Below are 70559 nucleotides of genomic sequence, written 5' to 3'. Positions count from 1 at the left end.
GTTGGATGGAAATGGTGCTTATTCGCAAATGTTTTATGCGATATTAAAATTTTGCGCACAAGTTAAATTCACAACTTGGATGGAAACCCGGCTACTTATATCGAATTTTGTGAGCCCGCTGATCCTGTTTGGTTTTGTCAACTCTAAACCTACTCTGAAACTCATCTCGCTCCGTGCTACAGGCCACAGGATTTCTTGTGAACGATTAATGCATGTTATTCTGAAAGTTTGGAAATGACTTTCCTTTCGATGTGGTTTATTTTTATTAAAAACTACATCTGGATAATATTCAGTATGATTATCAAAGCATATATCCAGTAAATCGTTTCCATCAATACCTCCAAAGCTTGCACAGACATATACCACTTCCTGGATCAACATTTTACTCCGTAACATTAAGCAGTTTTCATTTTTATGCTGTCTATTGCTGATGATCGCATTATTTTTCATATGCATCGGTTTACATAAGAGATCGCTCGTTTTTGTATGTTAGATGTGTATGTTAGGGCGTTAGATGTGTAATAACGGCCCCGAGTGTATAAAAACTCGGGGCCGGAAAGCCGTAAAAACTTGTAAAAAAGCGTTTTCTTGTAAAAGACGAGAGAACTTGTCAATGGCGGGGAAAGAGTTGAGCATCAAAAATGCAGAAACTATTTTTATATTTTGACAATTATTTATAGTTTTTGAATAATCAGCCTACAGTAAAATGCATTGAATGATTTTATGCTATTATATTTAAGCTGCAAATTAATTTATTCTAATTTTTATATTATATATTTATAAATTAATGTAATTGTTTTTTAAATAATCATCACTCAAAATAATGCTTTCATATTTAAGTTGCTTGGTGATGTAAATGGTCGCAAATTAATTTCTTCTTTCTGTTAGCAAACTGTTTAAATTCTTTTGGAACGGTTTAAACTTCTTTTTGGAAAAGTTTCCAAAAAGAGCTGAAACTATTCTCATATTTTTATGTTAGATATTATATATATATATATATAATTATTTTTTTTATCACAAAATGCATTGAATAATTTTATGCTGTTGCATTTAAGTTGTTTGTGACCTAAATTGTTGCAAATTAATTTTTCTTGTTTAACTTATTGTTAAACTGTTAAGCTTAACAGGCTCTATATTGAAGAACCTATTAAGTAGATCAGCCATTTAAAAAAAAAAGTATCTTATCAATATGCATGTTTTTAACACATTATCTTCTTGCACCTCAGGCTCCTGAATCCTACAAGAATGTCACAGACGTGGTGAACACGTGCCACGACGCCGGCATCAGTAAAAAGGCCATCAAGCTCAGACCGATCGCTGTGATTAAAGGCTGAAACATCAAGAAGCTGCACGCAAGTTTCTGCATCTCAAATATTTAGCACGTATGAAGGTGACGTGGCTCAGGCATTATTTGCGTCTCGTGTTGGGTTCGAGGGTGAATGTTTACACCGAGAGCTACTAAAGTGGAATAAAAGCGTTGCATCAGCGCCTCTGCTTGTTCTCCTGAATCTGCACAAGTACATGAACGCAGCCGCTTCAAATAAACCTCCAGCTGGATATCAGACGGAGATTAGTAAATACTTTATTGGTCATGACAAAAGATCCACAAAAGGGAGTGAGAGGGCCTGTCCCAGCATATCAAAAATAAATCAAGTTTACACAGTCTACCTTTCGTGTCTTTCTCTCCTCTTTTTGGCATAAACACAGTGGGTCTGACGAGCAGGACCGGAGCTTAACAGGTCAAATCACAGGACGTCTGAAGCAAAGTCTCATGGGTTATGACAGAGAAACAATCTTTAACAGTCATTCTCATGTTAGAAGTTACATGTCAAAGTTCTTATGGCAAAGTGCTTCATCCAGTTTGTTTTGGGTTAAGCTTTTTTTCCTATCATGATTAAAGCCAATGTGATGTTGAGACCCAAGAAACGTTTCTCCAAACCTTTGATGGGCGCTTCTGTCTGAAGTGGGATCCAGGGCTGAAAGGGTTAATACACGTGCAGCGCCTCTAAAAATCCAACACAGATTGTCAACAATGTCATTTTGTCAGCCATAACGAGACTGACGTAAAAGCAGAGAGATATGAACCGAATGTCTCTCTGATGAGAGTTTAAACTTTACACAAAGTACATTTCCAAACAAAAGAATTGCTAGCTGCACAACACTGCAGATCCAAGGATCAAACCACCTCGTAGTATTTTCACAGTTCGTAACATTACATTGCATATTTCAAATGGGCTTCAAAGGCATTAAACGACTGAATCTGAGACTGTGATGGAGCAGATAAACGTTTAGTGTTGGGAAACGATACGGGATTACAGTACAGCTTTGATGGGAATGCCATATGATATGGAAAATTAGAGGGGACTGCTGATGATTTAGCGGTTCATGAACAATTAAAGTAAAAAAAAAAGAAAAGAAAAAAAGACATTTTCCATTCCAAAAAGCAAACAATTTGCCAGGTTGAGCCCACATCAAGAGCACTTCTATTTGTTAACCTCATCACATCAAACTAAAACCTATGCTTCATTTATGCAAGTAAAAAGAAAAACGAAAAATTAGCAATTAAATATTCTTAAACCGGCCCTTCTTACGCTGAAATTTGAGAAAAATCCAGATTTCTAGCATACAAAAAAAACAACAACATTTAATTAAATTCATTCTAGAATTTTCTGTAACATGTAAGTTATATTTCCAAACAATTGTTGTATTTCAAATGGAAACGCATTTTCCCTTGAAATTCTGTCTAGGACTGAAGCCCCGCCCACCCTCACAAACCCCACCTACAGTATGGCGTCTCATCCAATCGCAGACGTTGCCTCTGGTCTGGGTTGCTAAACCTCCATGCACAACTCTGATTGGGCCAAGGTCGGTGTGGGGGCGTGGTCACGTCACATGACAGCCAATCCCCACGTGACTCCTGTTGGGGGTCCGTGTCCCACAGACAGGATGGGTGTGGTTACGCTTCTTTAAGTGCAAAAGTAGCTCCTATGCTAAGTCGTTATGGTGGTCTGTAAGTGGCTCCGCTTGACAGTTCCAGTTTTAAAGTTTGGCCTGCTGGAAAAAAACCTGCACACACACAATAGAAGTGTGTTAAAACGGCCACATAAAACCTAACACTCAATGGTATATGAAGACAACATGAAGGCTCCTGAAATACCTTCATGTAGTTTTTCAGAACCTTAACATCCGGCTGCTGAAGCACTTGACAGAGTTCCTGAGGAGAAAAACAGTTCGATATCAATCAGATACAGACTCATCATCTATGATACTGCAGTCTAGATCAGTCTGTACTTCCTTTTAGAAGATTCAGCATGCTCACATAGATACTGGGCCACAGATTTAAGCAAGATGAAAAAAAAAACTTATTTGAAAAATAATGTGTTTTTTGAACATTAAAGCATGTCAACATATTCTGTTACACCAAATACACAAAATAATGATCTTTAAAAAAGCAAAAAAGCATGACCCCTTTAATGAAATTTTATTCATCAAAAAGCATGTCTAATCAATTGAATTCTTAAAACTTTAATCATTTATTAACATTTATACAGTAATACCCAATGAAATTATTATTATTATTATAAGAAATTCTGTTGTTTAAATTTTTTTTTTTTTTTTAAAATACAAATTTATTATCAAAAATGGTGGTAATCAAATGGAGGCATAACACATCAATTTAATCTTTTTCATTTTAACCAAATTAAAATTGAATTTCTTTTATTAAAATTGTTAATCAAGTAACAAAAAAACATTAACTTTATTATCATTATCACTTTTACAAATGCATTCTACTTTACAATACTAATGTGTCACAATTTCCTGAAGTTAAACTGAAAGTCTATTTTGACAAGTTTTAGTGCAGACCATTGAATCTGTGTGTATCTGACAATGTTTTAATTAAATGAAATGCTTGACTCCCGTCATTGATCCTGATGGAAGCAGGTGAAAACTTAAATTTATTCAGACACCTTCAACATTTCTCACATTATCACAGTTTATTCGCTATAGTTTAGAAAATGGTAATAAAATATAACAAGAACTCAGAGTTAAACTGTGTCAGAACAAATTCAGCTTGATAATGTTAGATAACTTTGATAGAAAGTTATGTAGCCTAATGGATTACAATCAACCAAAAAATGAGACAGCTGTTAGTATGACAGTATTTACACAACTATCAATACTTAGTCGGGCAACCCTTAGCCTTAATGACAGCATATAGTCTCCTGGGCATGCTGTCACCCAGCTTCATGCAAACCTCAACTTCAATGTTTTTTCCCAGACTCGGTCTGAATAATTTTTGGTCCCAAATTTGTATCAGTTTTACTGGTAGCCCACTGTAACAAGAATGTTTGGATATAATTTGTCACAGTTTAGTTTATTTTGCTATCCTCACTTACATAAATGAACTATAGTGTCCTACACCCACTAGTAAAAAAATTTAAGACTGGTTTTGTGCTGCAGGGTCACATAGTACAGTCATCTGTAAATATTATTTTCTCAGGGTTTTTTTTCATAGATTTTCTCGAAGTGACAACCTGCAAGTCCCTAAAATAAAATAAAAAATACAGACTTTTGCATGCACACAAGAAACTTTTTTGTGCCCTCGAGAAACTATTCACATGCGCATGGGAATTTTTTGCATGCTTATGCATTATAATTTCTAGTTTTATATAACCTATTTCCTTTGTGCATCACTATGAATAAAATGAGAGAATGGATGCACATGAATTAACAGATCTACTTGCTCAAAATTTGGCTTTTCTTACTGTATTACCTCTAATATCAAGGCATAACGTCCAATTTAACACATCCTCTGTGGCAGCGCAGAAACCATGCAACAAAATGGGCTGATGACAAAATTTGCCAAGTTCAAGAGTCTATAATAAAAGACTGGTACTGTAAAAAGTGTTTAAAATTTGGCTTTCATTAGGGCAGTATGCAATATTTCAAGGCCTTAGGTCTCTTTATTGCATACTTTGTGGAGGCCAAGACACCACACCGCGAAATGGGCTGATGTCACAATAGGTGGCTCAGTGTGTATTGTCTATATGCTAAGTTTAATGGTTTCTCGTGCGCACATGAAAGTCTGCATGTGTTTTATTTTTGCAAAGGTCCTTGAGGCTATGTAATACGGTGCTAAGAATATTGTAAGAAGAAACCCAAAATGCTTATAACCTGCATTCTGCATAATCAAAAAGTGCATATTTGACAATCACTAAATAATCACTAAACAGCTGCCATGAAATCTCACTTCTTGTAAAATACATTTATTTTCATTAATTTCTTAATTTTCTATTATAAAAAACTAATTTGGGGGCAAATGTCTGGGGAAACAAATATTTTTCCATACTCTGCTTTCTTTTTTCCATACTTTTCCAGACCTGGAAAATACTTAAACCAAATTCCATACTTTTCCAAACCGCATAGGAACCCTGATTATTATATGAATTGTATTATTATTATTAAAATTATATTCATATATTAATTTATTTTATGAACCACTGCTAAATGTACAAATGCAAACCATCTTGTAGCACTAACATAGTTAAATGTCCGCGAAAGTACGACTGCAAGATTTGGGGAGAGAAAAAAAAAAAAAAAAAAAAAAAAAACCCTCATGATTTTTCTAATAAAAATTGCAATTGAAAAAAATTCAGGTTAAAATTGTGTGATTATATATCAGTATGGACATAAAATAACAACAATAATAATTAATAATAATAAATTACATGACAGTTAAAAACTATATAATAATCTTATATATTATATAATTTATTACTACTAAATAAAAATAACTAAAAAAACTAAACAAATGGTACTATTTGAATATTTCTCTGTAAAAGAAAAAAATTATTAATAGTTAAAAATGATATAATAATGTAATTATAAAATTGTAATGTATTATTATTATTATTATTAATAAAATGAGAATCGTTACTATTTGAATATTTCACTGTAAAAAATTATATAATAATTATATATATTTAAATTATATTTCACTGTAAAATAAAAATAAAAATAATTTACTGTAAAATTACAACTTGGCCTGGGCGATAAAACGGTATCGATATTTATCGATGGTACACATGCAGTGATGTAAGTGACGTTGTTGCATTTTAATGTTAGTCTAGTTCACGAGATGCGCCGTTGCTGCGTTATTCATTCAAAATAGAAGCTCAATGTGGAGAAGATCTTGAACGGGTTAAAACCAAAACCAAGCCATTCACACAGAACGCAAATTCAGCGCATTTTTTAGATGGACAAATATGACTGCTGCACTCGATCTCGGGAGACAATTAGACCTATACAATAAAGACCTATTTAATCTGCATATAAAACATTCGAAATGAGATATTTAATTTTTATTGTGTTTGATTGTTAAAACAAAAAAAATATTTGTTTGTCTCAATAAATTGTGTTAATTATAAATACAGTGGTTAAATGTAAACTTTTTTTTTTCTATTGCTTTTTGTTTTAAAAAAGGTAATAAAAATTTTCAATAATTATTGATACCGAACGATATGAAACATTATATCGTTGATAAATTTTTTTGCTATATCGCCCAGCCCTAATTACAACACCAACCATAATATTTATGGTTGTCTTGATTTCTTCATTTTCAAACGCTGAACCATCTAACTCTTGAAGGAGAGCCACAGGAAGGCCTTAAACATCTCTTTTGTTGATACGCACTAAGCATTACAGATTTTGCATTTCCAAATGCACGTTTAACTGACCCAAACTTGGATCAGATGTACAGACTGAGTTTGTGTGGAGCAGCATTTACTGTAAACTTTACTGGTTTATTCTGATTAATCGTGCAGCCCTGTACCTTAAACTTGGCGGTGATCTGACTGATGAGCGGGATGAACTCCTGCAGGTCTCTGGGCTCGCAGTCCTTCAGCATGTGCTGCGACGCGGCTGGAATGAAGGGCAGCACCTCCTCCTCCAGACAGATGATCATGCGGTGGAGGAAGGAGCGCACAGCGCTGCGCAGCGGCCCTCGCTGGACGGGACAGCTGATTGCCGGAAGGAAGGTCTGCAGGCAGTCCAGATACACTTCAGAGCAGCCGCACTGCTTCACCGTCTGCTTGTTACTGAACGCCTTGCTGGTGCGACTGAGGAAGAGGAACAAATCACCATGCAATGATTAGAACCTCTTCATTTGGTCAAGCTTTCTTAAGTTGCACCCACTCATGTCATGACTTGTGAGTCTGAGAGCAAATAACAGGCAAAACACCATTGTTTTTTCAGGCCAGTGTTGTAGTGTTGTCAAAAGACCCGGTACTTCGGTACCAAATTGTTTGTGTCATATCAGTCAGAAGTTCTGGGCTTTTTTATTTATTTTATTTTTTTAGCTAACTTAGTTGTTATTCTTGGCTGAATAACTCTAGAAGGTTTTCAAAAGCCCTTTAAAATTAAATATGTACACAGTTTGGATTTAATGAAAGTATAGTCAAATTTTTTTAATTTGCATGTTTTTGTGTTTTGCTTTGGTACCGAAATTGGTACCGAGAACCGTGGATTTTCACTGGTATTAGTACCGAATACTGACATTTTGGTACAGTGACAACACTACAGTGTTGTTTTACTATCATTGAAATACCATTTTAATTTTATTTTTGTATTTTCTGCTTTCATGGTAATTGTAGTTAAAGTTTTACTAATTTTGTTGCGTTTTGTCATTTTTATTAGTTATTATTGTTTTTAAATATGTCTATATAGTTCATTTATCCTTTCCAGTTTTAGGTTATAGTTATTTTAATAAATCAAGTTAAACTTAATGAAACTGAGAAATGTTGCCTCGGAAATTAGCTGAAATAAAAAATGCAATTTTACATTTTAAAATATTTTTGTATTTTTAAATTTAGGTTTTTAATATTTTATTTTAGTTGACATTTATTTGATACCATTAAACTAAAATAACCATGTTTTAGGCACTGGCCTATTTTAAGATTTTGGTCATTTTTGCTTCCAATAACATTCAGGCTAGCGGAAAGCAAACATCTAAAATACACAGTTATGTGTTTATTTTATTTACTTTATCTATTTGCGTTTATAGATTTCAGAAACAATACATAACTTTAAAAGCCACAAGTTTCCTCTACACTTACACCAAACTTTCCAATAACATTCAGGCTAGCGGAAAGCAAACATCTAAAATACACAGTTATGTGTTTATTTTATTTACTTTATCTATTTGCGTTTATAGATTTCAGAAACAATACATAACTTTAAAAGCCACAAGTTTCCTCTACACTTACATACACCAAACATAACAGTTTTATTCCTATCTACACGCTGAAAGGTTTTATAGAACAATTCGTCCATACATCATTCATCTGATTTAACATTTACATTTTTTTTCTGGCTGTTGACTTTTTTCTGATCTATGAAGTGATTAAAAAATACAAAACCTCTTCTGTAAAAAAACTAATGTCAACAAAATTAAACAAATTTTAAACCTGGATTTATCCAATGTTCTTATTTCTGTATGCATTCTGTACTTCTGCAAATACATGAAAATTAGTGCATTAATTGTGGTCTTTTGCGTATTTAAATATAACATTTGTAATACAAACAACTGACAATGCACTATGATTAATTAACTAGGTTAAAATATTTAGCCTATTAAATTTTGGTGGTTCGTCACTTTAAAAGATTGATTCAAGTCAGTTCAACACAACATCTACTTAATCTTCACGTTGTCAGCGTTGTGTGTTTACCTGGCGAATCCCACAGCGTGACTCAGATAATCAGCCAGCACCGCCTGTCTCTCTTCACTGGCCTCCTGTGGCAGTTTTGCGAGCAGCATGCGAAACGCCTCCATCAGCGGCGTCAGGAGACTGCGCATCAGAGCCTGCTTTCGCTCGGCAGGACTCTCTCCGTTCACGATCAACACACCGGCCGTCTCAAACATGAACAGCTGATCGTCACTGCTCAGCAGCACCGGAAAGCCATTCTCCTGGACACACGAAGAGAGATGAGCGATCACACAGCTGTTTAGGGCTGATTTACATACTGCTTCATATGAGTTTTATGAGCCGTTACCGGTGGAGCGAGCTCTAACAGGTCCTGTATTCTGCTGAGTATGTCCTCGATGAATGCATTCATGTGTTTACTGTGAAAATAAACAAGACAACAGCATTATTATCAGTGCATGAACTGATAAAATGCATACTGTAAAAGCATCTGTTAAACAATATTTGTAATGTATAATGCCAGGTTTATTAGACAAGCTAGAGAAGAGGAGAAATGCATAAAAAAAAAATATATAAAAACTATTATAAATAATTGAAAGTTTTTTTTAATATATATATTTAATAGACCTAAACTGCAAGTTATCAGATTATTTGTATTCATTTATTAACAATTGCAGATAAATAAATTATAAAAAATAGTAAAATATCTGCTAATTAATAACTGTTCAATATGTTAAAAATTAACATGATTAAAAAAAAAAAACTTAAACTAAAAGGTTTTTTAATATTCTGTAATTGTTAATAAATGAATAAAAACTATTTGATAACTTGCAGTTTGGGTCTATTAAATGTTAAAAGTGAGGGTTTCAATTGTACCGTAATGTTAATGTTAAATGGCTATAATTACTCATTTTCAGAAAAAGAATAAAAAACATTTAATAGAGGCATTAGTATTCATTCATAGTACTTAAAATGATTGCTATTAAACAAATATTTAAAATGGACTGTTTTGTTGTTACTAAATAAATTCTGAGATCTAATTTTAACAAATTTTAATGTTAGTTGTGATTAAGGAAAAATGTATAATTTTCTGTATGTTTAACTGACTGACAGCTCTGTATAAAAAATAATGAATAAGGAGCATATAAAAACAAATAGAGAAATTTCTAATAGGCTAATATAAATTGAGCCTTTCACCTAGTGTGAGTGCATGTATATAGCTGTAGAGTAACTCACTACAGGGTTTTGATGAAGCGCGAGAACAGATAAGCCACTCGACTGCGCACCTTTGGACTGCTGTGCCTCAGACCACGATGGTCTAAAAACGCCATCTAAATCAAACAAAAACACAGCTTTTATGGGTCAAACTAAATCTGACTGCATCATTCTCACATCTCAAAAGTGTTTAAACTATGAGTGACACAAAACCAATCTCACTGCAGGGTAACTGAGTGAAATTAGTCAAAGGAACAGGCTTCGAACACTCACCAAAACACTAGGAATATGCTGCGGCTCGACGAGGAAGAACTTATCATAACGGACGACGGTCTCGAAGAACTCCAGAGTCACAGAGGAATGCTGATACTCGCTCACGCCACAGATGATCAGCTACACAAACACATACACAACATCACGTTCTTTTGTGCAGCCAGAGACTGATTTGTTCAAGCTGTCTTTTCATTCAGAAAGCTTTAGAGAGAAATGACAAATGTTATTCTCACAGTTCTCATCATGGACTGCAGCGTGCTGGTTTTCGTGGTGTCTCCAGAGAAATGCGCTCCGTGAGACGCAGGGAGAGCTTCACCCAACATATACAGCAGCCTGATGGCCATCTCCACCTCCATGAACTGCACCGTCTGCCAGTTCCTGCGCACACACAGAAATCAGTGATAAAATGTCTTTAGATGGGCTTTCAAGTTTATGATTTGTTAAAGGGGTCATATGATGCGCTTTCAAGTTTTCCTTTCTCTTTGGAGTGTTACAAGCTGTTCGTGCATAGATAAGATCCCTAAAGTTGCAAAGACTAAAGTCTCAAACCCAAAGAGATATTCTTTATAAAAGTTAAGACTCGTCTACGCCCTCCTAAAATGTCTAATTTAAACACGTCACTGTGTGGGAAGATTTGCATAACACAGGTCAAATGTTCACGCAAAGAAAGGTGGTGTAACTTTGATTCTCAAAGTGGTTAAGTTGTATTTACAACACTGTTCCAGAACAGTTCAAACCAAATATTCAGATGTGTGCAATGCATTTTACGGAGGACGAGGACTGTTTCCTGAGAGAGTAGACTACAATGCCGGTGTTCTGACTCACAGACTGCAAGTACGCTTTCATATTTAAAGAATTTGCCACTGATGATTCAAACGCGAGTTTTTTGGGCAGTGTAGAGTAGCACTTGTTGTTTGTCGTTTCTCCGATCACAAATGCAGACATGGTTTTATATATAAAGACAGTATAAGTCATTATAATCAGTAATTATGTCCCTGCTGTATGCAACGAATGCCTCGTTTATAATGGGTTTTTATGTTTTTGTCTCGCCGCTCTGGCCGGACAGGGCATCACAGTATGGTAAGGGGCGTAACATTTCCGTCACACGCTTGAGGTATTCGGCCAATCACAACACACTGGATAGCTGGCCAATCACAGCACACCTCGCTTTTTAGACCGATGAGCTTTGTAAAAATCGACGCGTTTCGGAAAGGCGGGGCATAGAGGAGAAACAATAATGTACAGTATGTGGAAAATAATGTGTTTTTTTCATCTTAAACTGCATAAACAGTTTAAGATTAAAAAAAAAAACAATACACAAAATAATGTTTTTTTTAGCAACGACATATGACCCCTTTAAATATGGGTCACACAAGCTCAGGTTTGTGATATCATAACCTTGAAGACATCTGAAAACAGACAAATCAGGTTTGCGGAGTCTACGAGTGCTAAACACTAGAGCGTCAAACTCTCATCTCAGAAGAACAAGGAAAACACTCTTTTCTGTGGTATTTCCCAGCGTGCTGTGCAGGTTAGGGATGCACCGATACCGATACTGGTATCGAAAAACTGAAATTGAGGTTTGCATGAAGCTGGGTGACAGCATGCCTAGGAGACTACAGGCTGTCATTAAGGCTAAGGGTTGCCCGACTAAGTATTGCTAGTTGTGTAAATACTGTCATACTAACAGCTGTCTGAATTATTTTTGGTTGATTGTAATCTATTACATACCTTTCTATCAAAGTTATCTAACATTATCAAGCTGAATTTGTTCTGACACAGTGTAACTCTGTCATATGTAAGTGTAAGTTCTTGTCATATTTTATTACCATTTTCTAAACTATAGCCAATAAACTGTGATAATGTGAGAAATGTTGAAGGTGTCTGAATACATTTTGGTTTGGCTGTATCTATTTGATAAATGAAGTTAACCAGAACTAACATTATACATACCCTTTTGGTTTCTGTACCCAATATTTAAAAAATGTACAAATGCAATAAAAATATCGGTATCGGTACTCGGTATCGGCAAGTACCAAAAATAGAAGAATCGATATCGGGCGAGTACTGGAAAAAGTGGTATCGGTGCATCCCTAGTGCAGGTTTGTGTCTTACTGCATGGTGGCGTTGAAGACTCTGTGCACGGCTTCCAGCAGAAGCTCAGGAGAGACTTGAGCCAGTCGGTCCAGCAACATCTTTAACTGTTTCCTGTATTCGACAAACATGGCCTCATCCTCGCCCTGAGAGAAACAAACACTGTATTTTAGATCAGGGCTGAACAATTTATCATAACAAAACCAAAATCACAATATGGCTTAGTGCGATTGTAAAATTAAACAGATGTGTTGAGTTTCAGAAGTCGCTTTAACATGAATTTGGGAATGCAATATGCACCAACCATCTTCCCATACTTTAAATGAGAAGTTCAAATTAACAAAAGAGACTTTTTAAGGCCTTCCTGCAGTTTTTGTCAAACTTTTTATTTCACTAAATAATTAAAGCATTTTATATGATATTTGATATTCATAGTTCCATATCAACATTGAAGGCTATATTCATGGCAAATTCAAAAGTAACAACATTTAAAATAGTCTAAATAACAGTAATAATCAAATGAATTGCATGTTATAACTCAATTTTTTAGAGAGAGAAAAAAAAGATAAATAAAAATAATTATTAGCAATCTTTCAATTTGATATTTGATAACGATTGTGATATTTTGGTAGGATAAACCATTGGACAAAAATATAAGTATGTAATTTAAGTAATTTCTGAGTAAAAACATTACCTAATATGCTGTACAGTCAAAAAACACTTAAAGACTTATAAAAAAATAAAAAAAATCACAAAAGTTCAGTTCAGTTCTGCTCATTCCTTCTATCAAAATAAAAGTTAGATGGTTTAAGATTTTAAGACGGCCATAAATATTTATTTTTTATTATAATTAAATATAATAATTAAACAATATAATTTTACAGTATTTTTTATTATTATTTTTTTTTAATAGTTATACCTATTTTTACAGTGAAATGTTACAATTGTAACATTTCTTATTTTGTTATTTAGTAATTTTTTATTTAGTACAAATTTTAATTGTTTATATATCATTATGGCTCTAACATAATAATAATAATTGTAATAACAACAACAACAACATTTTGGCAATTATTACACAGTTATACTGTAAACACTTTGTTGGCACAAACACTGAACATTTATATTGCCAAAGCACTAAAAAAAAAAAAAAAAACACGCTTTCCACACTGACCTCATTTTCAAAGTTATACTCGTCATCGTACTTGAGTTTGTTCATCACAGCCAGCATGATCGCCTGTTAGCAAGACAACAACAATCATAAACAACAGCATTAATTTACACTCATGCAGCTGAGATATGTGACCCTGGAGCACAAAAGCAGTCTTAAGTCGCTGGGGTATATTTGTAGCAATAGCTAACAATACATAGTATGGGTCAAAATTATTCATTTTTCTTTTATGCCAAAAATGCTTAGGATATTAAGTAAAGATAATTTTCCATGAAAATATTTTGTAAATTTCCTACCGTAAATATATCAAAACTTAATTTTTGATTAGTAATATGCATGGCTAAGAACTTCATTTGAACAACTTTAAAGATGATTTTCTCAATATTTAGATTTTTTTTGCACCCTCAGATTCCAGATTTTCAAATAGTTGTATCTCGGCCAAATATTGTCCTATCCTAACAAATACATCAATGGAAAGCTTATTTATTCAGCTTTCAGATGATGTATAAATCTCTATTTCGAAAAATTGACCCTTATGACTGGTTTTGTGCTCCAGGGTCACATATGAGCCTGTGATGCTGTCGTACCTCCACGTTTGTTTTCTGCTGCTCATTGAGAGCTGGAAGCTGAAAAACACAAACACAGCAAGTTGAAGATGAGAATCATGGGTAGATCATCTGTCAGTCTCAAAATGAGGGTTTAGCATGTGTACCTGTTTGAGAACATGCAGGTAGTCATAACAGAAGCCCACGATGTTGGCTGAAATATCGTCATCTTCATGAATTAGCAGCTGCAGCATCAGGGGAACCTTCCCCTCCACAGCGCGCAACGTTTCCGCCGAAACCTTGACATCGCCCATCTTACTGAGTTTAGTCCAGCTCAGCACCAGAGACTGACCCATCCCGTTAACCAACCGAGAGAACTTAGCCAGAAAATCCACATCCTCCTCCTGATGGACGTGACAGATGAGAAATCAGTCTTAAGACTGATTAACATGCAACTTGAGATGTAGCAAAATCGATATCACGATACGGCTTAGTGCGATTGTAATTTAACAAATATATGGGCAACTATATGGGGTTTCAAAGTGAAAAGCGCTACTCCCGGCAACCTGCAAAAAATAAAAGCTTGATGGTTTAACATTTAAAAAAAAAAAAATATATATATATAAATAAAATTATATTTTTAAATTAAGGTGTAAATATTAATGTGATTTTATAATTGTACTGCAAAATAATTCTACTATAGGTTTATAAACATTATTTTAAACATTATGCAATTTTTTCAAAGATAGTCGTGTTATTTTATTGCTTTGAAGGAACGTGCATTAGTAATATTTAGCTCGATGCGCCCTCTTGTGGCCTCAGGAGAGAAGCCAAAAGTTTTTTTTCCCCCAACTGAAGTTATGCCTTTTAAATTCGAATATAATTTGAATATTGATAATATTTAATAAATTCGAATTGAGTTTTTCAGCCATTTTGACAGCCTTGTTGCAAAGTCATTTTTCCAGATTTAAAAAAATACTTACTATTATTTTCTACGCAAATACAATCCCCAACAAATTCATCCCACTCTTTCTAGAATTATTAATTCTTAAATTAAAATACTCAAGTGATTAGGTGAACATTTCTGACATATATAGTTTTCATAGGCCAAATTGCCACTGTTTTTGACCAATTTAGTACAACTACAAAAGTAAGAATATCATTTTAATATTGTACTGTAAAATTTATTTTAAAATAATTTTTTTTAAAATAATTTTTTCTTTTTCTTTTTAAAGCCATGCCAGTTTCTATGGCTATATTCATGGCGAGAGTCAGGTTTAGATTTTCAAAGGTAAAACTAAATAAGATGTTCAAGTTTCAAAAACCCTAAGACTAAATTGGATTTACTTGGTTAAAAACCTTTTTAAATGCATCAACAGAATAAAACTAGTTCCTGAAAGGGGTTGATGAACCCTGATGAACACTTTCCAGAACAATTATGTATTCACACACCTGCTCGATACTGAAGAACCCTGCGGACTGCAGCACCTGACACAGAGACTCCACCAGCTTGGTTTTGTCAACAGGATCCATGCCCTTATTGACGATCTCAAACAGACAATCGCACGCCTCCTCACGCAGCTCCTCCATGGACATGTGGCTGAGCAACAGATTCACAAACCTACACAAACACACAGCTGTCACATAAACAGACAGGAAGCTCAAGGAAATTCATTGGAGTCAGTCTGACGATATATTTGCGCGAGTCACATTTGTGACCCTGGAACACAAAACCAGTCATAAGGGTCAATTTTTTTTAATTTAAATGTATACATCATCTGAAAGCTGTATAAAAGCTTTCCATTGATGTATGGTTTGTTAGGATAGGACAATATTTGGCTGAGATACATCTATTTGAAAATCTGGAATCTGAGTGTGCAAAAAAAACAAAAACAAAAAAAAATTCAAACCATTGAGAAAATCATCTTTAAAGTTGTCCAAATGAAGTTCTTAGCAATGCATATTACTAACCAAAAATTAAGTTTTAATATATTTATGGTAGGTAATTTTCAAAATATCTTCATGGAACATGATCTTTACTTAATAGCCTAATGATTTTTAGCATAAAAGAAAAATCAATCATTTTGACCCATACCATGTATTGTTGGCTATTGCTACAAATATACCTGTGCTACTTATGACTGCTTTTGTGCTCCAGAGTCACATATGTATGACCTTCATCAGAGCTACTCTGACCTGTCATTGGCGATGAGGTTGAGGTCGATCCAGGACACGTATGCGCCCACCACCTCCAGACACTGGCAGGTCAGCTCACTGTGGGTGTGCTGGTATGTCTGAAGGATCTGGAACCAGGACTCGACCAGCGCCGGGATGCACCGCTCGCGCATGCTGTCCTTAATCAGAGTGTTTCTGCGTGTCTCCTGAGGTAGGACAGAGAGAGACGTTTTAATGGCATTACAGGAGCAGAAAACAGATTTCTCCTTGAGTTGGGCCGGTTTTACCTCAGGACTGTGCAGGATATCCCGATCAACCACCTCAGCATCGATAGCCATCAGTGTGCGCAGATAAATGTCCACACCGTTCGGATTCAGTCCCACCAGATTGAGGATGTCAAAGAAGAACTTGGGCCATAACGTCAGATACTCCATCACAAACGTCAGGGCCAAAACCTGCGCCACCTTATTCCTGATGAAGGGCTTTTCTGGATGCACGTTCATCAACTAAACAATAATGCAAATACATGAAAGGAAATCATATTTCAAATGATTCAGCTGGATTTTTCATCATTCACATGAATATCAATGAAACGGTGAACAATACTAACCTGAGCCTGCAACCATTTCATCAGGGTCTCTCGGATCAGCTGCTGTTGAGCTGCAGTGAGCGACCCGTGTCTGCAAAACACAGCATTTATACAATTTTAAAAACTGCACGAAACTATCCACCTTATTTTTCAAAGCTTCTTTTCTATGCTTATCAAGCAGCATAACAGACTGGTTTTGTACAGCTAAAATAAAGTAAATGACATCAGAAAACAAATTCAAGTTACAAATGGCCTCACCTGCTTTCATGTTAAAAATAAGGTGGATACATTGACATTATAGGGATGTTTTAATGAAAACAAACCCAGAACAAAATCAGACCAGGAGTTATCAATTTTAGAGCCACGTCTAATTAGTTATGCGATTAATTCTACATTAATTAGCATGTGACTGGCACAGTCTCCCTCTAAATACACATCCTTCTCTTTGTTTTCTAGGTTTAAAGTCAGCTTGAAATTAAAATGCACCTTATATATATTTTCTAAATGCATTTTATAGATCTTTTTGTGAACAATTCATCTGTGCATGTTAGTTTTTTGGACCTTGTAATGTTTAATCAAAATATCCAACATAAAATATAAACCTTCATACATCTGGCAGACGCTTTTATCCAAAGCGACTTGCTTTGCATTCAAGGTAGGGCCAAAATTGATATCACGATATATTTCTTAATTTTGCTCATGTTTATTCAACGAAGTCAAACGGCACAAATAAATCAATGTATGGGAAACTGGTAATGTATATCGAAATATCAGAAATGTGTTTAAAAATCATATCACCGTTATTGAAAAAAATTATATCGCGATACATATTGATATTGAATTATTGTCCAGCCCTAATTCAAGGTATACATTTTATCAGTTAATGCACATTTTCAATTTTCAGAGTTTATATGAATACAAAGATTCAGTGATACCTGAATTTGATTTGATGCTCCAAGACTTGAAAGCAGAAGAACTTTACATGATCGTCACTGACAGAGAAACACAAACGCATCGCATTAATCAATGTTATTATGTGAAATACTATAGCATCCTGCAGTATGCAGTATATCTTACCTGTAAACCCCTTTAGCCAGGGCTTGAGCGCACACCTCCCATCCATCCAGAGACTCTTTCAACTGCTCAAAATATGCCAGCGCCTAAAAAAAAAACACAGTGAATATGAGTAAAGACTGTTTTATTTACGATGCACTCAAGAGTATTAGTTATGCAAAATATGTAAACAAATGTGCCAGGGACCGAATCTGAATTCTGCAGACATTTGTGAGTAAATGAATGATTTAAGTGTGTATATGTTTACTGAAAGATCTGCTGTAGTGTTTTGCGCTCACCCTCTGCCTGTAGCAGGCATCAGCGTTGGGGTTCAGTCCCATGAGGGCCTGCTCGTCCATGATGGCAGGTAACGCCGACTCGCAGGCCATACGTGGGTTAGCTGCTGTCCTCGATCAGTTTATCCCAAATCTCCAAACAGGACACACACATCTGAGAGAGACACAGGTATCCACATAAACATGAGTCAGGCTTTAATATCTCACAATACACACAATAACATAATAATGTAAAAAAAAAAAAAAAAGTCTTGCAAAAGAAAAAAAGTGCTCGACTGTTAATTGGTATACTGATAAACTAGAGAGCAGGATGACCAATTGCTGATATAATATTAATACAAGAATACATTTTAATGACTACAGAAGTCAACATCTGAAGTAGATCAAAACCTTTCATCAAAGTTGTCCTAAAACGCGTTCTTGTCTTAGGACAACTTTGACGAACTTTTTAGATCCACTTCAAATGTTGACTACTGCATAAGACATTTAATGACTAAAGAAATAACAGTGCTGTCAAACAATTAATCGAGATTAATCGCATACAAAATAAAAGTTTGTTTGCATAATTTGTGTGTGTTCTGTGTATATTTATATATACACACACATACAGTATATATTTTGAAAATATTTACATGTGTTTACACGTTTATATTTATATAATTTATATTCTAAATAAATATATTTAATATATAAACAATTTTTTTTGAAATATATACATGCATGTGTGTGTATTTATATATACATACATAATAAATATACACAGCATACAAATATATATATACAATGTAAACAAAAACTTATTTTGGATGCGATTAATCACGATTAATCGTTTGACAGAACTAGTAAATAAGTAATTAAGAGCATTAGCAATGAGCAAGTTAACAACTGTTAATACAACAAGTAAACAGTCTGACACTGATTCTGATCAAAAAGGTTTTATTAATCTGTCAATATAACAATCGATCATTAAAAACAATGCTGTTGTGGTAAAATGGCACAGAGATCACACTGGAAAGACATTTTAACTTAATTAATTAAAACTTAATTTCACTGTCTTCAGTCCACTTAAATATGTAAAATGTATTTATTGTGTTTATTAACTACATTAATCATTTTTGTTGCATTAACTGAAACTGCATAGGTGGAACAAAAAAAAGTATGTTTATTAACTTTACTTAACTAATTCCATGTGTGAATTTTGCTTAGATTCTGAGTGCAAAAACGTAAACAAAAATGAGTCAACTTTACATAGTTTTGTGTGATGTAATAACATAGTAATTACAAAGTAATATAAAAATATTACAGTATAATGAGATAAGCATGGCTGTTTCAGGTTATACACCCATGTGAGTGTCAGACCATCATCTTTACACAGCAAAGGTGGCACATAAGCGCTTCTGAAGTGGCATTTAGGTGTCTTTAACACACTTTTTATGTTGCTCAGAAGTGGCACAAATGCATTTACAACTGTATACTTTGATACCTGGGCTAAGCAGAGTCAGAACTAGCATTATTCAGTCCAGCTTTGGTCTTTACACTTAATTTTGAGCAGCCTTAACTCATCTGTGTAAAGACACCTTTAAATATCATTATTTAGACAAACAGGGCTTTGACAAATTTTGCTGATTATTATTTAACTCAACATCAATATGCACTGAAGAATTTGAAATGACCTCATCAGAACAACTGATAAGTGACCAAACAAATACACACATGCTGAATCAGCACTCTTTCAGCACGACTGACTCACTCTTTCACTGTGTGTACACTAATAAAAGCGTCAAAATATCCTGGTATGGCATCATAATGCTTTTAGGACGTGGTACCATAGTAATATCATAGTGTTTTGACACGCATAGCAGTTCTACAGTATTCTTTAAGTGTAAATAATATGGTAATCTATTATCATCTGACAGCACCTCTGTTAGTGTTACAGTACTTTTTCTGATGCAACACGGGCCCAATAGTGAGCTTAATCAACTCCATATGATCCACTAACCCAAAACACTATTACATTTGTACCATAAAATTATATTTACCTCAGATATTCGCTTAACTCGCGACTACGATCTCGTATTTATCAAAATAACCGACTTATTCCCGCGCTAGCGCTGCTAACCGACAAGCGTGTCACGCGCGTGCCGAATCTCAGCGAACGTGGCGTGACAGACGGAGAAAAACACGCCGAAATAACGACAAACTTCCGTCGTACGGCAACCGAGATACAAAACCGACACGCGTTGTGTAGTGTTAACTAACACACGTGGGTAGTTAAGTGAGTTATCGGCTTAATTGGCGGATAAGATTGTTGTGAATGTGATGAATATGATGACGCCGCCGCGCGCGCTGTCAGACAAAAGACTCGCGCGGAACTTTCATATAAATTAATAAAACATGCCGCGACCGTGTAAATGTATGGATAAGGTAAAGTTTACCACATCTTACCGTGAACTTTAACGCGCCATCATCATCCGCCCAGCTCAAGCGACTCAGTGCGCATGTAACAGATCCAACAACGGCGTGTCGGGCCGACCGGAAGTGCGGGGTACGAGAACAGGAAGAACTTCAGCGCGTAGACGCGCACGCACGCTTTACGTATATAATTGAGGAGGACGTATCATTTTTATATAACGACTACAGACTCACCCCCAAAGAAAATGTTTTGTACAATAAATCATCCGCCCAGCTCAAGCGACTCAGTGCGCATGTAACAGATCCAACAACGGCGTGTCGGGCCGACCGGAAGTGCGGGGTACGAGAACAGGAAGAACTTCAGCGCGTAGACGCGCACGCACGCTTTACGTATATAATTGAGGAGGACGTATCATTTTTATATAACGACTACAGACTAAGAAAATCAACTCCAAAGAAAATGTTTTGTACAATAAAAATGTTTTAGAAATATCTTTCTTTTTTTCCCCAAACGAGTATGGAAAAATTACACATTTAGGCTACAAATGTATGTACAAAAGAAATGAGAAAATGTGACTATGATGAGAACCAAACGAAAAGGTGTCATTAAAGAAATAAAACTAAATAACACAGATGAAAACTGAATGAGAATGCATTAATGTCATAACTTTAAAAATAATAAATTCATATAAAATTACATTAGAAACAATTGTAAAAACTATGTATGTTGGCGGAAGCTGTTACAATTTTTTGAACGGTACAGACACATTCACTAATACATTCATACAATCTTTAAATTATTTATCTTTAAACAATCTTTAAATATTTGTTTAACAGAAAATCAGAGTTGTGCACTCATAGACTGTATAAAAACATGGACGTAGTGTCCGTGACGTCACCCGTAGGTTTCCGAAGAGCGTTTTTGAAGCTCAAAAGTGGGCGGAGGCGGCCGTCGCCATCTTGGCAGCGAAGTTGGGCATTTTAACATGGAGAGTCTATGGGACTGACTCCCTTTTGGAGCCAGCCTCTAGCGGCCAGTCGATGAATTGCAGTTTTAGGCACTTCTGTGTTGGGTGTGCACTACATACTAAACCTGCTGTGTTTATGTCTTTTCACTAGAGGGCTCTGTTCACCAACTAATGAGAGGAGATTTTGCCCATAACATGTCTTTCAGACTAGTGGAAGAAAACGTCCAAAATACAATTTTAAGTGTTTATTTTTCTTTACTGCATCTGTTTATCTATCTTCAAAGGCTGCGATTTTTTCTCCACTTCAGCAGCACTTTACATACACCAGATTACATAATATAATTAATCAAGATTATTATTAAAGACAATTTAGTCAACTTTTAGGATTCCAAGAAATGGACTAAAGGATCTGTACATCTACTTTAGGTCATTTTCTGTGGATTAAAATCATTTTTATTTAATCACATTTTTCACACAGCCCCCAGATTGGAGTTGGGTGGTATTTTCCTCATGTTCAATTAGAGCAGGGGTGCCCAAACTCGGTCCTGGAGGGCCGGTGTCCTGCAGAGTTTAGCTCCAACTTGCCTCAACACACCTGACTGGAAGTTTCTATGCCTAGTAAGAGCTTGATTAACTGGTTCAGGTGTGTTTAATTAGGGTTGGAGCTAAACTCTGCAGGACACCGGCCCTCCAGGACCGAGTTTGGACAGCCCTGGACTATAACGATCTATAATGCATAAAAACTCAGGGAAAGCCAGAGGGGTGCAGCTCGTTTCCTTCTGTTTGAACTGCTTTTAACTGCTCTGAAAATCACACTCGGCTCTCTTTATTTGTAAAAGATTCGAAGCCGCGCTTTAAAACACGGTGCTGTGAGCCAAAGCCCATTTCGTGTTTATTTAAATGGAAAGCTTTTTCATTGCAATCCACGGAACCGTGTTGAAAAGCAATCGGCTCACACTACTTCATTTCTGTCTGAGGCGTTACGCTTCCCGCCTCACAGGATCGTGGCGCGCAGGTACAGAGGCGGGAAATCCTCTGAACCAATAATCCCGGGTAATTTTCATGGCCCGGCAGCAGCCGCTCATCTAAATTGTACAGATGTTTCCCACGCTTGCGGCCTGATTGATTTCCCTGCTGGTTGAGGTAATTGTCCAATCCAGTTCGCTCGGACAACGCGAAAGCTTCGGTACTGACTTGAGTCATGGTTTCTTCTTCCCGCCAAAAACCGCAGCCAGTGCGGCCGTTAAAATGACTCTGCTGAGTTTGAAAATCGGCCGTTGGTTTGCGCGGTAATTAGGTCAAATAAATAACAACAATGGAAGACTGGAGTAAAGCACGTCCATTCTTTATACTCTAGAGTTCAAGTGTGTTTGACGATCGTGCAGAACATCCAAGAAACGCTCAGACTTTCCACCATTACAGCTCCATTCTCTCTCCGTCTCGTTCCTACACGCTGATAGTGTTTTACAGGTGGGCTTTCATTCCCTGCTGATAATTTATCCTGCTTTCCTCCACAGAAGTCCTGCCAGCTCTGAAATAACGTATGAGGCCTGTGTGTTGTCTCTGACCCGCCTGTCACAACAGCTGAACAGTACGTTTAGTCATTCGCAGGATTTGTGTACTGGAAAACACTCAAAAGACAGACATGACCGATGGATTTTGAGGACGCTTTGTGATTTTCCAGGATGGCTGTGCCGAACTGCTTTTTTATTTTGACTTGTGGTGTACCGAAAGGCGCCGAAACGCAAGCCAAACTCGAAACTACTCGACTTTGGCAGGTGATGTCACACCTACAAGTGTTTTAGCTGAAATCTTTGAGAAAACTTTATGTGTTCAATGGAAACAAAACACCAGACATCTAAAACAGATCCTTCCTAGAGGAAATTAAATAACGATTGATTTAGAGTATTATAGTCAACAGACATATAGCATCCAGAGCTGGTTTTCCTGGCACTGATATTGATGCCAATGTCTTTGAATCGAATGTGAGGAGCTGCAAGTAAAACTAATTTCGTTAAAACTAAAACCAAATAAAAGAAAGATTATAGACCTTAATAGTCAACATACTGTAAGAGTAGAGCTTTAAAATAACATGTCTAATTATTTGCTCGTTTGGTCAATTTGATAAGAAATGTTTGACTTTTGAGACTTTTGATCGCAAACTTAAGTTATTCTGGCAAATCTGGTCTGAGCATCATGAGACTTTCTCTTTCGAAACTAAAGGAGATGCATTTGAAATTACTGCAGTCTTTTTCTCAGGAGAAACATCTAAATGGAGACTTTAGCAAAGGTCTCAGTTTACTCTCCGTTTTTATTTTGCTGATGCAACACAGTGAAGCATCTTGTAGGAGCTTTATTGTGATAGTCTGGATGATTTTCTGAAGCTAATATGTGATTGATTCAAACGTCTTTGAGCCGCAACTAAAACTAAAACTAAAACTAAAACTCTTTTTGGTAAACTAAAACCAAATGAAAGTATGATAGACACTATTGAGTTAATAATAGTCAAAATATGCCAAGAGCTTTACATGGAAACCAGCTTAGATCATTTGGCCGTTGAACAGTTTGATGAGAAATGTTTGAGTTGAGACTTTTGATCGCAAACTATAGTTATTCTGCCAAATCTGGTCTGAGCATCATGAGACATTGTTGAGATCTCTTTTGAAACTAGAGGAGAAACGTGAGATTAGTGGGGACTTTTTGCAGGAGAAACATCAGAAGTAGGAGACTTTAGCAAAGGCCTAAATTTACTCTCCATTTTTATTTTGCTGATGCAACACAGTGAAGCATCTTGCAGGAGCTTTATTGTGATAGTCTGGATGATTTTCTGAAGCTAATATGTGATTGATTCAAACGTCTTTGAGCCGCAACTAAAACTAAAACTTCAGAAAACGGTAAAGAAAGAGCGGTAAAGAAACATCAGAAGTAGGAGACTTTAGCAAAGGCCTAAATTTACTCTCCATTTTTATTTTGCTGATGCAACACAGTGAAGCATCTGGGCTCAGGAGCTTTAATGTGATTGTCAGATTGATTTTTTCCAGCTGATGTGTGATTTATTATAAATGCCATTGAGTCTAGTGTGTGTGGTCTCACCGTACCGCGTCCCCAGCGCTCTTACATCACTTTAAACTCATCAGATCTGAGGGGGGTCACTTTACTGACTCGATCCTGATCCACTGATGCACTGATGTGTGTACGGAGCCTTCGAGGGGGAACATCTGCTGGTATGTTATCCTGAAATGATCCCAAAATGAGCAAATAGTTCTTGTAGCCTGTAAAAGTTGTGTGAGATGAGAGCTGCTGGAAAGTGGGAAAAGTGAGTAAATCCCAGCAGCGCGATGCTCCATCCGTACGGCTGATCTCAGCCTTCATTAACGGCTGTGTGACTTTCATCAAAGGCAAACAAATAAATGTCAGAGAAATTGAATGATTTCCCAGCATGCTGAGTGCCAAAGACCCCCCTCTGCCATGGAAAAGCTGAATGTTGATGCTCTGGGTTTTGGTGTCTTGGAGAGAGAGGGATTTGGGCAATGGTGCTCTGGTTTTTCTACTAGCAAACCTTATAATGCATAAAAACTCAGGGAAAGCCAGAGACAAATGCATGATTTTTTTAAGCTTTCATGTGTTTGAATAAATAAATATGCATGTATAAAATAAATATTTTTCTAATGCATATGAACTCAAGAAATGCTAGAGATAAATGCATGGCTTTTTTGGGCTTCAGTATGTGTAGAAATAAATAAACAAAAATATAATATATTTCTAATGAATTTACCTTGAGAAAAGCCAGATACAGATGCATGGCTATTATGGAATTGTGTATGTTTGGAAATAAATATATATGTGTTGTATAAAATAAAATATATTTTGTATGCATATCACTTGAAAAAGTCTACAAATGCATGGCTTTTGTGGGCTTCCATATAAATACATCAATTTAATATTATAAATAAATTAAACATTATTTCTAATGCATAAGAAAGGCCAGAGACAAATGCATGTTTTTTGTGGGCTTCCATGCGTTTGTAAATAATTAAATAAGTATAAAAATAAGTATATTTATTTTATATAATTTTTTATAATATTTTAATGTAAAAAAATTTTTTTGTAATTCCGTTTGGTGAAATTTTTGTTTTGTGAATTAGGCCTGAAATATAGTCTGCTGTAAGTACTAACAGATTATATAACACAACTTCAGTATGCACTGAATTCTCAGTAGTATATATAGAGATATGGCATGCATTAAAGTGACTTTTACTGTCAGTTTTCTTTCAGATCAGCTGCTGTCACATCAGAGCAACAGTCTGAAGACAATCTTGCTGAGCAAGTAAGTTAAAGTGAAGCTGTTGACATGTTTATAGGAGCTACCTGAAAAATAACACATCTGGTTTAAGGGTACAAACATTTGCAGGAAACTCTATCGCCCCCTTGAGGACTGAGGTTTGCTGCTGCCACAGCAGCTCAAGAACACACATTAAGTGCATTTAAGTCGACCGCCAAGTGTTCGCGTGCTTGCACAAAGTGCTTTTGGCCTTAATCAGCGATTTGTATTTCAACACAACTCTGAAAATCAATGGGCGAGCGGATGGACTGCAGTTCAAACGCCGTCCATTCATTACAGCCTGATTTCCAGAAGATTTTTCCACACATTTTTGAGTCTGCTTCCCTGTGGAATGGTTTTCCTGTCTGCACGGGAGCAACATCAGACGCAAGTGGGCGAAAGAGAGCCAAACGCCCGGCTAGAGCGTTCATTGTACGCTCTCACACACACACACACACACACACACACACAATCAAATATCCCACACACTGCAGGAAATGGTCAGATGTTTAATTCATTCAGTACAGGGTTTTTTTTTTCTCTCTCAGTGCAAAACAACAAGAGTTCTTCTATAACGTGTGCTGGTCGTGTACAGATGCTTCTGCGGATTTGAAGGGAGGCCCTCGAGGATGATACGAGGATGATGAGGATGATGATGTGGGGCTCGTTCAGGTCAGCAGCAAAGAAACCCAAAATAAACTCATATACAAAAGCTCGGCTCCAAAACCTAGTGAGCAGCATCTTAATTTAAACAGAAACTCTGTGCACCACAAAAACAGTGAAGTGCACAGGAGAATCAACTGACAATTGAGTTTGACATGCTAAAATATGTACAAATATTGGGTACTTATTGCATGAAATATATTTAAATAGACATTTCTCTTAATTCTGTGGAAGCTTGTTTCTGCTACGGGATAAAAAAAATTAATAAAAAAGGTAATTGTGACTTTTTATCTTACAATTTGGACTTTTTCTTAATTGCAAGATTTAATTCAGAATTGTGAGTCATTAACTTGTAATTCTGAGAAAAAAAAGAGAACTGCAAGATATAGAGATCTCTGATTCTGATTATTTTTTTCAGATTTTTTAATCTGATTCTGAGTTTACATCTTGCAATTCTGTTTTTTTTTTCCGCCACATAATAAAAAAAAGGTAACTGTGACTTTTCATCTCACAACTCAGATTTTTTTTCTTGCAATTCTTTAAAAAAACTCATTGCAAGAAAAAAGATTTGAGACTAAAACCATGATATTAAAATCATAATTACCATCTTTTTTAATCCCATGGATGAAACAAGCTTTGTATTTAATCTATCATCTTTAAATTGATCAGGATCACAATAATAAAGTGATTTCATGCAGTCAGGCTTGAACTCAATGTAGCGCACATGTGTTCACTGCGTTTGAACCCGTGACCTCAGCATCACTAACTGTGTTATGATTGTGTGTAAATCACAATGCCTTCAGTTTCACAGATCAATGAGTGTATCTCTTCTATAATCCATTCTGTTTGCTGCAATCTTATTAGCTCTACACACACACAGAGAGAGAGTGCCTTTAACCTAAATCCAGTCTGTGATCAGTGAGTGTCTGTACCGTGGCCCCTGTTCAATGTGTTTTTAGTTAAATCCAGGGGGTTTGAGAAGGTCTGGCCCTCATCCAACACCTCGCTGGTGCCCGTTTCCAGATCCTGCATCAAACCCAAACAAACCAGCAGGAGTGCTGATGTGAAGCTCCTTCTGACGCGCCTCCACTTTTAAACATAGTACATCAAAACTGACACGATCCGAAAGCGGCAACAGCCAACAACCACAGGCTGAGCTGATGAAACAGGCAGCTTAAGCACTCAGTGCAATAACTCTAATTAATGGTGCCATTGTGTCTCGGCTTAAATCATACAGAGGTCTGTCCCGTCAACCGCACGGCTCTCTGCTACCGTGTGCACTTTTGGATGCTCAGCTCCGTCCAAATGTCTTGAAACAATTACACATATCTCACAGCCAAATAAAGCATAATTCAGTGCTGTCTGAAAATATCCAGCAGTCGCTCGTGTTCAAACGCACACGCCGGCGTGAACACAAGCGGGCAGCAGAGGGCATCAAAGCCTGGTCACATCAGGACACACTAACACAAATCAGTGAACAGCATGGCATTCATCTGTGGATTTTACTAAAGATTTTCACTCTGGAATGATGACTATGGCTGCTTAATCTATCATCTTCAATAAAAAAATACATAGGCATATATATATATATATATATATATAGGCCTAAATGTTAAAAAAAATTCCAACCATTTAGATTATATAGTTTTAATAAACTATTAAACTATTTCATGTGACACATGTTTGTCAGTCATACATAAATGAAACAGGTCAGATGTCTGTAACAGCATCAAATAAATACAAAAATGAATAATAAATGATGCCATGATTTTCATTTGTGTATGACTGACAAATATGCATCACAAGTTCATGAGTATGTGTAACTGTGTAATCCAAATGGATGGAAATTTTATATGCAATTCAAATCTTAAATTTAGACCTTGAATATGATTTTGAATGTGGATGATTGTTTTCAGCGAGCCTTTCATAATGCATTCTGTGATTGTATTATCTTGTGAAGGGCACAAGCAAAGCTGCTCTCGTATTTGGCCAAAATGATGAATTGTGAATGAATCTGTGCTCCCTTCAGATGCCGTCTAGTTAGGCAGCTCACTAGGTTTTGGAACAGACTCACAGAAACATGGATGCCAAAGCTGTTGAACATACAATGAATCAGAATGTGGGCAAACACAAGCGTGACTATAGTCTTCTTCATTCAACTCAACAACAAAATACGTCCATTAACAAAATGACTTGTATATATTTCTATATTTATATATCTAAAGTGCATTATAGTACAAAAATATAGAAGGTCAGCAGCACCTTGATACCTTTACAAAATAAATACACCATTCAAACAAAATAAATTACAGGAATTCTGACACTGTAATAGAGGCATAGTCCGTCAACCGCACGGCTCTCTGCTACCGTGTGCACTTTTGGATGCTCAGCTCCGTCCAAATGTCTTGAAACAATTACACATATCTCACAGCCAAATAAAGCATAATTCAGTGCTGTCTGAAAATATCCAGCAGTCGCTCGTGTTCAAACGCACACGCCGGCGAGAACACAAGCGGGCAGCAGAGGGCATCAAAGCCTGGTCACATCAGGACACACTAACACAAATCAGTGAACAGCATGGCATTCATCTGTGGATTTTACTAAAGATTTTCACTCTGGAATGATGACTATGGCTGCAATAACTAATAAAAACACTGATACTGAAAAGAATTGACAAAAAAATATATATTTTTTTACCGTAAATTGTGCTTATAACTTATAGGTGCTAAAAATAAATGATAAACTGTAGGTGCTACAAATAAAATTGCCCTTTTGATAATTGACAGATTAATTGATCATATCAGATTATCAGTATAGTTTTTAGTTGCAGCCTTGATGCCTAGGAGCACGAATAAAAATCACCAAAAATGCATTTCCATGAGTCTCCTGGCAGAAATCGACCTCCATGGCCTGCATCTCAGTCTGAAGCTCAGGTGATCGTGTGTCTGTTCAAACAGGTAAATGACGCTCTGTTCTTCATCTTCTGGAGCATCTGAACCCGCCACACACAAACAGCCCTTGTCTCCAGGCTGGTTAAACCCATCCGTGAGATCATTGCTTGCCAAGCCATGGAACGATGAGTTTTCCTTTCTTTGGAAAGTGGCTTTATTCCTCTCCTGTGGCTCCTAAATAACACTGCGCCTCCTGGCAGCTTGTGTTCTCCTCTTCTCTGTCACCGACAAAAAAATATATATTTTTTTACCGTAAATTGTGCTTATAACTTATAGGTGCTAAAAATAAATGATAAACTGTAGGTGCTACAAATAAAATTGCCCTTTTGATAATTGACAGATTAATTGATCATATCAGATTATCAGTATAGTTTTTAGTTGCAGCCTTGATGCCTAGGAGCACGAATAAAAATCACCAAAAATGCATTTCCATGAGTCTCCTGGCAGAAATCGACCTCCATGGCCTGCATCTCAGTCTGAAGCTCAGGTGATCGTGTGTCTGTTCAAACAGGTAAATGAGGCTCTGTTCTTCATCTTCTGGAGCATCTGAACCCGCCGCACACAAACAGCCCTTGTCTCCAGGCTGGTTAAACCCATCCGTGAGATCATTGCTTGCCAGGCCATGGAACGATGAGTTTTCCTTTCTTTGGAAAGTGGCTTTATTCCTCTCCGGTGGCTCCTATATAACACTGCGCCTCCTGGCAGCTTGTGTTCTCCTCTTCTCTGTCACCTCTTATTATTTTCTTAATGTACTGGGACAGATTTACGAGCGAGGAACGTCCTGAGAGAGCAAACCTTTCCCATGAAAGCCCAAATGCCAGATTCTGAGCGTCTGCAGACAATGAGGAGAGACTCGGCTCGGGACAGACGCTTACACCATATCTATCTATCTATCTATCTATCTATCTATCTATCATCTGCTTGTCCATCCATTTATCTGTTTTGCTCAATACAGGTGGACTGGTGAACATGTTTTGAGGTTTATATAAGAATTATGTTTTTTCATCCTGTAGAAACTAATTCAAACAGGTTTCATGAATGTTCAAAAGCTTGTTTTTTTCGCTTGTACTCGTTTTAGTTGACCTATCTATCATCTGCTTGTCCATCCATTTATCTGTTTTGCTCAATACAGGTGGACTGGTGAACATGTTTTGAGGTTTATATAAGAATTATGTTTTTTCATCCTGTAGAAACTGATTCAAACAGGTTTCATGAATGTTCAAAAGCTTGTTTTTTTCGCTTGTACTCGTTTTAGTTGAGTTTAAACACTACACGAGGAGCACTAAAGCGAGCGGGAGGGAAAACTCTTAGCGTGGCATCCTTCCAGCTGTTCCTTTTTAGCATACCTGAAGATAATTGCTGCTTTGTGCTGCTTTAATTTAAAAAACAGGCCAAGAGAGAGAGAGCGAGACCTGCTTTCACCCTCATCCGCGATGCATGCGGTCTGAAAGATCTCCGGCTCCGTGCGTTTCATCTTCGCAGGCGCAGCTGGCTCGGGTTCAAGTCAAACTCCAGTAGGAGGCATTGTCCTGGACGGCAGATGGACTTGTCAGCATTAGCTAGTTATAAAGGGTGAACGCCCTTTCTGATGTGCCGTGAGATCACTGCGATCAAAGCGCTAAAGTGAGCGCTGCTGAAAGAAGAACTTGTGTTGTTTGGCCACTGGCTGGATTCATGCGATACTTTGTCCTTCGAACAAAGCGCAGCTCATCCTAGGAGAGGTTTAATCAGAGCAACAGGCCAAAACATCATCAAATCACACCGAACTTAAGGCCTAACCCTGTTACGCTCATACCTCACTGACATTTACTTGCTTACGGATCAGAAATCATCATGTGTTTTTAAACCTCGTGGCAAAAAGGTGTATTTTTGACGAATTACAGTAGCAATCACACACTTCATCTCATTTTATACAGCAACGGTCAAATTAAGTGAATAATAGTTTTAATAACTAATTCATCATCTATTAACTGGTGTGTGGCCGCTGTCTTCCAGACCTTTAAAATCTCCTTATTATTTAAAACAACTTACTATATACTAATATAAATATACATTTACCTAGATAACTAAATAAAGACAAACAATAGACTTATATTGCACTATATAAAGCAAATAATTTAACTTTAAATGAAAGCCTTAGCACTTTATCCAGAGTGACATGCAAATCATGGGCATTGCAATTGCAATGCACTATTAAAGCACTATTTGCTTTATTTTTGAATATTTTTATGTGCACAAAGCAACCGTTTCTAATGTAAATCCACAAAAACGTGCTATAATGTGCACAAAACATGACAGTCATTGCATTTGTTTCTCAAATCACCCTACAGGATCAAAACCAAAGGGCAGGTTGCATTTACATAAAGCAACTAATTTAACTCTACAAATAAAAGCTTTTTGTATTTATATTTTAATTTTCATTTATTCATTTACATAATGCTTTTATGCACATTTAAATCAGTCACATTGCAATTGCATTGCATTATTAAAACATTATTTACTTTATTTTTATTTTGATGTGCATATAGCAAATGTTTCTGAAGGAAACCCATAAAACATGCTATAATGTGCATAAAAACATCACAGTCATTGCATTAGTGTCTCAAATCACCCTAGAAGTCTAAAAGTGTTTATTGCATTTATATAAAGCAACTAATTTAACTCCAAATAAAAGCTTTTTGGATTTGCATTTTAATTTATTCATTTTAGCTCATGCAGGGACATTGCAATTGCATTACATTATTAAAACTTTTATTTTTGAAAGTTTTTTATGTGTATAGCCTATAGCTAATGTTTCTAAAGTAAACCCACCCAAACATGCACAAAACGTCACAGTCATTGCATGTGGATCAAAGCAAAGTGTGTGTGTCTCTGGCACAATCTGCACAACAACCAGCAGACGACAGGCGAACGATGTCTCACAAACCCACACGCTCACATCATTAAAAGCCGATATGAAGTTAGGGAGGTCCTGGCAGGCGCAGGCGGATCGCAGACAGCGGGGGGGAGCGCGGCTTTCCAAAGCTCCGTGGAAGCATGTTTTGCATTCTGGGCCCTGTTAAGGGGTTCACAGGACATAAAAGCACGTTTGCTCGGCTCGGCATAATATACTCCAGCGGGAGAGGCCCGTTTGACTTGGGCTGTGGCCGAACTTTGCATCAGCAATCTCTCTCTCGCTCTACGCCTCTCTCTCGTGCCTCGCTATCAGAGGACAGCGTCTGTCACAAAAGCATCTCTGTACGTGCAGCAGGTGGCCCGCCAAGCGTCGTCCCTAGAGCCCCTCGTCCCGCTCGCCCTCAACCCCTGAGCAAACACGCAGGTGGGCGCTGACTATCAAAACACCTCCCAGCACGATCGACAAACCGGAGCATTTTCCAGCACGTTACTGCCAAACGCCACACACACAACAACAATCTCTAGATTTATACATTCACTTCAGAACATGCACGCGTGCAATGCAATGCAACAGGCGGTTGTTTCTTATTTGGCATGAAAAGAGTCCATCCTGTGAGAATCTGATCTCTAGATAAGCTTGACTAAGTTACATTTTTACCCGCTTTATCAACCGCCAGGCAAAAATCAGACGTTTGATCACTATTATTGAATATTGAAGTGAACTGAATCAACTTTGAACTAAATTGAATTGAATAATGATATTATTGTCTTCTGAAATTTAATTTGTTTCATAATTGGTGAATTTTACAACAATGGCACTATTATTGAACTGAACTGAATTAACATTGAACAAAACTGAATTGAATAACGATACTATTGTGCTCTAGAATTGAATTAGTTTCATAATTGATTAATTGTACCACACTGACGCAGTTTTTTAACTGAACTGAATCAACGCTGGACTTAATTGAGCTGAATTATGACTTTTGTAGAGCTGCTTTACCTATTGCAGAATTGAATGTTTCATAAGTGATCAATTTTACTACATTGACACTGTTATTAAACTTAATTAAATTGGCATTGAAATAAACTGTGCTGAATAATGACACTATTGTTTTCTGAAATTGAATTTATTTCATAATTGGTGAATTTTGCAAGACTGTTATTGAACCGTATTGAAGCAACACTTAAATGAGAATTAATTGAATAATGACACTATTGTCTTCTGAAATTAAATTTGTTTCATAATTGAAGAAGTTGGTAACAACACTGTCACTGAACTGAACTGAACTGAACTGAAACCACACTGAATCTGAATTGAGTTAAATAATAACATTTGTCTTTTAAAAAATTGAATTTGTTTCATAATTGATGAATGATTCTGCAACACACAGTGTTTTGAACAGAATTGAGTAAACCTTGAACTGAATTGTGTTGAGCAGCTTTATAGAGGAATTGAATTTGTTTCATAATTGATGGATTTTACTAAACTGAATCAACTAAACTGAATCAATTATTGAACTAAACTGAATCAACATTGAACTAAAGTTGAATAAGTGTTGAATAATGACACTATTGTCTTAGAAATTGAATTTGTTTCATAACTGATTGATTTGGCAACATTACCACTGTTATTTTTCCTGCTTATTACTGCGAAGCTGCTTTGAAACAGTCTGTATTGTATAAAATGCCATATAAGTAAAAGTGACTTGACTTCTCTTCAAAAAGACACATGTCTATTGCACGAACAGTGCAGATGAACGGCATTCTCAAGTTTAACACTCAGAGTTAGAGGTCTGCTCAAATCACTAACTCTAAGAGCAACAGTAACATTTATGTTTTAGCAAAACATTTTGGTGATTAAGCCCCAAAACACTTACATTCGGCTGCTGAGGGCATCGACGGGCCTGCCGTGGTGCGGAACAGGAGAGCACAGTAAGAAGAGAGCAAAGAACCACCGCTGCAGAACCCATCTAGAGTATAACGTCCTCATCCTCACTGGACCTGAGCAAACACACACACACACACACACATTACACACATGAAGATCAGCAAGGTATTCTGATGTGCATGTTCTGTTCACTTCTCCTAAGTGTAATTTAACTCATTCTTGTGATGATGTAGGTGAATTTGTTCAATCATACAGTGCAGCCTTTAAATGACTAAATACACTCTTAGAAATAGAGGTTTCTGTTACAGAAGAACCATTTCTGTCTGGTTCCCTAAAGAACCTTTCAGTGAACAGTTCTTAACCCTCTGGTGCTCCTCACATGGAGGTCAAAAATGATAGTTTCTTTATTATCTGTTTACCACTTTTTGAGCATAGACCTGAAAATTAAAGTTCCAACTTAAACAGTTGTAAATATTGAATGCTTTGGAGCACAGACTTATGTTTGGTCTCTTTTTAATGAAGGCACTTGGCAGATTATCGCTAAGGTGGAAAAAGTAAAAAAAAAAAATTTGGAAAAAAGTTATAGTAGTTGAAAATTGAAAATTTGATGAAAATTGAAAATTGCAATTGAAAATGAAAATTGCACAAAAATACTATTTTCAAAATTAATATGAACTATATATTTCCCAAAACTGTGAGAAAATAAAAGCCATAAATCTAAACAAGTTGTGTTCCAAATTTAAAGTTGATATCTCAAAAAACGAGCTTTTAGTGAGATTTAGTTTGGGCGCAGTACCAAACGATTCCACTAGATGAAATTCATTTATTTTCCAATGCGGTCATTTTTGACTGCGAGGTGGCTTTTTTCAGGACCATTTAACCTTTTTCGAATCATGTATATGACTTTTGTGTGTTTGTTCACATAACAAGTGCCAAAAACCAAGATTCCAAACCATTAAAAAAAAAAAAATCTTAAAAAAACCCCAAAACATAAAATCTTTTGGTCAAAAAAATGACCAAAGAGCACCAGAGGGTATAAAAACCATTTTTTAAATTAATTTTAACATCCCTTTTCTTCTATAAAGAACATTTTGTGCAATGCAAATGCTCCAAATGCTTCATGAATGCTCTTCATGCACCCATCAATGCCAATAAAGAAGCTTTATTTGTAGGAGTGTTTTCTCCCACCCCATGCTGAAGAAGAGACAGCAGCTTTAACTTAAACCAGTTCAACATGTTGGAGAGAAAAGCCGAATTCCAGCAAGTCCTCTGAGCCACAACAAAAGCCCATGATGAGCAACAGAAGAGAAACATACTCACAATGATGCCTGTGTCTCCGTCTCTTCTGTCCTGTCAGACAGAGCGCGAGTCTCCTCAAAGTTTCCAGGCTGCGATCAAACACAAACAAACAAATCAATGAGCGCTGCGGTCGGTCCAGGTGAACGCGTCCTTCAGCATTACGTCCTTCACTTTCTCTGAGATGATCTTGTCTGAAGTAACAAGACCACAGCAAACGGGAATCCAGCGTGAGGTGAACGAGTGTGTGTTTTCCAGGTGGTCTGTCCCGCACTGACTGACTCTGCTCTGTTACAGAGGAGTCAGATGAACCCACCAACACTGTGATGGGAAAGTTTCAGAACTGTCTGTGCAGGTTGAGAGAGAGAGGGAGGAGAGGTAAAACAGCAAGTGGGAGGAGAGGGGAGGTGACGGCTGGGAGTCTCTGCCCGTATATAAGGAGTCAACTCTTCTGTTTACATGAGAGAGAGAGAGACAGATGTGGCAAAACAGTGGCAGCAAAGTACTAGAAAGGTTTCTGTAGAAATTCAGGCCATTTTCTCCAATTAAAAAGTTCTAAAAGTGAGTAAATCCAAATCACATTCACATACTTCAGTCATATGCTTTATCAATAGATCACATATCAAAGCAAGGGGCAATTATTTTAAAGTCAACATAAAATCTAAAAAGATTTGCGGATGTTATTCTTAAAGTATGTTTAACTTCATAAACACCAGCATAATCTCAAACGACTTTTCGGTTGATATTATATTAGAATGATTTCTGAAGGTTCATGCTGCAATGATGCTGAAAATTCAAGTTTGATCACAGGAATAAATTACATTTTACAATATTTTCACATAGAAAACAGTTATTTTAAATTGGAATAATTTTTCAAAATTTTACTGTTTTTATTGTATTTTGATCAAATAAATGCACCCTTGGTGAGCAGAACACTTGTTTTGAAAATAAAACAAACTTGTTTCAAACTTCTATCCACTCAAAATCACTAAAACATCAGTCATTAAGCAATATATATATACATATATTCTAAATAAAAGAAATATTGTTGGAGTATGTTTTAAAAGAAAATACTTTTTCAGCCTTACAAACTGCAACATTTCAGTGTGACTTGTGAAATTTACTATACATTTCTGAGTGAAATTTGTTTCCAAGAAATCCTACACCAAAACTTTTTTCAGTTTAGTCCGAATTTTTTTTTCCTCTTAACAATATTAAATGAGTCTACTGATAAGCAATTACTCTGAGCAATACCTTTATCCTCTAGGTTTGTGATCTCCTTTTCTTTTGAGAGTCAGTTAGCTGTCATTTTGTGTTAGTAGGAAGTCATGTGTGCTGTAAACCTCCTCAGGTGATGTAGTTTGATATCTGGTGCAGGTGTGTGTGTGTGTGTGTGTGTGTGCATGTGTGTGTTGAACACTAACTGAAGGCTATTGTTGGTGCCAGATTTCAGAAACACGTAAGCTCTCGTAAGACGTTTTCTGCACTCCCTGATCTTTTGCTTTGGCCGGCCGTGAGCGCCTGGCAGTCAGCAGATTTCTGGAGCAGCACATTCTTTTTTGCATGTAACTTTCCATTTTTTATCAAATGTATATGTGTGACGGTGGATATTTAGGCCCCCGGCAGCCCAGATCAGAAACACATGAACGTCTCATTCTTCACTGAATTTTCCATTCAGAGTTCTCAAGTTTAACAGGTTAGCTGAAGAAGACCACCACACTTAATGGGTTAGTTCAGCCAAAAATAAAACCTGTTTCAAACCTGTATGAGTTTCTATCTTCTGTTGAACACATAAGAAGATATTCTTATGGAAGTCAATGGCTACCATCAACTATTTACTGTTATTCTCTCTTCCTAGTTTAATTAGTAACGTCTAATATGAGAAGCTCATAAAAGAAGCGGCAATAATCCAGGAGCATTGAGTTATGATGCAGGATTATGATATTTTCTATACGTTAAATAACATTCATAGATACAATATGAATATGGACTTCCTCCAACAGTATATTTGACACTGTCAAATATCATTTGTTAACTAAAACCATAAAAAATTCATTACATGAAATGAATAAAAAAGAAATAAATGAAATAATAAAAAGGTTTTTAAAAAAAGTAAAAAAAAAATCTATATAAATAAATAAAAATTTGTAAACTTATTTTAACTTATTTTATTTCAGCAAAGGCAACTTGTCTCATTTTTGTTTAATTTAATTTAAAGTACTAACTAATTATATAAATACCAATTAATAAATTCTTTATAGACATATGTAAACAAAAACATATAAACAACTAAAAATGACAAAAACTTTAAATTTTTTTTTACTAAAATTAAAGCCAAAACACAAAAATATAAGAATAAAATCTAATCAAAAATATGAACAAACTATAAAATAGTAAAATAACACTGATTCATGTGTGATCTTCAAACTTTGCAAATCAAGACGCGTCACGTCAAGTTTGACACGGTTTCTTTCACGTCTATCACAAATTGTGATAATTTTTTCATTCATTTTTGACCAAATGGTTTTAGAATGACACAAGTGTGAGTAGATGAATGCAAATGATTACTTTTGGGATAATGGTTAAAAGAGGTCTGTATTTATTAATATCACTCTAAATTAATTGGCGTGCTATTTTCGTCTGTGGACGCTGGCAGTTTTTAGGTGTTAAAGCAAAGGTCCATCCGCCTGTCACATCTGCACTCATCGGACGTCCTCTTTCCCAGAAGGGTGACTCATTACGGCTTCTCTGCAGATTAACTGATTTTCACAGCTGTCTTTTACATTAGTGTTCGTCCCGCCCACAGACTCACGCAGAGAACCCAAGGAATTCCTCCCAGCTGATGTGTTCGGTGTGTTACTCATCCAGAACGAGCCTCTTCTCGTCTCTGTCTCTCTCTCTATCCTGTAGTCGCTCATTATCTCATTCATTCAATCAACCACAATTCTCACATCCTCTTGCTAATTAACCAATAGAGCGCTGCAGTGATGACGTATTTTTTCGGGCCAGCTCGGAACAAAATCCCAATTGGATTTTTCCATTGGCTTTTTGTATTTTGAAGCCCAAATACATTCGGCAGAAGTAAAAAGTTCAATGTAGGACTACACAATGGTCACATGACTTCATCGCCACCACATTAAGCTTCGTCAACTCTTTCAGTCTTTATTTAAAAACATTTTACCTGAAAGTCCAAGTTGGAATAGTTAGGTGCGTTCCAAATCATGTACTTATGCACTATTCTATGACGTTTTGTAGTATAAATAGTGCGAATAGTGTGTTCACACTGAAAATTCCAAAAAGAAAAAGTGCACTTTAAATACCTGGATGATGCCGAAAAAATTAAGTGTGGAATGTTGGACACTTCATGCACCCAACTGTCATATACATAGTGCATAAGTACATAGTGTATGAGTGCATAGTGTATAGTGTGCCATTTGGGATGCAGAAAATGTGAAAGCGACTAGTAATTAAATGAGTTTCCAAGCTAACAGGGAATGTTCTCAGAACGTTCTCTTAAAGTTATAAAAACTTTCTGCCGGTAATGTTAAAGTTATCCTGTCTTTAATGATGTTCTCAAAATGTTAGCATAAAAACATTATTTATACATTAGTTTGTGTGCCATTTTTTAAATGTAACTACTTGTTTCGGAATGTTCAGGGAACATTCAAACATTCCAATAATGTTTGAACAGAATGGAATATGTAACCAAGAAAAAACCTTTTAAAACTTTTAAAAACTGGTCGTTTTAAATGTTCAGAGAACATTCAGGATAACGTTTTTATAACTACATGGGAACGTTAGTAAAACATATTTTTGTTAGCTGGGTCTATAGTCCCCATTTAGCCACTTGTGAGCAATCACCTTTTTTCAAGACAAGCAAAAGCTTAAAAAATGCAGTGGGGTATTATCACTGATGAATTTTATGTCATAGAATGAAAAGTGAAACTATATCTTCAGCTTATTTCAGGAATTTAAGCAAAAACCCATTCAGAAAACCCATTAAGGGAAACGGAAGTGCTTAACTGCAACTCGTTTTCAAGTTTTCACCTACAAATATACATCATCTCTGCAGCTCTTTATTATTATGCGGCTCTATGGAATGCTGGATTGTGATTGGTCAGTCACGGGATTCTGTAGTCAAATATTTTTGTATTAAAATAAACATATTTCTCAATTAAATAGGATACAAAACCACCACCAAAAACGTAGACGTGATTTTATCTAAGATGAATTGATAGTGCCCTACTTTTTTATTTCTCTTAGATGTTCCCTCAGAAATACATCAGAGTACAGGATGCAAACAGACTAAACGTTACGTAGGTATTTCTAACTGTGCATTTGATTTGCTTCAGATGTGTATTGCAAAAAAAACACTGCATACAAATGTGTTTGTGTTTACTAATGCTGGCAAACGCAACGGATTTTGACCGAACATCTCACGTCATTTAGCTCAAGGCAGTCCGGTTTTCTCTTTGAAGCAAACAATATAAAAGTCGTCCTATTTACAAAACAAGTGAAATACTGTCTGCTGAGGTGTGCGTCTGTCACTGGCTGCCGGTGACGCAGTTGATTCGCACAGGTTAGTGTGGAATAGCATGCAGACTCTCGTATTTTACAGGCATGTCAGAAGTTGCTTGCAGTCACACAGGTCTTGTCTACCTGTTTCAGCCCCTGTGGTCCACACACCTCATTCGGGGACACTCTGTAGAGTATACTTTACCTGCATATAAACAGGTGAAAAAAGTCTTTCCGGGCAGGAGGCGTGAAGTGGGGACAGCGCCAGGAAAGCTGTTTTAGATTCATCCAAAATTACTGGCTTTTGGCAGCGAGCGGCATACAGTACACAAAACAAATGTTCACTTTTAATCTTACTGCTTTTTTCCCTCCCTCTCTCTCTCTCTCACATCGTCTAATCTCTCTACGAATCCAAGGACGTTTTATTGGAACGACTGTATGGGATTCTATATTGTCTGTTAAACACTAGTATGGGAGCGAAACGAGAATACGGCGATTATTGACATTTACATTTACAGACTTCACAGAATCTGTCCGTGAAAATGTTTCCAGATGTTTAAGTCTGTCAAAATTCTAAATCTTAATGCATCTTATTATGAACAATTAATTGGTCTAATGTGCATGCCATTATTATAATTCAACACATGTCTCATAGATGCTGGTCTTAAAGGGACAGTTCACCCAAAAATGAAAATTCTGTCTATATTTACTCACCTTCAAATTGTTCCAAACCTATGCCTGGCTTTCTTCTGCGGAACACAAAAAAATATATATTTTGAAGAATGTAGGTTGACGGTAGCCATTGACTTCCATGGTACTTTTCTTCATACTATGGAAGTCAATGGGTACCGTTAAAAATATCTTCTTTTGTGTTTAACAGATGAAAGAAATGAATACAGGTTTGGAACAATTTGGGGGCACGTAAATGACAGAATTTTCATTTTTGGTTGATCTTTTCCTGTAGGTTGACGGCACTCATTGACTTAGCCTACATAATACTTTTTTCCATACTATGGAAGTCAATGGGTACCATTTTGCTCAGCAACCTTTTTCAAAATATCTTCTTTTGTGATCAATAGATGAAAGGAATGAATGCAGGTTTGGAACAATTTAAGGGCAAGTAAATGACAGAATTTTCATTTTTGGGTGAACTGTCCCTTTAAGTTTCGGACCGATCAATCGAACTAAGTATTAAAGGCTCAGAGAGCTGGCGTGGGACGGGTTAAACCAGAAAATATCCCCACGTTGTTCTTCATCCCAGAATAAAGTCACATTCGGCAGCGTGAAGCGTCTTGGCTGCTTTTCCGTGGACTTCGCTCAGTTCTCTCCAGAAGTCATAAAGTATTATATCACATCATTTACTTTACGATTCAGACTCGCGCAGAACAGAACGTCAAACCGAAAACCCTTTTTGTCACATTAATGCATCTTTTTTTTTCATGTAGTAATTATAAGCAGAGTTTGTTTCTTGAGATTATAGAGAATCAAAGCTCAGAGCCAGAGAGACGCTGCTCTGATACTTTAATGAAGATCTGAATATGAATATGAATGCGCATGACAGACGAGTCTTTATGATATTACAGTTACAACTGAAGTATGCCAAGTGTAAATAAATCTAAATCCCTAGTTTGGAAACCTTGACATAATGAAAGGTTTTATGCATTTAATGTGTTGTTAATAACAACAAATGGAATATATTTTCTTTCTATTTGAATTTTTATATCAATATGGTACAAGATTATCCTATTTAAATCAATGTGATAAACCGAGTTAGGTCAAAAGTAATCTAAAAGTAATCAAAAATTAAATGCATGTAATGTGTAATTTTTTGTCATGTAATTTTGAATCGTAATTTATATATATATATATATAATTTTTTTGAGGTCTTGGCGTTTCATTACATTAATATTGCTCAGAGGTTGCTATTTTATAGCTCAGGAGACTTAATGTTGTTCTGGGCTATATAGATATAGATATATTGATATAGATTTGATATAGATAGATACTTTGATATAGAGGAAGAGAATGGATTTGACTTTTGATGTCAAATCATGGTAAACCTGAGCAAAGTGTAAGACACTGTTGAGATCTCTTGTGAAATGCTTGAGGAGACACATCTGACTGAGAATCATGAGACTTTAGTAAATGGACAAATGTAAATGGTTTTGCATTTAATCTCAGGAGAAACCTGTGAAATATTAAGGATATCCCATTTGTGATTTTTCTTTTCTATAAAGCTTGATATGGTTCTTCATATGAGAACTGAATTCTGTTATGGCAAAATAATGTGTTGCATTGACACTGCATGCCAGCACATGAAGATCCAGACAGCTACAACAAATGACTTCACTTTCAGATGAACCTCTTCATCAAGATTTAATCTGATCTGCTCTGCTCTCAGACAGTGAGGATCAATGCAGCGCTGATTTACTGTCATCTCTATCAAACACACAACAACAAGATACTATATTTTCTGAGCCGTAGACTGGCGCACAGTACGGAGAGAAGCTTTCACTGAACTTCATTAGGATTCACACGTGCTTCATCAGAAATCTGTGAAAGAAAGTGGAAAAATTCACTAAAGAGATCTCTTTAATATCTCAATCGTTTCTCCTCAACAGCAATGAGGCATTTGCTCGAGTCTCCTGCTTCTCAGATGTTTCTCCTGAGAAAGTGAGTAATCTCACATAAGAGTTGCAGAGGAAATCTCAACAATGTCTCAAAATGTGCTCAGATTTGCCAAGATACAAAAGTCTGCCATGGAAAGACTCAATATGAGCTCAAACATTTCTCATTAAACTCCACACAGAGCCAGTGATCCACATTTTTATACTCTTACTATATGTGACCCTGGAGCACAAAACCAGTCTTAAGTGTAAATTTTTGGAAATAATGAACTAAATATATAAGCTTTCCATTGATGTATGGTTTGTTATGATAGGACAATATTTGGCCGAGATACAACTATTTGAAAATCTGGAATCTGAGGGTGCAAAAAAATCGAAATATTGAGAAAATCATCTTTAAAGTTGTCCAAATGAAGTCCTTAGCAATGCATATTACTAATCAAAAATTAAATTTTAATATATTTAATCATAATGATTTTTGTCAAACATACAGAGTAACTGTGATTGGATGGCCATCTCCTGCAGTGCTGCTGTTCTCCAGTGGGAGGAGCTTCAGCAGATCTCCAGCTGTCAATCAAACGGATGGATGCTGGTGTTCATAGAGGTTTGAGATGTTATGTCATGCTTCAGTTCACTCAAGTAGACCAGAGATACTAACATAAAGAACCAAAGTGACTGTGACACTATCACGGTTACACAAAACCACTGCAGCAGATTCAGCTGAGAGTCACTATAAAACAGACCGGGGCTAGTTGTCACAAGGGGAATATTGAATTGCACAATGCTTGTTTTCTCCATCAGTGGTTTTGTGTGTTCGTTTCAAACATCTAGAATAATATTTGTGAATTCTCACAACTTTAGTTTCAGACTGGGACAAGTTTTCACATGCATTTTAACTGCTGTAATTGTAGTAAGTGGCTTTCTGGGCTTTTTTTTGTAGTTACGTTTTCCATTTTTGCATGTTCATGAATTGTTTCACCATTGTTTTACTGTCTAAATTCTACTGCAAAGCCTTTAATAGGCTATTTAAGGGCAGGTTTGCATTGTGACAACTTACCCCATATAGTGTGACAACATGCCCCATTATTGTTTGTATATTTTTTGCAGGCAGTGATGTTAAAAATTTGCAGTAGTTTTGTTTTGGTCAGTACAGAAATGCTTTATTCAAGCAAAAAATGTGACAACTAGCCCCGGTCTCCCAATTATATACCTCTAACTTGGTTTTATTTGAGTTTGAAAGATTGATTAAAGTTGATTAGTCCAGAGTTTTGCTTTAAATATTCATATTTGTTGTTTTGTGAACTGTCAGCTTTTTCAAGAAGCACAGCTTATAAAAAGACATTTTCACAGGCATGTGGATTTCTCTAATTAGCTGTCAGTGTTTTTCTGAAGGCAAACAGACACATCACAGCATGAATGGTAATTGCTGTTTGTTCTACAGAGCAAATAGTTTTACATACATCTGCACAGCAAACAACACCAGATCAGCAGAAGAACACTTACTTCCAAATATCAGTCTATGAACCATTTAATACATTGACTGTTTTTCTTGTACATAATGAGTGTGTTTAATGTGCGTGTGCTGTACATTTCTGCAGCATGCTTGCATGCATCGTTCTATTAGAGGAACAGTCCCTCAAAAATTAAGAATTATTATTTTGTAACCCTCGTGTTGAGCAGAAGAGAGCTGTGAGTGTTAGCCTCAGTTAGGGCTGCACGATTAATTGAAAATAAATCACAGTATGGCTTAGAGTGATTATCAAGGTTGTAATTTAATGTTTAACGTTTGAAAATGAAGATCTTAAGACAGCCAGAAATATTAGCACTATAAAATTAAATTATTATTATTATCATTATTGTATTTTTATTTTAAAGTGAAATATTACAATAATAGTATTGTAGTATTTCATAAAATTAAAATATAACAATAATAATGAAATATTACAATAGTAATATCCTAATAATAATAATAATAATAACAACAGTTGTTATTATTATTATTATTAGTAGTAGTAGTAGTAATATATTTTTCTAAAATGTGACCCTGGAGCACTAAACCAGTCATAAGGGTCAATTTTGTGAAATTGAGATTTATACATCATCTGAAAGCTGAATAAATAATCTTTCCATTGATGTGTGGTTTGTTAGGATAGGACAATATTTGGCCGAGATACAACTATTTGAAAATCTGGAATCTGAGGGTGCAAAAAAATCTAAATATTGAGAAAATCATCTTTAAAGTTGTCCAAATGAAGTCCTTAGCAATGCATATTACTAATCAAAAATGAAGTTTTGATATATTTACGGTAGGAAATTCACAAAATATCTTTCATGGAACATGATCTTTACTTAATATCTTAATGATTTTTGGCATAAAAGAAAATTTTTTAATTGTGACCCATACAATGTATTGTTGGCTATTGCTACAAATATACCCCAGCGACTTAAGACTGCTTTTGTGCTCCAGGGTCACAGATATCATAACTACTGACTCATTTGTGTCTGTTTTTATTTCTCCTAAAATAAATCAACTGAGACAAAGTTGAAACTTAAAGGAGATCAAACTGTGTAAAAAGTGAAAAGTCCACTTACGAGTAGACACGCCCCTTATTGCTGATTGGCTACAAGTTTGTTTTGCGATTCGGCCCGAATCAGTTTTATAAAGTGTTTTTGAAAAATCACTTACTCTGCCTTTAAGTAGTTATTGCTACCTGATGTGATCCTAAAATCACTTGCTGGTGGATCTACTATAGGTTGATTCAGTAATATTTCGGGATAAACTAAATAAAAAGTCAGAAATCTCAATATGAATGCAAACATTTCTCATTAAACGCTACACAGAGTGAATAATCTTTGTTCTAAAGCTCTATATTCTTATGACTACTGAATGTATAACTATTGATTCATTTGTCTGTTTTTATTTCTCCTAACAAAATAAATCAACTGAGAGAAAGCTGATACTTAAATGAGAGCAAACTGCAGTGCAAAAAGTGAAATGTGCCATTATATTAAGGAGTTATTGCTACCTTTATGTGATCCTAAAATGACTTGCTGGTGAATCAATGATTGACTCATTTGTGTCTGTTCTCATCTCTAACTAAATTTGTGTCTGTTCACAAAATAAATCAACTGAGGCTTAGCTGATACTTCATTGAGACCTAACCGCAATGTAAAAAGTGCAGTTATGCAGCATTTCTTCTGGTTGGTAAATGAACTTTTGACTGATTTGTGCGTTATATTTCTCCTAACAAAACTAATCAACTGAGACCAAATTGATACTTGAACAAGATCAAACTGCAGTCAGAAAAGTAAAAAGGTTCAGTTATATTACTAAAGCTAGTGCCTTATGTGATCCTAAATGACTTGTTAGTGAATTTGATTCAGTAATTAATTAAGATACTACAATGTAAAGCAGATAAACTGAGAGAACTTCAAGTTTCTGGAGCTATAAATGAGAAACATCTCAGCAGTAAGACATCCATTTGGAGAAACAGACAACTACCAACTAAAAGAAAAAACATCAATATTTCACAAACACACGGCATTAAAAGTGAAAGATAAGAAAAATACTCACTGTAGTGATTCAGATGGCAGTCCACAAAGTTGCCTTAACAATCCATAAGGATATTTCTTCTGCTGCTCAAAATCTTTGGGGTTATTGTCCTTGAGTTTGTCTCGACGGCAGGTGAAAGAGATGCTGAGACTCAAGCTGAGTCTGAAGCTGTCTGGACTCGCTGAGCTCCTCTGCTGCTTGTGAAGCACATGAACATTCAATATATATATATACGAGCTTCAGGGCTGCTTCTGACATCACTGAGTAGTCAACATTACCGCCTCACACACACAAGACATGCTGCATATGAAATGAGACGATGCCTCAACACACACACACACACACACACACACACACACACACATAAAGTGTGGGTTGTGGGGTTTTATATCCAACCGTATGCCAAAGTAACTTGCGTGTCTTTTTTTAAAACAAGAAAATCACGTTATTCGTTTTTCACAGTATTTTTTGTGTGATTCACACCGGTTGGAAAAAAAAATCACACACAGGGACACATACTTTCCCAGAAAACTTGCCCCGTCACGTCACTGATGCACACGGCGATACCCAACACTGTTATTTCAGTAGCTTAAACTTTTCTCAGGAACAGTAATATTATCATTTAAAAGCCAAATGTGAAAACAGCCGAGGAGACGCAGCAGCCTCGATTGTCTCTGTGATGTGGCGTTAAACAGCGTGCTGTGATAATTAAGTCGGGCCCTCGTGTGGAGGAATGCGAGCGAGTGTGTGACTCAAGTTTTCAGCCCACTGCTGTGTGCTTAGCGTCACAGCTAATCTGAGAGAGAGAGAGCGAGCTGGTCTGAGCTATGGTTGTGCTATGTTTAGTTGCGGACGCTGCTGGTGGTTTGGGCTTTACTGCGCTGGATCCTTCTCGCAGCCGCTGGCCCGTGCCGTGTGTATATGACCTGCTAGCATTCCCTCGCTGACTGGGAAGGGCACCGCAAACACTAAAAACACCAGACGATTACAGTATTAGGGTCTGGACATAGTCTGTCTGGACTGAAATGAAGATTATCCGTGGTGTAGCTGCGGGCAGATTGTATGCGTTTCGCCGTAAGGAGTTCATGAGTGATTTGTGGCATTGATAACAAGTGTTTGTTTACTTGTGGGTTAGGGGTCTTTATAGTTTTGCATAACCGGAATTTGATCTGCATAAAGTCTGGTTCACGTTGCAGTTTGTCCTGCCCATGAAGCATGTACTTGGGAAGGGTTTGCTTTGTTTATAGGCGCACAAGTTGGGTCTGATAGGGTCAAAATGAATGCCACATGCTTATAATAAACATAACATTAGTTAATTGCATTAGTTAACTTGAACTAATAATGAAAAAGACTTCTAAAGCATTTATTTATCTTCGTTTCATGTCAATTTCAACATAAAATCAAAACTCGAATCTGTTGATATTATTTAATGGACCTGAACTAACATGAACTATCATTTAATATTTTTATTTTTATTAAAGGGAAAGTTCATCCAAAAATGAATTTACTCACCTTCAAGTTGTTCCAAACCTGTATGAATTTCTTTAGTCTGCTAAACACAGAAGGTATTTCGAAGAATGTGGGTAATCAAAAAGGTTGACGGTAGCCATTGACTTCCAATGACTTGAAGTCAATGGCTACCGTCAACCTTTTTGATTACCTACATTCTTCAAAATATGAGTAAATGATGACAGAATTTTCATTTTTGGGTGAACTATCCCTTTGACTAACGTTAACAAAGATTAATAATGTATTAATTAATGGGAACTTGTTATAAAGAGTTACCAATGCAACTAATCATATGAGCGTCACACAGATGAATCCCAGCAAAAGTTCCTCTAATGTTTGCACATGGTTCGAGTTTGATTTTGGGTTTTTTGGTAACCAATTGTGACCCTGGAGCACAAAACCAGTCATATGGGTCCATTTTTTGAAATTGAGATGTATACATCCTCTGAAAGCTGAATAAATAAGCTTTCATTGATGTATGGTTTGTTAGGATAGGACAATATTTGGCCGAGATACAACTATTTGAAAATCTGGAATCTGAGGGTGCAAAAAAATCAAAATATTGAGAAAATCACATTTAAAGTTCTCCAAATGAAGTCCTTAGCAATGCATATTACTAATCAAAAATTAAGTTTTGATATATTTACGGTAGGAAATTTACAAAATATCTTCATGGAACATGATCTTTACTTAATATCCTAATGATTTTTGGCATAAAAGAAAAATCAATAATTTTGACCCATACAATGTATTGTACAAATATACAAATATAATACATTTTGTGGTCCAGGATAAAAGTATCGGTATCGGGCGAGTACTGGAAAAAGTGGTATCGGTGCATCCCTAAAATATACTCAGTTTTATTATTAAAATTAGAAGAAATAATAGGATAAGAAAAATAAACTTCTCTGTGTTCTCTAAAAACAGGTCTTATCTTACATTTGTGACCCTGGACCACAAAACCAGTCATAAGGGTCCATTTTTAAAAAATTGAGATACATACATCATCTGAAAGCTGAATAAATAAGTTTTCCATTGATGTATGGTTTGTTAGGATAGGACAATATTTGGCCGAGATACAACTATTTGAAAATCTGGAATCTGAGGGTGCAAAAAAATCAAAATATTGAGAAAATCACATTTAAAGTTCTCCAAATGAAGTCCTTAGCAATGCATATTACTAATCAAAAATTAAGTTTTTATATATTTACGGTATGAAATTTACAAAATATCATTATGGAACACAATCTTTATTTAATATCCTAATGATTTTTGGCATAAAAGAAAAATGGATAATTTTGACCCATACAATGTATTGTTGGCTATTGCTACAAATATACCCCAGCGACTTAACACTGCTTTTGTGCTCCAGGGTCACAATTTATAATGTTCTAGGAACGTTCTGTGAAGGCGCTATTGTTTGTAACCATTAACGAACATTGCAAGGAGGCAACCTAAAAAGAACACATACAGCACATTGCCTAAATGTTATTTTTAGGTTTTATTTTTATAATCATAACCTAACCTTCCTAGAATGTGCATGGGAGGTTTTTCATGACAACCTAATGAGAACGTACAAACATGGAATGTTCCCCCAAGGTTTGCACATGGTTCTTGTTTTGTTTTTTGGAACAAATTCTTAATGTTCTATGAACATGCTCTTAAGGTTCTACAGTTTGTGATTATGAGAACTTACACAGAACATGCTCTATTATGGTTAATCTATAAACTAATTGGTTCTGGGAACCAAAAACTGTTGGATTCTAGGCCTCTGCCTTTCACTGCTAAATGGATCAGACATCCAGAGGACAAGCAGTTCTACATAATTTGGTTGTATGTGCTGAGCAGCTCAGCCTAAAGACCATGCAAAGAGTTTCTTTCATCTGAAGAAGATTTTTCAACGATTGCAGAGAAACAAACAGTTAGCGGTAGCCACTGACTTCTGCAGCATGGACAAAAAAACCATGGAAGTCAATGGCTACCGGCAACTGTTTGGTTACCAATATTCTTCAAAATATCTTCTTTTGTGTTCAACACAAAACAGAAACTCATTCAAGCTTTGAACAGCATGATGGTGAGCAAATTAATTAAAACATTGACTTCAAACCTGGTAAAACATGATATCAAGAGGTAAATATGGGTTTTCAAAAGTGCAAATGAATTATGAAAACTCGCAAACAATAATCAATAAATCAAATAAATCATTTAGAAAGATTGTGCACAAGTCGGATTGTTACTGTGCTTTAGTTTTTTGTCCTTTTTGGAGTTTGACATGACCATGAATTGTAATAGATTTTTGGGTGAACTATTTCTGGCACAGGACTCTGTTATTATGACATGTTTAGGACTCAAAGTTATTGTATCAAGTACATTTGGACTGTTGAAGCAGCAGGCATGGCCCGAATCAGGAGGTTTCTTGAGGTCCAGTGCTGGTGCTGTGTGGTCCGTCTCGAGTGCCAGCGAAACACTTCTCAAACACTTCACACTTTGATCTGAAACTTTCATACCTGCTTCTTCCTCAGGATGTGACTGGAAATACATCCACCTGGCAGTGATGGTGGGATTTTGTGTGTATGTACGTACAGCGCCGTTCCACTTTCTTTCCAGACGAAACACTTAAGAGCAATCTTGACCTGGAGGTCAGCCGAATTCCTCAGCCCTTTTTCTTCTTCGGAGGTAAATGGCTGTGGTTTCTGTGGAAGGCAGGTATTTTATACCCATACCAGGCATCCCACTTTAAACACATCCATCTCTGTGAAGGCACGAAAAAGAAGATGGATGTTATGGGGTCAGTCCAGGGCCTTCCATCACATGTTCCTCTGCTCGCGGGTCCAACAGAAACGACGGCTACTTTAATAATCAAACACTCGCAGGGCAAGTGAATGAGTTCATTCTCCTGTTGGCTGGCATGAGAAAGTCAAGCAGACGCTCTTTCAGACTGACAGAAAGACAAACTGCTAAGAAAAATCTCAGGACGCCAACAAATACTCACAGATTTAAGGTACAAACAACATTGGACCCCATTGACTTTCATTGTATGGCAAAAACAGACATTTTCAAAATAATGGTGAACTGTTCCTTTAACACCACATTAATTCTCATTTTTCCCAGAAACAGAAAAAAAAAACCCTGCCGTTCAAAGTTTTGGGGTCGGTTCATTTTTTCTTTCTTTAAAAAAATAATAATAATAATTTTATTCAGCAGTTAAATTGATAAAAAACATTTTTTGAATAAATGCTGTGTATAATAACTTTTAATTTATCAAAGAATCCTGAAAAAGTTTTCACATGTTCCCAAAAAAATGAAGCAGCACAACTGTGTTCAACATTGATAATAATCAGAAATGTTTCTTGAGCAGCAAATCAGCATATTAGAATGATTTCTGAAGATCATGTGACACTGAAGACTGGAGTAATGATGCTGAAAATTCAGCTGCGCATCACAGAAATACATTATATTTTAAAGTATATTAAAATAGAAAACTGTTATTTTAAATTGCAATAATATTTCACAATATTACAGCTTTTTCTGTATTTTTGATCAAATAAATACGGTCTTGATGAGCACAAGAAACCTCTTTAAAAACATTAAAAATCGTACCTATCCCAAACTTTTGAAAGGCAATGTAAATCGAAGAAACTTGTAACCGACTTGTCCGATTCCGTTGGAAACCGAGGAAAACTCTTTCATAACCGTATAACACATGCAAAGTTACACTCGACTGGAAAAATTCATTAGCAAGATTTGATATTGCTCATCAAAGCGTCGCAAATAGCTGAAAGAAGATGCAATATGTTGCACATTTAACAGCCTCTCTGCTTTATTACAGCAGCATTGAGCCAAACTGTACAGTTAAAATGCTTCCACATGTGTGCATTCACAGTTTGTTGTGGAGACAGAGCTGAAATAGACAGATATGGAACGCATTTTAGCGAACTACAATAAGAAGCCTCTTTGAAGGGCCGTAATTAAGACCAGTCTGTGCTAACTGAATTAGCCCAAGATGCTGCTGATTACTTCTCGCCCACTACAAAGAGGAAGTTGTCACTTTAGATGTATTTTAATCGCTGTAATAAAAAACAAATAACAGTCTAGTGGAAAAATAGTGGTGTTAAAAGTATATTTGACGGGTTAAGCTGTTTAGTTAACTAAAACTAAAATCATAAAAAACATTTTTGAAATAATAGAAAAAAAAAATAATTTATATCATATATAAATATATTTATTATATAAACATAACATTTTTCTTAAATATATACATGTATGTGTTTGTATTTATATATACATAATAAATATACACAGTACACACACACATATATTATGTGAACAAAAACTTTTATTTTGGATGCTATTAATCGCAATTAATCGTTTGACAGCACTAATATAGATATATATGGAAATTACAAAAAAAACACAACAAAAATAAAAAAATTAACTAAATTAAAATGATTGAATTTAAATGAAAATGGAAAAATATAAGAATAAAAATAAATTCAAAAGATTCAAAAGAAAAATTATAATAGGATTTTAAAGGTGACATATCATGAAAATCTGACTTTTCCAGGTTTTAAGTGCTATAATCAGGTCTCCGGTGCATCTACCAACCAAGGAAACGTGAAAAAGATTAACCCAGTAACTTTGTTTTGGGAAGCCTTTTTCTGCAAGCGTCTGAGAAAACGAGCGCGTCTGATTTCGCTCCCTTGGTGACGTTGCAAAGGGATCTCATTATAATATTACCACCCCTTAATCTGTAAGTGTACACCTACAGCGCCATCATTTGATTTCACAAGCATACAGTTCTAATGCCATGGTGAAAGTTTGAGCAAAGCATGCTAACTGTTCTGTGTTTGGCTGCACAGACGAGCACAGAACACTGTTTAGAGTCCCAGCCTCAGAGGAGACAACAGAGCAGTGGATTTATTGATTTATTTACTGTATATTGCTGCTGCCACACAGATCTAAAATAAACATGCGATTTATTTCCCAGCTGTTTACCTTCACAGACATAACCCACTGTTTTTGCAACACGTGTGTTTTTAACGTAAACCTGTGTGTGAATGAGAGCTTAGTTTAGTACTCACATGCTGTGACAGCCGCTTTCTGTGCGTGTGCTTCAGATGTGTGCGCTCAGAAAACCGTATATCAGAAGTTTAAACTCATATGGTTTAAAACGCATGATTTCAGCACGATAAACATGATAATCAGAACCAAAATAGATATTTTTGGCAGGTACGAGCTGTAATGGCGCAGCTCTATTCTGGAAAAGGGGGCGTGGAGCAGCAGCTCATTTGCATTTAAAGAGACAGGCCCGAAAAACAGCGTGTTTCTGCTTCCACTCAAAATAGGCATTTTCAAAATTATATTATAAATGATCTGTGGAGTATTTTGAGCTGAAACTTCACAGACACATTCTGGGGACACCAGAGACTTATATTACATCTTGTAAAAAGGGGCATAATATGTCTCCTTTAATGACACTGGTTGTGGCATGTTAAAGTGATATTTAATCCAAAAATCAAATTCTTTCATCATTTACTCACCTTTATGGCAATCCAGTCCTTTACCAAACAATAAAATTCAGGGGGTCCAAAAACAACATTGGGGCCTCATTGACCATCACCATATAGACATAAAACAATGATGTTAACAGCACCAAATATAATCACTGATTTTGATATAACAGGAGTCAAATGGACTTATTTTATGGCACTTGTTTATTTACAGCATACTTACTTTGCGTGTAAATGCACTGCGTGAACTTTCTGCTCAGCGTTTTTATGTTCCACATTCAAAAATTCAAACAGGCCTAGAATGGCATGAAGATGAATAACTAATGACAGAAAGTTCATTTTTCTGTGAACTACCCCTTTAATGTTTCTGTAGAAAAACCCCTCATGCGGCCAAACGTACAGGAACAAATCTTATTTTGAAATTTAATGGTTTGCAACCACTTCCAAGAATCTCAAACCCCTCCTGAATCTGCAGTCCTTTCCACTCGACCCAGATACAGTCTGCAGCGTTTCTAAACCTCCACGCATGGAGCTGATGCCTGTAATTAATTAGTGGAGTTCGCTCTTGCTATTAATAGTGGCGAGATTTGCTCTGTGTGGCAGCGAGTCGACAGCAGAAAGCCATCCAGGACTGAGCTTCTCATGTAGAGCCAGCCATTCAGCAACACTTTCTCTCTCTCTCTCCATACTGCTCGTATCTGGCTCGTCTCATGGATAATGTAATAGTGCATTTATTGTGCATTGTTTGCTGCATGTCGGCATGAATTTCACAAACACTGTAAATATCGCTTGGAGAGGCTCTGAAGCACTCGTTATATTAATAGCGTACTAGTAGCCAAGTCAAGCATCACTATTACTATTGCTTATATTAGCCCTCATATGCATTCAAAATCTGTGTGCTATTATCGTGAAGAATCTTTATTTTATATATATTATATTTATTATATACATATTATTGATGTATATACATGTACATATGGATGAGTAATTTTATTTGAACAGATCATCGTATGCAATTTATATGAACTTACAGTATAACCTAAGAATTACCAGTATTAACCTCACTGGAATAAATCAATTTGAATAAATTACTTTGAATTTATAACTCGTGATTGCTCAACAACGGTCCAAATTTATGAAACCTACATATTTATATTACTCTGAAAGGTTGAAATTTTTTTTTTTTATGTGCATAAACTTTTGCACAGTGATTCATGCCGCATTGGTTCTTCAGTTGGCAACCACATTTATGTTCATCAACAAAATTCAGTCCCAAAAGAGTGTGAGATCTGGGGAAAAGGCTAAATATATATATATATATATTTTTTTTTTAAAGATTTTTTCACAAATTTAACATCAGATAAGATGATTTACAAAAAGTATTTTTGACATATAATCATCCATACAAACCCGGGTTTAAAATGACATGAATGTTTTTAATGATTATATCTCTTAAAAAATTATTGTAAAAAAAATAAAAAAAAATAAAAATAAATGATGTGTATTTTATGGGTCTTACTGTTACGTATCCGGTCCATGAACTTCCGTCTGCTAGCCATCAGAGGTCACCCTTTCCATTTTCATTGACTCTCGCACTACACACTGTTTCATATCACCCCGGACTACATATCCCATCATTCATTGCACTGATTGCACACAGCTGTTTCATATCACTCACTCACTATTTAACACTCATTCTCACTCCGTTCTAACTGCCGAGTATTGTATGCGCTTATCGCCAGCAGTGATAGCTACTCTACAGAGCCCTCGTTAGCTTCCTAGCCTAGCCTAGTCTTGCCTTGTCTGTTTTCTCGGTTTCTGATCTTTGCCTGTTTTCCTGGATTTATCCCTTTAGTCTCGCCCTTTTGATTCTGTTCGCCGTTCGTTGACCTTCGCTAGCCCTAGGATTATTCTTGTGTCTTGTCCACCATATACCTGTTTGCCATTGTTCGACCCTGCCTGTGTTTCTGACCTCTCTGCTTTAAATAAAGCTTGCACATGGATCCGCACGTCTCACGTCTCGTCAGCCCCGTAACACTTACAGCACTTGCAAAGTTTAACGCCCTTACTAAAAACTATGAATTTTCTAGAATTTTTTATTTAGGTCTTTTCCAGGTCAAAACGGACTTGAATGCATTATGAGGGTTAAAGTTTAGAGATTTGAACAAACCCTTTATTCCAAGGCCTAAGATACTTAAAATTGAACTTAAAACTCAAATCTTAAATATGCAAATGCAGAGCCACGGCAGATCTTTTTTTCTGGTGTTGGGAACTACACCCAAAAACATGTAGAGTGGGACCTGCTTCTATGCAAAGACTGTTGATTGGATGTTGAAATGTGGGCATGGCACTCAAAAGCGGAGGCAGATGAACACTAGATTGCAGGGGCGGAGTCTGTTTTCATTCAAAAATTATGAGTTCAAAAAAATTAAACATGCATTATGAATTGTTTCACGATAACATGCAAAAAAAGGTGAATATTCAGTTATGCTGACTTGGTTGTAACAAACCTCATTACTCGATAATGCAATATAGTTCAATGTATTCCAATGCACCTGACATTAAAGCAGATGTGTTATTATTTCTGTAATTTGTAATAATGAGGAAAAAAAATTAACTTAAATGATTTTAGCAAATGGCTGCAATATAACAAAGAGTGAAAAATTTAAGGGGGTCTGAATACTTTCCGTACCCACTGTATATTAGTATATGTATATTAATGCATGTTAAATCACCCATCATTATTTGTGGAAAAGATTAGTGAAATGATAAACGTATGTTGGTTTAAAAATGTTTTTCAAGTTGAAAAGCAAAGTGATATCGGGTATTAGGTTGTTTTGTGAAAAAAAAAAAATCAAGTGAGTTTTTGGCAGAAAAATATTTATATATTTATATTGCCAAACTTGTATTCCCTTTGAATTAAGTTTATTTTTCTGACCCCATTGGCAGATATTTTTTTCTTGTTTTAAGCATAAAGTCACTTCATTTTTATGTTTCTTGGTGGAATTTTGACAACTGTATTGGACAGCAAAAATACTAAGTGGAACCCACATTATCTTCAGAAAATGAACAAATCGAGAAAATGACTTTAACTGATTTGGCAGAACTGCGGGATTATTAATGCATTCGCTGAAAATGTCACAGGCCTCGTTCTTCACTGTGAGCTTTCCAGAGCTTCGTGGGAGGAAAACAGAACAATAATGCTGTTTAGTTCCAGAACACAGTGATGAGACGCTCTCTGTGTGGCCCACTTTGAAAACGTTTTGCATGAAGCTTCCCATAGGAAAGAAAATTCACAAATGAGGCCTCATAAATATCTCACTTATTGCCTATAAACAGAAACAAGGATTAAATAGAGAGAAAGTGATGCTGAAAGAGATGTTTCTCCTGAGAAAATGACCCCAGTGAGTTTAAGAAGAGATCTCAACCAAGTTTTGTACTGTACTCAGATTAAAAGTCTAAAAACAAACGTCAGATATCGCAATATGAGTTCATCAAATTATCTGAGCTGCTTTCTACATTGATTTTATAGCTATATATACTATTAATCCCAAAGTTTCGGATTTGACGCGAAAGCTTATAGCGCATGCTTACAGCCGAACGCATTGTGTATTGTTGTAGTAATGGGACAAGTTAAGCTTTTCAAAACGCTGAATCATTTGTACCAATTGCTTTGAAAAATTATTCAGTAGCTGCTGTCACACATACAGTCTTTACCGGTAAATTACCGTTAAGAGACCATTTGAACAGGACGTTTTCCAAAAATACCGGTAAATTGTTGTAAAAGTTGTAACATTACAAGTAAATTACCAGTAATGTGCTCTGTATGAACGCAGAACGAGATTATGAGAACGTGTTGGCGTAGAACGCGTCATTACATTGCTACAAATGTATAAAACGTATTGGTAATTTTGACTTTATATTTCAAGTGATGCTCACTATAGTGTTAATGATAATCTGTCATTTGCATTGTTGCACTGTTGTAACATTGTAAAGTGAATAAATGTTTTGTTTTGAGATGCCTGTTTACAGTTTCATTACATTATTGTAGAAAAATGTAGAAATATTCAAATACAGATTGAATGCATTTTGAAAATAAAAAATGTGGCTTATAAGGATAAATTGGTAAATATTACTTTAAAAACAACAAGGTTTATGTTTGATGAACTTAAAACTATAGTTTGTAAATTGAAAAAAAAAACACTGAGAGTTGCCATTACTTAAGAGTTCAAGTTGGAAACATGGTCTAATAGAACAAACAAGAATAAAATGAGTTCAAAATACTTAATAAAATTGAGGCAACTGTTTGCATCAGCTTTTTGAGTATTTATATATATATATATATATATTTATTTATTTATTTTTTTTTTTTACAGTGTAAATGACGCAATTCTGGCTTTATATGTCGCAAACCTGACTTTACATATCATGATTTTGACTTTATATCTCACAATTCTGTGTTTAAATAATGTGTTTCTGCTTTATATCTCGCAATTCTTACTTTACGTATCGCAGTTCTGACTTTTATCTCAGAATTCTGAGTTTACATCTTGTAATTTATTTTCTTCCACAGAATAAAAAAAAAAGGACTTTGTGACTTTTTATCTCACAAACTTTTTCTCACAATTGAGAGTTTATATCTCGTAATTCTGAGTTTATATCTCGCTATTCATTTTTTTTCCCCCGTCACGGAATAAAAAGGGACTTTTTAACTTTCAGTTCTGACTTTTATCTCAGAATTCTGAGTTTACATCTTGTAATTTATTTTCTTCCACAGAATAAAAAAAAAAGGACTTTGTGACTTTTTATCTCACAAACTTTTTCTCACAATTGAGAGTTTATATCTCGTAATTCTGAGTTTATATCTCGCTATTCATTTTTTTTCCCACGTCACGGAATAAAAAGGGACTTTTTAACTTTTCATCTCACAATTCTGACTTTTCTTCTCAGAGTTTATATCTCACAATTCAAATTTTTTTCTTTGCATTGCCAAAAAAGGGAATTGTGAGATATAAACTCAGAATTGCGAGAAAAAGTTTTTTTTAAAACACATGGTGGAAACAAACTTCCATGCATTTGACTCGGTTTTAGGAAGAGCAGGTTTATACATAAGTAAAATATAACCCACACCGTAAAAAAAAAAAAATTGTTTCAACTTAAAATAATTTGCTACCTCGCTAACTAAAAATTTGAAGCTTAGTCAACTTGAAATTTTACGTTACTTAATGTTAAGTGACAACTTGGATATTTTAGTTGACTAAATGTAAAAAAATTTGTCAGCGGGGTAACAAATTATTTTAATTTGAAACTATTCTTTTTTTACAGTGCAGATATATAAAAGAAAAACCTCTGAGCAATAACATTTTCCTCTTTCTTGGAGACGTAGGCCTAGATGTTAGCATGTAGATGCTCTCTGCAAGCACGCCGACTGTAATATGTGCGTGTGCACAGGGGGTTCCCTGCATGCTGGATAATGCTGTAATGACAGGGAACAGTGCTGTGTTTGTGTGTGCGTGTGGCTGCTGTGGTTGCTGTTTCACAGCTCAGAGTCCTTCACTGGCCAGCGTTTCCACCGCCATCACTGACGCATGCCATCTTTCCCCCCGTCGCTCCGGAGGAGAGGAGGAGTGAGCTGTAAATGTCACATCTGTCTGAAATAGAGTAAAGCCTTTATCGAGATGAGTCACTCACGCCTCCGCCATTCTTTATGACAAAAAATGTTAAATTTGGGTGCGTGGCATTTGAACTGACTTATTTCGATAGAAGTGATCATGGGTCACAACAAATCCACAGAGACTTTGAACTGGACCTGTGGCGCTAGAAACACACTTTACGCAAATACAGACGTAAATGCCAAAGCATTTCAAGCCAGTATTTTAGTTCTAGTTTTAGTTTTAGTTCGGGTTATTTTAGTATGTTAAACCAAATGAAAATAAGAAAAATCAAAATGAAAAAAAAAAAAAAGTTGACGTTTTTCACATTGTATCTCATTTTATTTCAAGCAACAATATATATATATTTTTTAAATCACAATTTTTGGATTTAAAATTTCAGTGTAGTGCGAGTAAGTTAGTTTTTATTTAGTTCAGAAAAATGTGTGTAATCTTTGGAAAATGGCTAGTTTTAGAGCCTGTTGACCAAGAACTAACTATAACTATTATGTTATGTTTATTATAAGCGCACGCTGCAGTTTTTTCATCTGTCGCTTTAAATGCTCGAGCTTATTACATTCGAATCAATGGAATCTGATTGGCTCAAAGTTTGGGGAAATAAATGGTTCTGAAAGCGATTCTAACGATATTGTTGCTCTGTATCGTTAATATTATAGTTGTGTGAACTAGTTATGAAACACAAGAGAGGAGTGTGAACCAGATCCTCAGTGAAGTGCATGAATGAATGTCTTCTTCTCAAGGCACAAACTTCCATCAGTCATTTTATCCTGAGAGAACAGGATCTCTTCCACTAACTGGGCCTCCAAAAGTTCATCTGTCATATCTATTAGAATAAATGAGGTGAAAAATGGCCTCTAACAGCAGCGTGCAGACATGCGTTTGGACATACTCGACACCTGAGACCAATTTCCAGCTTCTATTGGACGGAGCGTCTCAGTGCAGCGGCCTGGATTCACATCAGAAGATACAGAGACTGAAGTCTGTGTACCTGAAAGACAATACAATCATTCATGCGCTTTAATGTGTAATTGTATTTACACTGCCCTGCATCATAAGTGCTGAATGAAATCCAATACTAATTCTGGGCTGCTGATTCCAAAAGCAGAGTCTGTTTTTTCACTTTCTCACTAAATATGTGCATTTTGCTTTTGAGAATCATTTGTAAGGTGAATTAGTCTCGAATTTTCCCTTAATCAGCAGAAAAACTCCACAAACACATGATTCCTGCCTGAATCTGAGCCAGATTGTCAATTCTTAGCACATTTTCACATGCATGGCATTATTTTATGCCTAATTCAGATTTCATGATATGAATTGTCCACTCAAAACCAAAACTTTTGACGTCTGACTGCTTTTCTTATTTTGATATCATTTTCTCAGTCATGTCAAAATAATATTGCATTAAAAAAAACAAGTAAAAAAATAATTACATGTAAATTAAATCTTGGTTCATACACAATCAAAATGAATATATATATAAAATGATTTATACCATGGTCTGTCTGAATACTTGATTCTGTTTGGCTGGCAGGTCAAAAAAAACGTTTAATGCACAGGTAATGCCAAGTCAGTTTAATAACCGTTCTATTATGATGATTCTATTATTTAATTCATGCACACATGTAAATGGAATATATATATATATATATATATTTACATTTTTATTGATATTTTTGATATTATTGAGATTTTAGCATCATCAAATTAACTAAATTAGGCCTTTTTGCCAAAAAAAAAAAAAAAAGGAAGGCGTGTGTAATATGTTACGATGCAAACTTTTAAACGTGATGTGAAAGGCTTTTCATGTCAAAATTGCACTATATGGATTTCAGCATGGACTCATGAGGGTCACGCAGCCTTTAGGGTGTCAAAGCGTAACCCACTCTCATCTGTCTCTCTCGCTCTGTCTGTCTAACGCTCCAGGCCGTGATTACGCTAAACCTCAGCCATCACCACAAACGCCCAGCGCTCTGCCAACAAGCAGCTCTGTCAGTCTGCCCTACTGTAAGAGCACTGACGAGGATGGGATCCCGCGCTGATGTCATGGGCACTCATTTGGACCCGACTCAGACCTCTGATGGACTGCCGCGGGGGAGCCACGGGCTAAAAAAGGGACGCTTATACATGTTTGGGAGCCGTGCTGAATGTTGTGTGGATAAATGTGGGCTCTTGTGGCTCACACTGATTCTAACACTGGAAACACATCATCTACCGTCTCTTTCAGACGTCTGGCAAGAATATCAGGGAGAATCTCATCCAGACATGTCTCGATCATACCATCCACAAACTAAATATAGAAATAATATAAATAATAATTTGTATAAAAAAAGAACATTGTCTTTTTTATGTTATACATATACAGACAAATGATTAAATCAGAGTTGGGGGCAAAGTAGGCCTCATGGTTATCAGAAAAAAAGGCAAATTTTTACTTTGATGTATTACAGCCAGTTATGTATTTATGTGCTGTTATTAGTGTTATTGGTGTTTAATTGAACTGTAACTGTATTTAACTGAAAAGGTGTTTTGCAAGACAACTTTGGAAGAAATTCCAACAATAAAAGTGTGATTGAAAATTAAAATTGAATATATATATATATATATACTGTATATATAGTATAATATAATATAATATAATATATAGTTATTCATTTATTTCAAATAAGCCAAATTTCAACTAAATTTCCACTAACATAATATTTTTTTAATTAATTACACGATATGATGAGTCACAATTGAATTGGATATCAATATTTGCTGAAGAAAATCCCCCTATTGACTTTATTGTGACATTGAAAAGACATAATAAAGAGTGGAAGTTAATAAGAAGTTAAAAATTACTTCCATTCTTTAATTGCATAATTGGTATTTTAAAATGATTTTTGAAATGATTTCATGTTCACGTTCATTCTCATAGTTTATGGCTCATGTTTTCAGTAAAAATGACTGTGTGTATTCAAAATTAAATTACAATTAATTGCATATTAATATTTGCTTATATAATATAATATAATATAATATAATATAATATAATATAGGCCCCTTATTGACTTATTGACAATATTATGGCATTGAATAGACTTTACAAATAGTGGCTTTAGAAGTTAATAGATTGCTCATTTTATTTCCAAAATTGAGATGTTTTTGCCATTGCAAATTTATTTTCATAATGATTAAGAATTGTCCCTTCTATAATATAATTACTGTAATATAATAAAATATAATAATTTAATCCCTTACTATAATATAATAATTGTACAAATAAAAAAAACAGTCGGATTAAGAGAAGCCGCTTTCATTTGTTGTGCTGACTGGGGAATTCTTAACTTTTATAAAGAATATCTCTTTGGATTTGAGACTTTAGTCTTTACAACTTTACAGATCTTCTTTATGCACCAAGAGCTTGTAACACTCTAAAGAGAAAGGAAACATTGAAATCGCATCATATGACCCCTTTAAAGCGTCTGGTGCGAAATAAAATCCACCATGACAGCATAATGCAGCAGAATGTGTGATGTAGTGTGTACTGCAGTCTTTGAGGGTCTCTTCAGCACACACACATGCTCTCTGAACAGATATCAGACACACACAGCTGCGTTCAATTGCAGCGGATGGAGGGAGGGTGGGGGGCGCTGATGGTCTGACGAAGCGTCAGCAAGACGATCTGTTTTTCCGTGGAGACGCCCAGTGTCAACAGACTGCCTGTCTCTCCCACACACACACACACACACACACAGAGCAGCCACTTCATATGAATTATTAGTGGAGTTTGCTAAGTCAAGCATCACTATTACTATTGCCCATACTTGAGGTTAGGGGTTTGGGGGGGAGGGGGTGTGGAGACTGGATTTGGGACATATTTTGTCCCGTACAATTTGTACTATGGACATGTGTGCTATTACATTTCTAAGCAAGTGACTCGAAGAAGTGAAAAACTACATTACCCATAATGCTGTACAGAAATCCACCAATCAGAGAGTTGCAATGAACACTGAGCTCCACCCACTCCCATGAAGCACCACGAATGATATAATCGAATCAGTCTTGCTACACTCCCAAAACACTTAAATATTAATATATATATATACGCATATTTTGCAATAAACCTAAAACATATTGTTTCTATACAAATCAACAACTTTAAATGACTAGTTTTATATTTATTTCATTGTCTTTAATTTGTCAATCGCTGGAACCAGCGCCGCTGAAACAGTACTCACATATCTGGCAACCTTTGTTGACAGAAATGAACAATGTAAACTTACTTTATTTCAGCTACTTAATAGATAAGTTCACTTCCAGAATAAAATTTTTCTGATAATTTACTCACCCCCATGTCATCCAAAACATGTTCATGTCTTTCTTTCTTCAGTCGTAAAGAAATTACGTTTTATGAGGAAAACATTCCAGGATTTTTCTCCATATAGTGGACTTCAATGGTGGCCTACGATTTGAACTAGCATTAGCTCTGCGATGATGTTGGAAAGGTCGCGCGTGACGTACACTGTAAAAAATGATTGTGATTTTAACAGTAAAAGACTGTAAAAATGCTACAGTAAAAACCTGTTAATTGGTTATCAGTTAGTTTCCATACTATATACGGTGAATAACTGTAATTACATTTAATGTAATTTTACAGTAAAATACTTGTAAAATTACGGTTTTTGGAAGTGAAAAAGAAAAAGTCATCATATAATTTACAGTGAAAAACTGTAAATTGACACTCCCAGAATTCCCTGCATGACACTTCATATTTTATGTTTCTTCTTAGTTTTTCCTTATCAGTTGTGTACATTAGTGTTTTATCTTACATCTAATGTTGTTAAATTAATGTTTATTGCATTATTTCAGTATCATGTGTGTCACCATGATGGGGTTTAGTGTTTGTGTGTGCTGGTTTATTAACATTACATCAGTTAATGAAATGCGTTTTTTTTTTATTGTGAATTTAAGTTAAGGCTGTAAAACCTAAAATTTTTCTACCATATTTTTAACGGGGAAGTTCTGGCAACCACAGCTGCCGGTATTTTACCGTAAATGTCACAGATTTTTTTTTCACAGTGTAGGCGGAAGCACTGACCCAGTGTTTACAAAGCAAAAAAAGTCATTGCCCTTTACAAAAAAGGTAAAGCATCGATGTCAGACGATTTTAAAGTTGGAGGAGAAAATTAGATGGAGTTTTAACCGAAGAAATAACCTCGCGTGACATTCCAACATGATTACGTTATGTGTGAAGACACGCATCGCAGAGCTAGACCAAGCCCAGCATTTGTGGCTTTTTTTCAGAAAATGACCTATCGTTTGGCTAGATAAGACTCTTATTCCTCGGCTGGGATCGTGTGGAGCTCTTTGAAGCTGCACTGAAACTGTATTTCGACGTTCAAATCATTGGCTACCATTGAAGTCCACTATATGGAGAAAAATCCTGGAATGTTTTCCTCAAAAAACTTAATTTCTTTGCGACTGAAGAAAGAAAGACATGAACATCTTGGATGACACGGGGGTGAGTAAATTATCAGGAAATTTTTATTCTGGAAGTGAACTAATCCTTTAACAAGGCAATGTTTCTCATTTTAATTTGATGTACTAAAATAACTAAAACTGAGATAAAAATCGATAATTATTATTTTTTTTTATATTTTATATTTTCAAATATATGTATATATATATTTTTTAAAAATTCTAAATAAACTAAATTACTAAAACTTTGATTAAAATGAAAACAGACAATATAAAAACAAAAACTCAAAATATGAATCAAAATTATAATAGTGACTTTAGAATTTAGATTTAGAACTTGATACATTTAGAAATTCTATTCACACTGAAAAACAAACGAATAAAAAACAGACTATCAAACAGAATCCAGAAACACATCAGCAGTCTCTTTCTTGTTTTTATGACAATTACTGATGTGAACACTAAAACTCTCGAAAAGTCCAACATAAAGCAGTGTGGCGTTTAGGGGTTTTCTTTGCCAGCGGGGTGTAAAGCCGTCTGTATTTGCAGGAATAACTCACTGCCTCTCGGGTGGGGCGCTTATTTCAACTTAATCAAGTTGTTTAAATAGAGTTGTGCGCTAGGCGACAGGGCAGCTATTTTGACGCCAGGGATATTCACTGGGACGGTGCTGCTCTATAAAGTGCTTCCCCTGCTCGATTTAATGGAGGAAATCAGACTCAGCTTGAACAGAACGCAGCCCAACTTAATTCACCTAATTGTGCTGGGGTTTTTTCTCCGTGTTACCCACTCGATGTGCAGTTGTACTCATTATTTTTGCCTCCGTTTGAGTGGCTGTGTGGAGGAAACATGGCCCTGAGAAAACCACATCATAAAACACGCAGGAAAAAAGCGCCGTAAAATACGACTTCAGTCAACCTCTCCCTCGCCACTTTGGGTTTTTTACTGCGCTGATGTGTCTGCAAAGCAAACAAATACATTTAAAATCTAATTTCACAAGTTTATTATTTTTTAACATTCTTTAATTACCAGTTCTGCACAAATTAACATGCTGAAAGTGTTACTTGTACCCATAATGAAGGCTTCCATACAGTTTATAAGGCATCAAGAATCACCTATCAATTCGCCCAAGTGCCTGCAAAAAAAAATGAAGCCATTAGACTACAGTAACTCATACCTCAGTGTCTGCGGTGAAGCGTAATTTAGCCAGTGTCAGAATGTTTTCTGCAACTAAAATGATGCTTAAAGGAATAGTTTACCCAAAAATGAACATTTGCTGTTAAAGTGGTGGTTGATTGTGATTTCACTTTTTTAATAGTTAGTGTGTGCAATGTTGCTGTTTGAGCATAAACAATATCTGCAAAGTTACGGCGCTGAAAGTTCAATGCAAACGGAGATATTGTCTTTTAAAATGTTGGGAGTTTAATGCCTACTTCCCGGGTTCGTGACATCACAAACCCATCACAAATGAGGTGAAATGGTTTATCCGGTTCACTAAAAAGAATCGGTTCAAAAGAATGATTCGTTCATGAACCAGACGTCACTCCGGACCGTTTGCCTGAAGCTCTGTATGTGCTTTTTTACTTTCAAAGTGCCGGTACCCATTGACTTGCATTATATGAATTACCAAGGACCACGGTTTCAGCTAAAAATCTTCTTTACTGTTCTACTCAAGAAAAATGTCACCTACATCTTAGATGGCCTGAGGGTAATTCATTTTTGGGTGAGCTATTACTTTAAAGTTTTGACTGTATGTTTCAAGACATCAGGTTACAGTGAAAAAAACCAACGTCAGCGAACCCAAGTCCAATCTTAAGCTTTAAACAGGAATTTAACCTTTTTAAATCCATTTATAATCATGCACAAGGCCAGGAACTCGAAAGGCTTTGTGAGCACGTCGTGTTAACGGTTCGCAAGTTTCATTTAACCGTTCAAATTAAACAAGATATGTAATTCAAGCAGCTCCTATAAACATCAAATTGAACTCACCTGCTCAGCAAGATCTTCAAACTGTTTCTCTGTTTTGACAGAAGGTGCCCTGAAAGAGAATGTGAGCTAATGCTTCTCATAAAGCTCAGATTGCAACTTGTGTTGCCAGATATATTGAAACAAATGCAAAGCATGAAATCAAAGTTGCATAGCTGGAAGTGTTTGCATGCAACGTACTTGTGCATAGATGAAAACAGCTTCTACTCATTATTTTAATGAAACGTTTGATGCAAGGATCTATTATCTTTTATTAGGATATTTTTCTTTCAAAATCATAGCAAGGCCCTTGTGCTACCCTGAGAACACTGCTTCTGTTCGCACTAAACCCTGGAAAAACGCAAGCTGTCCAGCTACTGTACATCTAGCCAATTCATAGCTCAGCCTTCACTTTTCCACCAGCAGTTTCAAATCCAAAGACAAGGCAGAAAACAAATGAGCAAGTCACTTGTCAAGATCATTAGCAGATAGAGAAATGATGCATGCCACTGACTTCTCTCCTGGATATCGCTTCCAGTCCCTCCGAGAGCATCCAACTCGGCACTTCTCATCGTGCAGCGGAGCGAAGCTCTTCGTCCGCAGGATTTCCAGGAATATTTTAATGTGACTGAATCTGTATTCATGCACATGCATGTGTCTAAACTAAACACAAACCATTGACGTTCACCACTCACAGGTCATGTCTTATTCCTTTGACATGCTAAGTTAAAATGAACAGAGCACACTGTCATATTTATAAATTAAACACTTATTCAATTACAAATGAGAATATTTTGGGGTCTTTTAGGAGGCCTAGAATTACACTCAATTGGTCTTTTTCTAGACTGAACTGTTTGACGGTCTGACAGTATTTATACCTGTTTGGTCATTGTATTGCAATCTATACTTTTCCATGCAGTCTCACAATTAATGCAAGCGTCATAAAAACCCATAATGTTTCATCAAAGTACGATTTGAAACAGTTTAAGATTAAAGCATATCACAGGACATGTAAAGTTCCCACATCTCTCTGGATTTCTATAGCAAAGGTAACACATTTTCATTTATATTTATGCATTTGGAAGATGCTTTTATCCTCTTGCATTGCATTTTATCAGTTCATGCATTCTTTGGGAATCGAACCTATGATCTTGGCATCGCTTCCGCCTTACTCCATGCAACAGATATAGACTAAATAAAAAGGAAAAGGGAAAAAATAGAATTTCTTGTCGTCATTTCTCAAAAACCTTCCTCTAGAAGGGAAACTTCTGCAACAGACCCAGTGCAACATGCAAAAAAAGCAGACATATGCCTTTGTCTTTTCTCACTTTGACTTCTGTAATGCACTTTTTATGTAACTGCCCGAAAAAACAGACAGAGTGCAGCTTGTGCGAAACTGCAGCCAGGTTATTAACAAAAGCCAGTCAGAGCAAGCACACTACACTAGCTTTGGCTTCCAGTCTCATAAAGGATTGATTTTACAGTTCTTTATTTGTTTATAAAAGCACTAAATGGCCCAGCGCCTTCATACTTTTCAGAGTATCAGCGTTTCACTACATCAATTGTGATCACTATTGCTTTTTTAGCCACGGATTGACTTTTCTTCACCTGTCCTTGTATTTCACCTTTGACTTTGCAAGCTCTTGATCTTAGAAGTAATACAACTAGCTTTTTATGTTGAAAATGAACATTTGAGTGGTACTTGCCCGTGCAAAACTCACTGCCATGATATTAGAGTGTTGTACCCGTGATGAAGAAGATACTGTTCCCTAAACAGTACAAAAGGCCGTAAAACAAGATGCATCATTCATGTGCATTGCACAAATAGTGCAGGACAAGTTAGAAGCCAAGATTTAATAACTACTATGAGAAACACTGTGCAGGTCGTGCAGTGATATTCGAGCCCGGTCTCATGAAAATGCGTATAAATAGTACGCCAAATAAAAACGAAAACTCGTGATATTGATACGCAAAAATGGACTTTGGCGTTCATATAATACGCAGTTTTCGCGTGCATATGATACGAAATTTGTTGGCGTACATATGATACGCAGTTTTCGCGTACATATGATACGCATCTACCCCACAACCCTAAACCTACCCATCGCGTAGCATATACATGCCAAAGTCCATTTTTGCGTATCAATACCACGAGTTTTCGTTTTTATTTGGCGTACTATTTATACGCACTTTCATGAGATCGGGTTGGATATTCACAGCAGACAATCTGTCCACAGTTAAAATGGCTTTATCTTATTCAAACAAACGTCCAAACCAAAGCTTTCAACACTTCGGAATTCTGAACGACGTTGCCTCAGATTCTGCCAGCGCTTCGTTCCCACGTCTTTGCCTGAAAATTACTGTTTTCCCACAGCCATCTACTGTAAACCGCCGAAAGTCGTTTGATTGCTCTGCGTGTAGTTCTCAGACATTATCTTGATCCTATAATTCAGTTTCTCTCTCTGAGACAATGATGCTACTTTTCTCTCACCTGGTAAATTTCACCTTTCTCTACACAGAAATGAAACATAATGAACTCATCCAGCTGGTATATTTATCTCATGCTTGGGTTACTTTCTGAGTCAACATTATTGAAGCATCAACCATTGTTTTGGTTTCGCTCCACTCCAGACATCCACGCAAATCAGTGAAAGCGCCGCAAACTGCGACAAGAGGCTGTTCTTTGTGAGTGGCGTCCAAAATCAACCCCGGGATGATGATGTGCTGACAATCGTCTGCAGAGTCAGGCCAAGCACTTCCCAGCATTCATAAAGATCATTACATTGTGTAATTGTTTTAGATAAAACGCCCCAGAGATTGCTCTTAATAGCACAGCAGCAAAGGGGCATTTACTAAAACAAATCATTTTCTTGGGGATGTTTTGAGACTAGATATAATTTCACCATGCAAAAATAATAAATAAACATGCACTTTGTCCCCACACTGGATGTGCATACAGATGCATTAACTGAGGAAATGCTACTGGCAACAAAAGCAAAAAAGCTCTTTCTTGTAATCAGCTCTTTCTTTTACGCCTGGCAGAGCGAATCTACACTGGACAGAGAACATTACTTTTGGAGCACCGAAATAATTTGATTTCTCTGATGTTTTTGGACCGGCTGCGTATTTTTGAGGATAAATTATAACTCTTAGAAATAAATGTTAGTATTTTAAAATGTGCTTTTGGTGTATGCGCTCTCTGAAAGATTTATTTTTTCCTGCTGGTGTGTAAACGGAGACTTTGAGAGGAAATGAACGAATCTTTGCCAGTGACAGATAACAGGGAAAGGACACAACACTTTTCCCTCGGTGAGAGAAGAGCGATTGCACACCTTCACAACTTTTAACCTCAAGTTTTCCTGCTGCTGGGTTCAGCCATGTTCAAACTGAAAGCCTATACCTGTGAGACTTTCTCTTGAAGTTCTAGAAAACAATTCACACAAACAGACTGGGATACAAGACCAGAAAAGCATCACAATGGCCACCAACCTTACCTTGAACATCTCCTGTTCAAACCCTACGCATTTCCAGATGAATTCTACACCCTAGAGTATATACTTTCCTAAAGACACCTACATACTTCTGATGTACCCTATATACTTTAATTGCACCTGGATATCCTCTACACTGCAAATAAAATAAATAAATAATAATAAAATAAATAATACAAATAATTTCTTACTCAGTATATTTGTCTTGTTTTCAAGTACAAATATCTAAACATTCTTTAATCAAGATGCATTTATTGGAGAACCAAAATGACTGAAAAGTGTATCAAATTTAACAAGAAAAATATCTGGTAGTGCAGTCAGAAAAATAAACTTGACAAATCAGAGGTGAAACAAGATTATATTTTAACCGCATTGGCAGATTTTTTTTTTTTTGTTCAAAGCAAGAACTCTTTTCATTTTTTTGGTGCATTTTTCAGAAAACAAGACTTAATATCTTAAGTCATTTTGCTTCTCAAATGAATGCATCTTGATTTAAGAATGTTTGCATAGGCCTATTTCAACTGGAAAAAGGAAATCATGGAAATCACAACACTCTTAAAAATAAAGGTTCTTCACGATGCCATAGAAGAACCTTTTTGTCTAAATGGTTCCATAAAGAACCTTTAAGGTTAGTTCACCAAAAAATTAAAATTAGGCTGTGTTTTACTCACCCCAGAGTCATCCTAGGTGTACATGACTTTCTTCTTTCAGACGAATCCAGTCGGAGTTAGATTAAAAATTGTCCTG

General features: G+C 36.0%; 2 protein-coding genes and 2 long non-coding RNA genes across 4 annotated transcripts in view; 1 reads left to right on the top strand and 3 right to left on the bottom strand.

Annotated features, from left to right (window-relative positions):
* LOC107707948 (tRNA-splicing ligase RtcB homolog) overlaps positions 1–1334 on the top strand; it is a 9006-nt gene extending 7672 nt beyond the window's left edge. Inside the window, exon 11 of the mRNA XM_016512070.1 lies at positions 1227–1334. Coding sequence (XP_016367556.1) covers positions 1227–1334 — 108 coding nt within the window. The remainder of the gene's footprint in view (positions 1–1226) is intronic.
* Positions 1335–1667: 333 nt separating this feature from the next.
* On the bottom strand, positions 1668–3254 carry LOC107707980 (uncharacterized). The gene is made up of 2 exons (XR_001636310.1): positions 3158–3254; positions 1668–3066 (listed from the first exon to the last, which is right to left on the bottom strand). It is a non-coding gene; the product is annotated as an uncharacterized LOC107707980 (long non-coding RNA).
* Positions 3255–6569: 3315 nt separating this feature from the next.
* LOC107707970 (exportin-T-like) lies at positions 6570–20672 on the bottom strand. Its single transcript, XM_016512091.1, has 18 exons — positions 20559–20672; positions 18117–18267; positions 17842–17924; positions 17700–17756; positions 16786–16855; positions 16463–16681; positions 16197–16381; positions 15453–15621; positions 14168–14404; positions 14043–14081; positions 13459–13521; positions 12306–12430; positions 10424–10568; positions 10191–10310; positions 9939–10033; positions 9052–9121; positions 8727–8965; positions 6570–7118 (listed from the first exon to the last, which is right to left on the bottom strand). Exons 2-18 carry the CDS (start codon positions 18204–18206, stop codon positions 6749–6751), a joined length of 2376 nt encoding a protein of 791 aa, XP_016367577.1. The 5' UTR covers positions 18207–18267; positions 20559–20672; the 3' UTR covers positions 6570–6748.
* A 13555-nt stretch (positions 20673–34227) lies between these two features.
* On the bottom strand, positions 34228–46377 carry LOC107707981 (uncharacterized). Its single transcript, XR_001636311.1, has 3 exons — positions 46227–46377; positions 35535–35602; positions 34228–34327 (listed from the first exon to the last, which is right to left on the bottom strand). It is a non-coding gene; the product is annotated as an uncharacterized LOC107707981 (long non-coding RNA).
* Positions 46378–70559: the final 24182 nt, after the last annotated feature.

This window comes from Sinocyclocheilus rhinocerous, unplaced genomic scaffold, assembly GCF_001515625.1.
Source record: "Sinocyclocheilus rhinocerous isolate Xijiao unplaced genomic scaffold, SAMN03320098_v1.1 scaffold475, whole genome shotgun sequence".
NCBI classification, from domain to species: domain Eukaryota; kingdom Metazoa; phylum Chordata; class Actinopteri; order Cypriniformes; family Cyprinidae; genus Sinocyclocheilus; species Sinocyclocheilus rhinocerous.
Note: the sequence above shows the minus strand (reverse complement) of the source record. Positions and strands in the feature narration are given on the sequence as shown.

Excerpts from the sequence above, each read along its gene's own strand:
- LOC107707970 (XM_016512091.1), bottom strand. The coding sequence starts at position 18,206 with ATGGCCTGCGAGTCGGCGTTACCTGCCATCATGGACGAGCAGGCCCTC. Across the intron at positions 17,757-17,841 it reads CTGGCTAAAGGGGTTTACAG|TGACGATCATGTAAAGTTCT; the intron begins GTAAGATATACT and ends TTTCTCTGTCAG. Across the intron at positions 10,311-10,423 it reads TGCAGTCCATGATGAGAACT|CTGATCATCTGTGGCGTGAG; the intron begins GTGAGAATAACA and ends GTGTTTGTGTAG.